Source organism: Eleutherodactylus coqui, chromosome 10 (genome assembly GCF_035609145.1).
Source record: "Eleutherodactylus coqui strain aEleCoq1 chromosome 10, aEleCoq1.hap1, whole genome shotgun sequence".
NCBI classification, from domain to species: Eukaryota; Metazoa; Chordata; class Amphibia; order Anura; family Eleutherodactylidae; genus Eleutherodactylus; species Eleutherodactylus coqui.
The window spans coordinates 16176552-16237499 of NC_089846.1; the positions used below are offsets into that span (position 1 = coordinate 16176552).

Here is a 60948-nt window from a genome sequence, read left to right on the forward strand (position 1 = left end):
CACGGCGGCCCCAGCGGTAATAGTGACATCCCACGGCGGCCCCAGCGGTAATAGTGACATCCCATGGCGGCCCCAGCAGTAATAGTGACATCCCATGGCGGCCCCAGCAGTAATAGTGACATCCCATGGTGGCCCCAGCGGTAATAGTGACACCCCACGGCGGCCCCAACTGTAATAGTGACATCCCACGGCGGCCCCAGTGGTAATAGTGACATCCCATGGCGGCTCCAGCAGTAATAGTGACATCCCACGGTGGCCCCAGCAGTAATAGTGACATCCCACGGCAGCCCCAGCGGTAATAGTGACATCCCATGGTGGCTCCAGCAGTAATAGGGACATCCCACGGCAGCCCCAGTGGTAATAGTGACATCCCATGGTGGCCCCAGCAGTAATAGTGACACCCCACGGCGGCCCCAACTGTAATAGTGACATCCCACGGCGGCCCCAGTGGTAATAGTGACATCCCATGGTGGCTCCAGCAGTAATAGTGACATCCCACGGTGGCCCCAGCGGTAATAGTGACATCCCCCGGTGGCCCCAGCAGTAATAGTGACATCCCACGGCAGCCCCAGCGGTAATAGTGACATCCCATGGTGGCTCCAGCAGTAATAGGGACATCCCACGGCAGCCCCAGTGGTAATAGTGACATCCCACGGCGGCCCCAGCGGTAATAGTGACATCCCACGGTGACCCCAGCGGTAATAGTGACATCCCACGGTTGCCCCAGCGGTAATAGTGACACCCCATGGCGGCCCCAGCGGTAATAGTGACACTCCAGGGCGCCCCCCCTCTCCCTTTCCCTCCCACACTCACAGTTGTGGTGCGCTCTCCTCTTGTGCCTCAGCCTCTGCCACTGCAGCTCCCAGGGTCGGCACTGTCCTGTATGCCGGGGCCGATGGCTAGGCTCTGCGCTACCTGTGCCGCCGCCGCTCTCAGCCTCGCCGGACGGCGCTCCTAGGCTCGGGCCCGCCACTCTCAGCCTTGCAGCTGTCCTCCACCCCCAGCCAATCAGAAGTAGGGGCGTGAATCAGTTGATTGACTGGTGCAAACACATAAACAGGAGCCGCACTCAGGAGCTCATCTCAACAGGATTCTTGTCTAGAAAGAGCTTGTAAACATTTTATTCCTCCATAAAATGCATGCTGCCGATCGACTTGTGTATTATGTCACCACCCCTTACTTCCGGTGGTGACATAGTACACCTGTACTGAGAGCATATTAACGTTTTCCACAACACTTCTGCCCTATTCAGCAATTCCAGAAACCTGATTGGTTGTTTGGGTTGGCTGATTCATCAAACAACCAATCTGGTTGCTAGAATTGCTGAATAGGGCAGAAGTGTTGTGGAAAAAGTTAACATGCGTAACTCCATCCCCCCCGCACGCGCGCGCGAAGAGGTCAGGGGAGGAGGATCCCGGCTACACACTGACGTCGGGATCGGTGCTGATGAGTGAATGCCGGCGGGGGAGCCGTGGCCCCTGCCTGTAATCACGAGTGGTGAGCGTCCGATGGCTCTGCGTGCCAGTAGCGAGGGCTCTGCATGCTGCCCCTGGTACGTGTGCCATAGGTGCGCCACCACTGCTATAGGATATCCTGAAAACATGACCAGTTGGGGGCGCTGAGGACTGGAGTTGAGAGACATTGGTCTACTGGTTTGAATATAGTCTATAAATAGTGAAGTAACTTTCTACTTCTATTGTGTTAACTTCGTTGAACTGAGCATTTATTGTACTCCAGATCTGCATTCACAATTCTGCTGCTTCTAGTTAGAAACTTATCTGAGCTCTTATAATACAGTGGAGCAAATTACTATACAGTGTCAGGTGTACAGAATAGATTTACCAGAACGCAGATTACCAGAGCAAACTCTGTGTAGACATTAAACCACAAGGATTAGTGTGAGATTTCATGTCTGAAGGCTGCAGAATTATGAATGCAGCTCTAAAGTATAATGCAGGTTGAAATTCAGGAACAGTGCAAGATAAGTAATGTAACATACTCGTATGTACACAGTGACTCCACCAGCAGAATAGTGAGTGCAGCTCTGGAGTATAATACTGGATGTAACCCAGGACCAGTACAGGATAAGTAATTTATGTACACAATGACTCCACCAACAGAATAGTGAGTGCAGCTCTGGAGTATAATACAGGATGTAACTCAGGATCAGTACAGGATAAGTAATGTATGTACACAGTGACTCCACCAACAGAATAGTGAGTGCAGCTCTGGAGTACAATACAGGATGTAACTCATAAACAGTACAGAATAAGTAATGTATGTAAACAGTAACTCCACCAGCACAATAGCGAGTGCAGCTCTAGAGTATAATACAGGATGTAACTCAGGATCAGTACATGGTAAGTAATATATGTACACATTGACTCCACCAGCAGAATAGTGAGTGCAGCTCTGGAGTATAATACTGGATGTAACTCCAGACCAGTACAGGATAAGTAATGCATGTACACAGTGACTCCTCCAGCAGAATAGTGAGTGCAGCTCTGGAGTATAATACTGGATGTAACTCAGGACCAGTACAGGATAAATAATGTATGTACACAGTGACTCCTCCAGCAGAATAGTGAGTGCAGCTCTGGAGTATAATACTGGATGTAACTCCAGAATCAGTACAGGATAAGTAATGTATGTACACAGTGACTCCAACAGCAGAATAGTGAGTGCAGCTCTGGAGTATAATACTGGATGTAACTCCAGACCAGTACAGGATAAGTAATGTATGTACACAGTGACTCCACCAGCAGAACAGTGAGTGCAGCTCTGGAGTACAATACTGGATGTAACTCAGGACCAGTGCAGGATAAGTAATATATGTACACAATGACTCCACCAGCAGAATAGTGAGTGCAGCTCTCGAGTATAACACAGGATGTAACTCGGGATCAGTACAGGATAAGTATTGTATGTACACAGTGAGTGCAGCTCTGGAGTATAATACTGGATGTAACTCCAGACCAGTACAGGATATGTAATGTATGTACACAGTGACTCCATCAGCAGAATAGTGAGTGCAGCTCTGGGGTATAATACAGGATGTAACTCAGGATCAGTACAGGATAAGTAATGTATGTACACAGTGACTCCACCAGCAGAATAGTGAGTGCAGCTCTGGAGTATAATACAGGATGTAACTCAGGATCAGTACAGGATAAGTAATGTACGTACACAGTGACTCCACCAGCAGAATAGTGAGTGCAGCTCTGGAGTATAATGCACGATAAGTAATGCAGTTAAAATTTCAAAAGAGTGATTAGATAATTTTTACAGCAACTGGAAAGGTTGAAGTAAATCTAGACGTTGCGATGGAGCCTCGTTTATAACCTGTGCAGAACTACCCTATCTGGAGAAACTGCATGTTTAGCAATCAGGGTGTGGAGACTGTGAAGAACTGGCCAGAGATTTATGAAAAGTGGGTTGACGAGGAACCCTCCTGATTTGGTGTCCACAACTTTATTGCTCCATGTACAGAAGCACAGGCAACGTTTCGACCCGAAGGTCTTTCTCAAGGGCTTGAGAAAGACCTTCGGGATGAAACATTGCCTGCTTCTGTACATAGAGCAATAAAGATTGTCCTTTTTTCATCATCTACACCGTTGTTGCTGCCCCTACTCCCTCTTTTGGTGGACTTTGTTGGGATCTGTAGGTCCATGCCTCCTTCATGGAGGCTTTGCAAGATTCATGATTCCTCTCCTTTAATAGGATACTAAAAAGAGTGCTGCTGGATTACTTTGCTGTATATTCTGGTGTTCACGGCTGTCCATGGACTCTCGCTGTCCTGGGTTTGTCTTTGACCTCCAGTATTGGGGAGAGGAAGGCCGATCTATCCAGCGTGCTTTCACTTTAAGATATTCCATAATGGTTTTTACATTTTCTCCCTTGTACTTGATACGGCGCAGATGAATTATGGTCGTTCCTGGATAGAAAAGTCCGAGGTCTCGGGTAATTGGCTGAAATCAGTAATAGAAGGTTCTAGTTACCAGATAACAATCCGGAGAGTGTTCTTGATTACAGGCAGACATCAGCTCCTTGGGTTCTGTTCTTTAAGACTGCGGCCGTTCTATGACTTTGATACAGGCGGGAAGTCTGTGTTTTATGTCTGAGTCTTAGGACTAAATAATATGTTTATCGGTGTGATTTGCTGGTGATAATGGGAGTGAGGGATGTGGTGGATAATGGTGGAGACAAGGGGACTGGTAATAGAAGGGGCACCGACCTGTCTCTTTTCCCTCGCAGACAACAATTACATATTATTAAGTTTATTTATAAAGCTTTATGGCCGTTCCTGCCCAAAACTACAATTTCACCAGTTTATAGGAGTTTCTGGTTATATGCAAAAACTTGGACCAGTGCAGACAAAAAGTTTCATTGTTGCTATGGGTAACGATGAAACTTTTTTTTTTTCAAATGACCCTTTGTTCCTGGATGCCTCTTCTCAGACTACCTTGCACTAGTACGCTAGACACTACATGCTGCTCTGACTGGCCAATGCCCGTCACATGGGCAGCACTGGCCAATCAAACCTGCGTGTAGTGCCTTGGACTTCCAGTGTGGATCAGGTAGTCCTTTTTTTCTTGTCCAGACCAGGAGGGGTGCGTTAAGGAGGACCGTTGTGTCCGAGGTATGAAAACCCAATCGTGTTCTTTAGATAGCTCTGATGGGTCTCCTCGTGTTCTTACTGTGTAAGGCCCAATTATAATGCCAAACTGAGCTGGTTTTAGGGGGTAGGGAATTGGCAATTTCCCATGCCCCCTTTGGCCCAAGTGCTGGACCCCCAGGAACCAGCTAAGAGGGACTTAACTCTCCTGGATCACCAGGGCTCTTACCATTAGTCTCTTCACTGCCCTAAAGCACCAAGGACTTTACTATTAACTCCTTCATTTTTTAGGCAATGTATAGCGGTATTATTTAGGCACTGAATGGCAGTATTGTGTGGAAAGTATATAGAAGTTGTATATGGGTGCTATATGGTAGTATTATTTTGAAACCTTTTGGAGGTATTATTTATGATTTGATGGCAATATTATTTAGGCACCGAATGGCAATTTTGTGTAGGTAATACATGACAATCTTATGTGGGTGCTACATCGGTAGTATCAATTGGATGGAGGTATTATGTAGGCATTACTTTGGGCATTAAATGGCAGTTTTATGTGGGCTCAATGTGGTAGCATTATTTGGACAGTTTTTGGAGGTATTGTTGAGGTATAACTTGGGCATTGTATGGCGATAATATTTGGGCACTGAATGGCAGCTTTGTATAGGAAATAATAGCAGTCTTATATGGGTGCTTTATAATAGTATCATTTGGATACTTTATGGAGGTATTATTTAGGCATTACCTTAGGCACAGAATGGCAGCTTGAAGTAAGACATATATGGTAACTTTATATAGGCTCTATGGGGTAGTATTATTTGGATATTTTATGGACGTATTTAGGTATAACTTAGGCATTGTATGGCAATATTATTCAGGCACTGAATGGTACATTTGTGCAGAAAATAAACAACATGGCAGCTTTCTGTGGGCTCTATATGGTAGTATTATTTGGATACTTTATGAAGGTATTATTTAGGCATTGTATAGCAATATTATTTGGCCACTGAATGACAGCTTTGTGTAGGAAATATATGGCAGTCTTATGTGGACCCTATATGACAGTATTATTTGGATACTTTATGGATGTATTATTTAGGTATTACTTTGGGCATTGAATGGCAGTTTAGAGTAAGCAATATATGGCAGTTTTATGTGGACCCTATATGACAGTATTATTTGGATACTTTATGGAGGTATTATTTAGGCATTACTTAGGCATTACTTTGGGCATTGAATGGCAGTTTGGAGTAAGCAACATATGGCAGTTTTATGTGTGCTCTATGTGGTAATATTATTTGGATACTTTATGGATGTATTATGTAGGCATTGTATGGCAATATTATTTACAGACTGAATAGCAGATTTCTATGGCAGTTTTATATGGGCTCTATTCGGTAGTATCATTTCGATACTTCATGGAGGTATTATTTAGACATTATATGGCAATATTATTTTGGCACTAAATGGATGTATTGCGTAGGAATTGTACAAATGAACAAACATTTTATTAGGTGACCCAAAATTGATTTCCATTTAATTGGAGGCCCCCAAAGACAGAAACCCCAGGAACAAATTGAGGCCACCCAATGTCACTTAGCAATGTATGGCGGTATTATTTTCAAAATGAATTCCAGTGATATATAGGAATAGGAACTCTATGTATTGGTATTATTTAAGCTGTTTAAGTAGTATTATTTGGAAATTGCATATTATGGGTAGTATATAGTGCTATTATGTTAGCAGTATATGGCAGTATTACTGTGGAACTATATGGCGGTATTATGCGAACTGAAATTTAAAAGAAAAACTGTCTACAATAGCAAGCAAGCCGGTTGGACTTTGCATTTTGTCCTGACCATCTGCTATGTAGTGTGGCCACCTAGTGATCCCCTTTAAGTAACAGGTCTGGCCATTCTCTTCCCTCTCTACAACATTTCTCTATCATCACCCCAGCAAGAATTGTAATTGTAAAGCAGCCTGGAAAATGCCCAGACTCCTGCAAGTCAGCTTAGTGGTTAATGCTTTGTTTATGAGTGATGTCAGGGCAGACAGTAAGACAGACTTAAACAAGATGATAAAGGCACTATTGCCATGAGAGGGATGCATGGTGGGGGGGGGGGGGGGGGGGGGGTATGGGATGGAAAAGGGGAGTAGGGGGGATTTTGGAATAGGGGCTGTGGGTGGAGAATGTGGAGCAGGACAGGGAAGAAGGAGGGGGCTATTATAGAGAGTCAATGAATAAACCCTGAAGGAGGAGAGAAGACAGGAGAGAGTGAGGTTGAACTGTGGGTCTAAGTGTGAATTCCTGACAGTCTGTCTGACAGCAGCTATAAAAGAGAGGAGCAGTGACTGGGCGGCACAGACGACACAGACAGACACACTGCCAGGGACAGACAGACACACTGCAAGGTACTATTATACTAATATCATCTATTCCACTGCAAGAAAATGCCTGTATATGTTCAGGAAAGGGAATTTATATATAGATGTAGCAGAGCTGAACTTCCCATGTTTAAAGGTGGTATCACCATGCACTATGCTGGCTGCGGATCTGTGCAGGATTACAGGTAAACGATGATATACCATGAGTCCAATGGGGAGTTCTGATCATCAACATCTAATTATATACATATATATATATATATATATATATATTTGTGTAAAACTGTGTAAATTCTGCTGAGTGTGTATGATTGTCACATCACCTGGCAGTCAATGTTAGAGCATCAGCAACAACTTCTGCAAACAGGTAAGACAGTCCAAAAAGGCAACGGAGGGGGTTACTGTCAATTTTACCTATATTTGCAAGCTATTGTCCCTGGTGTCAGCCACCTTCAGATTGAAAAAATGGGTGATCCTTTCCAATGACATGACTCATGATCTCAGATATTAGAATATATATCCATGTATATACATATATATACACCTGCACATACAAAACATTCAGATATCTACCCTGTTTCCCTGAAAATAAGACATACCCTGAAAATAAGACATAGCATGATTTTCCAGAATTTTTGAGGATGCAAAATGATTTTTCAGGGTTTTTGAGGATGCTTGAAATATAAGCCCTACTCCAAAATTAAGCCCTGCTAACAGTTAATTAAAAAAGTCAATTTAAATAGTGTCCAGGCAGCTATACATGTAAAAAAAGTTAAACCTTTTTGAACAAAAATTAATATAAGGCACCGTCTTATTTTCGGGGGAAACGCGGTATGTATATTCATATATGTGCAGGTATATACCTACCTGCACACAGCTGGTGGGGCTGGCACTGGGGATGGAAGCTCTACATCTGGTATTGGTGTAGCTCCAGCTATGTTTTCTCGATTATTGCCGCAGGTTGCACTGGACTTCGCCTATTTCTACGGTTAGACTGTTGTGACCGATGACAATTCGCTCCGTGGATCAGAACAGTTATTGAAACTGCGACAGAATCTTGCTTGGTTTTTAATGCTTAGAGCCTAACAACAGAATTCTGTATAACCGTAGTCATCCCCACATTTCCTCCACTCCCCCAATGTCTCTCTCCCAGGAAGCTGAGATATGTGATGCTCTTTGGTCAAGTAGAACCTTCTTAGCAGTCCATGTATCAAAAAATACATTGTGTAGTGATATACAAGAAGCAGCGGGGTCTGTGGTCAGGTTGGGGTACACCTGTGATTCTGGGTGCTGTATAACTTGTCATTTATGGGGTGCAGCCATACTGCATGACTGGATTAAACACTTGGCGGCTAATAAAGGGTACTGGCGGCAGATATGAGGAGGATAGCGCCACCTTTGTTCACATATAGGATGTCCAGGACATGCATACTTTAAGTGATATCCAGATAGCCGAGGTCACTGAAATGTTGACTGATTGGCCGATCACTGTGGTCAGGCTCCTGTAAACCTCCCGCAGTCGGCTGATGGGGAGAATTTTGTCAGGCCACTTATTTGCCCTACAGTGGCCACTGCAGACAATGGCTAATTGAGAGTGGTCCCAAGGGATAACCCCCATGATGCTCTTATGTGCTATTATGTCCCATGTTCAGGAGTTGTCTTGATGGGACATCTTCTTTAATGTTAATTAAAGGGGTTGTTATTAATTTCACTTGTGGGGCAAAACTAAAATTTTTGAAAGATTTTCCAAAAAAATTAAAACCCAGATCCTAAAAATTGATGACCTATGCACAGGATAAGTCACCCATAGTTGATTGGCTGGCGTCTGTCACCAGTACATTGGTCAATTAGCTTTTTGACGGGGTGCTATTACAGTGTAAAGTGCAGGAGACAGACAGCTCCGTACACTGTGCAGTGGCCATACGGGGTATTGCAAGCACAGCTTCCATTCACTTCAATGGGAGCTGCACCTGCAATACCACGCCAGGCCACAGCACAGTGTACGGAGCTGTCTGCTTCTTGCTCTCAACACCATGACAGCTAATTGGCCGGGGTCCTGGCGGCAGACCCCAGCCAATCATCTATTGATCACTTTTGTTGAGCAAACTGAACCTGTCGCGGGTTGAACTTTGTTAAAAATGTTTGTTTCGGCACGAACCCAAACCAACCTTTTAGCAAAGCTCTACTCAAAACAGGGTTCTACTTGTGTGGTTCTCCCAACACCAATCCTGAACACTGGTGTACAACGCAGTCTAAGGGCAAAAACACACAGGCGTATGCGCAACCATGCTCGGCGTTCAAACTCCGCTCCACAGTACAGAAGTTTGAAATACATAGTAGGAAGATAGGTCCTGCCCTGTCTTTACCGCACGGGTGAGAATACCGCTAATCAAACGAAACCATTGAAATCAATGGTTTTCGTTTTGTCCTGTTATGCGGCCGTGATTATGACGACCACATAACAGGACAAGAACACACTTATGTCTTTAAGCTCTAAAAGCCTAGTATAATACTCTCAGAATGTTATACAGGGCCTTCATGGCTCTTGGACAGTGTTATACACTAGTTTTAGGGGTTTCGGTACATCAGACTCAACCAAACTTTTGCATAAGTTTAACGTAGCAGCCGAACGGAACTTTTCAGAAGTTCAATCTCTTCTATAGATAGGTAATCAATATTTAAGACCTCAAAACTCCGTTTAAAACTCTGGCGTTATCCTTATAATCCTCTTCTCCATCCTTCCAGGAGGCTGAGATATGAGCAGTTGTTTGCCAATGTCGGAGTAGTCATTGTTGATCACCCCGCCTGCACTTTGCTGGACCGCTGGGGTTGTTTGGTTCACTCTTCACTACTTTCGGCACTGTAGTCACCAGGGGCTTCCTTTCTATGACCGACCTGAATACCGGATCAGCGGTCATTCTGATTGGAGGTTGCGTTGTGCGGGTCAAAATCTTTGAAGATTGCAGAGAATATATGCAAGACACTCCGTCCATGTAGACATACGTAGGGTTCATTCATGCGTTGCAGTTGAGGTGTTGTTCTTGCCATGTGACCTGAAAACCGCGCGGTAAATACCCCATGCAATTTTAGCGCAAATTGCTGTCATTTGCAGTTCCACCTGTGCTCACGGCTGAACCGTGGTCATTTCCAGTAAGACCGCCTACGTTTTTTGCTACACAGTTCTCAGCCACTTGGCAAGAACTGCGCCTCCACCGCAGCCATTACTTCCATTTTGGTCCAATCCCCCCCATTAAAAAGTCTGTTACCTACTCTTAGCCCTATGAACTAAGCTTATGTGCTCAAACTAGTGACCTGCTGAGTCCGGAGAGGTAAGTGTTATACTTACCTTTCCCGTCGTTCCCCCGGTGTGGCTTTGGAAGCCGCTGAATGCATTGAGAGGTGCTGCTAAGTAGTCCGCCTGTTCTAATTCTATAATGGGTGGACTACTTAGCAGCGCTGCCCAATACGGCGGCTCCCAGCGCTGACACTGGGGGAACAATGGGGGAGGTAAGTCTAACCATTGATTTATGCTTTATGGGCACAGAAAGTTTTTGAGCTGATGCTTAGCAACAGCGGGCAGTGCCTAGAGGTAACACTGTTGGGTATCACCGCTCTTGTAGAGATCACTGGTCACTGATGTTTAGGAGACGGCTGATGATGTATATTCACATATTCCTCCGGCTCAATGCCAGAGATTTAAAGATGGCGGACAGGTAGGATGGCAATAGGATGGGCCAGGGCATCCAGTGCAAGAGGTGTTTATTTCTTCTCTAATGTCAGCACCATGTCAATCAGCACTTGGCTGTATGGGCTGACAGGTATGACAGGGTGGTTGCTAGTGATAAATTGCCTAACAACCACAATCGTTTCAATGGGGTTGTCAGGGACCAGGTCCCCAGAAATCAGTCGGTCTCATATTACTCGGATCAGCTGGAGAAGAGGCTAGGAGAACTTACACTTTGTTTCTCTCTATCCCTTTTTACTACAGTAGTGGAAACCCCTAATTATGTCTTAGACGGAGTGTGCACCTTTTTAAAAGGGGTTCCCCAAAAATGAACTGGTTTAGGTTGTCCTGCAGCTGAGACCTCCAGCAATCAATTATAATCTGTAGAGAAGTCCATCAGCAAGCACCTAGAGGCGAAATGAAGCATTACACTGCCCCCATTGAAATCAATGGACTGTCCAATGTAAAGCATGGATGTGCTGAGTCCTCCAGAACAATAGAAGCTCTTTATAGTGGCTCTATGTGTTGCTAATATATAGAGTATTGGCTGTCATGTAGGATAGGACTGTTGCTAAGCATAAAATACCTAACAACCACAATCTTTTCAATGGAGTTGTCAGGGAGCATGCCCTTAACATCTAGTTTGTCTCATATTACTCAGATCAGTTGGAGAACAGGCTTAGAAGAACTTATACTTCACCTTTCTTTATCTGTTCCTGTCAGTAGTAGTCAGAGTGGAGATCTTTAATTACTTATTAAAGGGATGGTCCACTTTTTTTTGGAGGGAGTTCCACAAAAATAAACTGATAAAAAGTGTCCTACTGCCAGCCCCTCCATCAATGAACTGTAATCTGTGAGGGAATCAAATAGGAAGTGTTACATTTCCCTGCAGCACCTCCGCAGGTGAAATGAAGCATTACACAGTTCTCATTGACATCATTCACCTGTCTGTGGAAAGTAAGGATATGCTGAGTCCTCCAGAGCAATAGATGATCTTTTTAGTGGCTTTCTGTGTTGGTCTTATATTTAAAGATAACTTGTACTTTGCCTTTCTCTCTCCCCTCCTGCCATAGTAGTCAGATTGGAGATCTTTAGTTATTTCTTAAAGTGATAGTCCAATTTTTTTGAGGGGTTCCCAAAATTAAACTGATAAAGGCTGATCTGCTTCCAGAAGCTCCAGCAATCAACTATAACCTGTGAAGGCCTCCAGCAGCAAGTGTTTAACTTCCCTACAGTGCCCCCGCAGGCAAAATAAAGCATAACACAGCTCCCATTGAAACCAATATAAGCATGGATGTGCTGATTCCTCCAGAGCAATAGATGCTCTCTTCATTGACTCTGTGTGCTGGCTATTAAATAAATGTCTTGAACAGGCTCTGACCCCCCCCCCCCCCCCTTCCTCCGTTCACTAAGACTACCCCCAATAATATTTGAAAACAGAATTTCTGAACCAGACAGCCCCTTTAATTGTTAGTGATGTTTTTATGATGCTGTGATATATAACATGATGGATTTGTAAGGGAGCACTGCCATTGCTCAGCAGGTGACCCTTTAGGTTTTCTTCTTGACCCCCTGTCCTACATAAGACCACCCTAGAAGTTCATTGTATGACTTCATTATTTTAATAGGATCCAGCGCGTTTCGCTTGAAGCAGCACGCTCCAAGAGGAAGAAAATTGGACAGCGCTACCCTAGAATAATATAGGAGCCGAGTCTTTAGTCATTCCAAGATTTTTTGCTTCACACTTAATAAATTGTCTGAAGGATCCCCACTTAACGGCCCTACAACAATATATTGTTAACAACATTCAATGGTTGTTCTTTTATAGGTTCCATCCCCGCTAGTTAATCCATGTGTATACTGTTCCTTCAGTGGAGGTTGCAGCCAGCTCCTTAAACTGTGGCTGTTCCATCCTCGCTCTTTCCTCCTTGAAAGTTCATGTTAGACGTTGCACTAAGCAGTGTTTCTTGGCCCGGACCCAGATATGTCTGGAAGGCCTAATGAAAAGCAAGTGTGGGAAGACACTGAGACACCTGTCCGCTGAGGAACCGGCCAAAACCTCTGGGCTGAAGTTCATCAATAAATTAGTATGCTTCTCAAACAATCACTTAGGAAAAAAAGACGCAATAAGGGGGTAAGGTGGTTTAATGCTGACTGAAGACCAAATGTTGGCAGGTTTTATAGGGTGGTGGAACCAAGGGGTATTTATTTTAGAGGGATTGTCTAGGATTAGAAAAAGATGGCTGATTGCTCCCCAAAACAGCGCCACACCTGTTCACAGGTCATGGGTGGTAGTGCATTTCAGTCCCATTTATTTCAACAGAGCTAAGATGTAATACCAGGCACAACCTGTGGACAGGAGTGGTGCTGTTTGTGAAAGAAAGGAGCAAATCTTTAAAAATTTTAGACAAATACTAGATCTAGGGGCAAATTTAATTGGATGTGCAAGAGAATCTCAGACATGGTGATTAGATTGTAGGTGAATTAAGTGCAAATGCTTCATGTAGCATATACTTACCAAAGAGGTATGGGGCATAGATCCCCACAGTAAAGTGTGATGAAAGCATGCACAAGGTGCAACCCCTCTATGTATGCCCTGTTAAAGGGATATTCCAGGATTGTTGAACTGATGACCTATCCTCTGCATAGGCCATCAGTAGTTGATGGACGAGGGTCCGCTGCTTGGAACCCTCATCCATCACCTGATCGTCCGGTCTGTTGCCCAGTGCAGTGGGTCGGACATTGTCATCAGTGGTCACGGCAGAAGTTGGAAGCGCCAGATTCACTCTTATTAAAATCAATGGCAGTTTAGTGGCCCGGAATTAGCGGGGCCCCTCCATAATGAAGGAATGCATTTGTCTCGTTCAAATTGTATTGTTGGTGTCTTTCATGTTGCATGAATATGTGTATTGCATAGCTGCAGCACTGAATGGGTTAATTGTCTAGTATGTGATGATGTCTGAGAAATGTATCTTGTTGTGTGTCATGTAATTTATGTAAATGCAAGGTGTTTGCTAGAGTAGGGATTTGGAGTTGTCTGCCAATCAGTCAGGCTGGGTGAGAGAGAGAGTCACACAGATACCTTCAGTTTTGTGTGGCTAGGAATGGAAGCGGCTGAGGGGTAACCTTAGCCTTTCCTGGGACTGCCGTACCTAGGAGTTACCGGTGGTATCCAACGCCACTGACAGAGAGAGAAAATGAGAGAGAGAAACCGTCACTGCAGCGTGAAGTGCCTGCCAACGTGATTGTTGACCGGTGGAGTTGGAGAGTTTGTGCCGGGACCAGAGCCCTACAGATAACTGGGACTGTAGATTCCTCTGGGCACCTGTGATTTCCTCCCTGTCACATCACCTTGTGATTTTCTGCACTCTTCTCCCACTGGCGTGAAATGTACTTGTCTGGAACTGTACCTAAGTTTTTCAAGTAAAGTGGCACTGCCGACTGTTCCCTGTGAGAGTGGACCCTTTATTCCATCGCCCGAATTCACCACAGTCGTCACTCATGACAACCGACCGTTAAGGTAAATCACGTATTTGGTGACCCTTTTAGAAAGCCTGCCCTCGGTTACTTGGACGGGTCCCGTGCTACCCTCAGGGTGGGAGATGGTAGAGCCCCGTGACAAGGCCCAAACTCTACCTGCTATCTCCTAGGCTAGGGGCTCACTCCTCGGACGCTGCAGCAGCACCACGCTTCTCCTACACTTCCTGCTTTTCTTATGGTTAGGACGTCACATCCTGTCCTGACCATAAGAGAAGCAGAAAATTTTAGAGAAGTGGCGGAACCCCATCCATCAACTACTCAGGGCCCATCCAGAGGATAAATCATCAGTTTAAAAAGTCCAGAATACTCCTTTAAGACATATGGGAGTTATACAAGAGGGGGAGTCCTCCAATTGGGTCCTTCATTCCTGTTCCGATGGACTCACTTATTTGGTCGCCCTAAAAAAAAATTCCAAACCCCTTCCAGACAGGGATAAATCCAGTTTATCTCCCCCTAAAGACATGAAAGCTTTTTTAAAATTTGTTTCGAGGAACACTTGAAGAATGACCATTTGTTCTGGTGATCCGGGGCAATTCATGGGTGGAGGCAACGCTTCACACCGTGAGATGATCCTAATGCGCACATGTTTGTTTGCTTGTTTTGAGAGCCGATGTACGGAAGTGCTTGTCCCATGATACCACCTCCTGACTGAATGGAGTCTGTGTTAAGGCTGGCCTCAACTCCTCCATGTAATAGTAGGATTTGTTTCCTAGTCAAACATGCTGTGGCCGGAGATGAAAAAGTGACCCCAGGGCTTTCTACCTCAGCTGGGTGTTCTATGCCAAAGGAACAGATTTTTGCACATCTGGCCTAGATCTTTCTTGAAATTCACTAGCACTTTTTGGTAATTGATAATGCTTCGGTTACTTAATTTTTATTTATTTTATTGTTTTTTATCTTCAAACTTTTTTAATTTTATTTTTGAAAAGAAAAAAAAGAAATTAAAATAAAAAAATTAATTAATAAATAAAACAAGAGTTTCAGCCGTTCCATAGTCACATATGACTAAATTTGGCAACCAATTCTTAAGGGAGTGTTAAGGTGATTCAAAAAGCTTGGATGGCCCAAAAATGTAGGTCTTTGGTAGGTCTTCTGCTGGAGCTAGATCTTGGTTTTCCTGCTCTTTCTAAGAATGATAAATACTCTTCCTACCTCAAAACACTCAAATCGCTTGTCACATATTTATAGTTCTATCATATTCTTCTTGTACCAACCACTTTGTTGGTCCCTCAACTTTTTGTGTTGCAGATTGTAGAAGAGAAGATCCTCAATTGTCAATGTAGATCCTATATCAAGACTTAGTGTAGTGTTCAAAAGGTTTCCTTGGAGGTTTTGGAGAAGACAGCAACAGATCTCATCTGTACAGTAGAGATGGGATAAATGTAGATGCTCCATATTGGGGGAATATTTTTGTTAAGGGTTCCTCCATGGTAAAAAGGTTAGGACTGACAGACCTAGTGCCTGATTGTAGTTGTTTACAATCAACTATGTTAGAGGCCTTCAAGTGTGGTCTGAGAAGATGGCGTGAACAGAACATTATTGATAGGTAAGGTCTTGTAGCCAACCATGAAGCTCCACCATCGCAATGTCTCCAATGAAGTCTTACTCCAGGGTCCATTCTGAGTAGAGCTTCCATTCCTATTAAAAGGCTGTAGTTCTGAGATCCAGAGTCGTTGAGAAAAATTGCAATGAAGAGGACAACTACATTGATATCACTTGTAGGGAATAGCCTCACTAATTCCTCTTACTTTCTTCTAGAAATGAGCATCATCTATATGAACCTGCAACCCATCCTATTTATTACCAGGCAAAGCATGAGCAAAGCATGGATCCCTCTCCTTATTCTATTAGGAAATGTCACATTTTCTATCACACAAGTGAGTATATCGTTTTCTGGACCGCCTCAATATATGTGTGCCAGCTGACTGATAATCTTAGATTGATTGCCATAGGTTTAAAGGGGTTTTCCAGCTGTTAACTATTGATGGCCTATCCTCAGGATAGGTAATCAATAGTAGATCAGAAGGGATTTACAGACTGGGTGCTCTGCTGATCAGCTGTTCTCAGGGCCAGTGTACTCATATGCTATGTTAATTTCTGCAGGAAGCAGACAGCTCCGTTCGCGCTGCAGTGGTCCGCCTTGGTATTGCAGGTATTGAAATGAATGCAAATTTGGCCTGCAATACCAGGCCTGACCACTGCAGTGAGAACAGAGCTGTCTGTTTCCTGCAGAAATTAGCTCAGGGCACAAATGCATCAGCCCAGTGAACAGGTATTCAGTGGAGGTCCCATGTGATGGACCCCCACCAATCTATTATTGATAACCTATACTGTGGATAAGCCATCAATAGTTTTCAGCTGGACAATCCCTTCAATTGTATATATCCTGGTGAGTTGTGGGAGGGGGAAGATCTAGTGGTATGATGCTTATGTGCTGAAGCCGATTTGAATAAACAGAGCTGCAGTAAGAGCAAAGCAAGGAGGGAAAGAGTCTAAAGGTCCTCTTACACTGAGCATTGTAATGAGCAATGGTCAACAAAATTAGCGCTCATTTGTCTGGCCTTCACACAGGCCGATTCAGAATGTTTGAGGGACGAACAGTCGTTTGTGTGACCATTCATCCCCCATGCTATTTCATTGTTGTCAGCAGCACATCGGTCAGCTGATCGTGTGCAGCTTTTTACAACTGGGCAAAGGAGTGTTGTTGGGCCTGAATGTTGGCCCATGTAAAAGGACCTTAAGCCTTTAAAAAAATTAGAAGAGATAGGAGGTGAAGGTTTGACTATGATAGATGACAATAGACTTCATGGCTAGGCTGGAGCCATTTATTATAGTTCTACCCTAATGGCATCAAGGTGAAACTAAGGTCCTGATGAATGCTTAGAGACACTGACGTATATGGACTGGACAACTACAGCCTGCGAATAATGGAAATTGCGTAAAAACTGCTAAAAAAAACTGGTACACATCGCAACCCTCCAATGAAGAAACTTTTGTCTAGTGGGTAAAGATTGAACACTTTTATCGTAAAAAGCACCAGCAAAAAACACATTTAAAGGCAATGGCTGGATGCAAGAGCCAGCACCACACAGTTATATCCTCTGGTATTGCTGCTGCTGCCTAACCCATTGTCTTCTATACTACTGAGCTATGCATTAACCACTGTCTGTATCCCAGTTTGACTGAGGAAGAGGCCATTGGACTCGAAACGTGTTTCTTTGCTGGCACTTTATATAATAAGAGTGACCAATCTTTACCCGCAAGTCAGAGTTTCTTTATTGCAGGGTTGCACCAGGGTTATACCAGGTTTTGTACCGTTGTTCTTATGCAATATCCCACTTGGGGCGAGGCATCTACCTGGTTAGAAACACCTCTGTTCCAACTCCGCCTCTATTTTCTACCTCAAATGTGAGACCTTTAGGCACCAACTCAGGGTTCCTCCACCTTTTCTCTCCTTTGTATATTATGGAAATGGGGGCTTCAAATAACGCAGTTACTCTACACCCCCTACTTTATTGATGGGTTGCGATTCTTAGGTAACTGCCTGGCAATGCTATTTCGGCACTAGTTCTTTGTACATTGAATCATTCTATTATATAGGCACTATATGGTATACCAGGCAGGGGCAATTGAAGGTACTTCACAGGGCATCATTCAGCCTGATCATTTAGTTTCTTTATCCCCCACACCTTGGACCTAAATCAGGACCTTGCTCAGACGTCTAACAGCCTGGAAGATGGGACAGATGTGACAACGTTCTGGTGGGGAGAGTGGACCAAATGGACAGCTTGCACTAGAACTTGTGGAGGAGGAGTAAAGTCTCAAGAAAGGCATTGCCTTAGACAAAGGTAAAAAAAAGTTTAACATCCAGTATATCTGTTGTGTTATTACGCCCCGGGGTTTGGGAACATAGTTGCCACCAGTGGTGTAGCTATAGGGGTGAAGAAGTAGCAGTAAGGCGTTCTGCCACATAAGAAGACACCACTAATGGCACAGGGTAGATGGGGGCGCTGTTACAGGTTTTACATTGGGGCCCGGGACCTTCAAGTTACACCTCTTACAGGAATTGTTCCTTTGAGACACCTTCCCCTCTTCTGTTATTCAATAAGACGTGACAATAAGTAATATCCCACCTTTATATCTCCAGGCGGAAATCTCTCAGTTCACTCAGCAATAAGAACTGCACTGGGACGTCCAAAAGATATCAGCTCTGTAAAGTCCAGGTAGGGAGCTAAATGACATCTTACATAATGCTCCTCCCCCTTATCCATGGGCTATGCCTGGTATTGCAGTTTTTCCTGCAATACCAGACATAGCCTATAGACAAAGGAGGCGCTCTTTCTGGCAGTTTAAAAAAAAAAAGCTGAACCATTAAAGTCATATTTGGTGTTATTTGCAGCAGGATGTTGGATTCTCATAGTTTTTGGCCCATGTGATGTCATCTACTTCTAGATGGCTCGGTAAGATCTGTCCATAATAGGCCTTGCATTCTGGGAGATGTTGGGGCACAATAATCTAACACTGCTGTCTTAAACAAGTATCAATATAATAAGATGCGCCAAATATAATGAGGCTCAAGCCCCTTATTACATTTTGCACACCTTGGGCCCGCCATGTGCCACTTTCTGAAATCTACATCGAGTAAACCAGCTCATGATTTGCGCTATAATTTACTTTAGCTTCGGTTCAAATTATAGTGAATTTGATTGATTGTGGCCAGACTCAACACATTCATTAAAGGGTTTGTCCAAGTTGTACCTTCTGGGTAAATCCCTTCTACATGCACTAAAATAACAAATAGCCATATCCTCAGCTCTCCCCACTTCTGCTTTATCCCACGGTGCTGCTCAGTCCTCCACTCCATTGTTTGTTTACAGACTGCAGTCCCGCCTGGCTTACATGACATCACAGGACTGTAGCCAATGACAGGGCTCGGCGATCAAGTGCTGAGCTCTGTCATTGGCTGCAGCACCTGTGACTACCCATAAATAGGCTGGAGCAGTCTGTAAACGTGAGGAGAGACCCAGAGAGGCGGCGCAGGACACAGCAGGAGCGGGGCGAGGTGAGTATATGCTATTTGCTAATTTAGTGCATGTAGAAGGGGTTTTACCCAGAAGCTACAACCTGGACAACCCCTTTAAGAGGCGCGCACCACTAGATAAATTAGGCGCATCTTACTTCAGCACTGTTTAGCTTACGACATAAACTTTTAATAAACTTCTCTAGATTTAAACTGTGATTTTTAACAACTTTTTAACAATTTGATCTTGACGTTGGACCTTCAGTTCAGGCAGATTATAGCCGAATTTTCCTGGTGTACCAACAATTATGTAGACTGGGAGAATGATGAAACCCGGTAATCTCCGGTGTGTGCGTCATTGCAGGAATGTCCGAGTAACAGCAGGAGTTTCCGAGAAGAACAGTGCACATCTTTCAATTCTCACGTGTATAATGGAAAAACCTATCAATGGAAACCGCTCTACCCTGGTGAGTGTCGCTGCATCTGTAATTTACAAGAGGAAAGCCATGAAATTACCGGGTCCTCTGTACATACTGCATGGAGGCACTCCAAGTCTGAGCAAACCATTTATAGTCAGTGTTAAACATCGCGGCCCTGTTAAACCAATGGCTATGACCTCATTACAGCGCACATTTCCATATGGGAAAATCCCGGTCTCAGTCGTTGAATGACATTTTAATGCCTTTACACACCTCTGTGGTGAGGACTGTACACACACTTAAGCACATGGTGCTGAAGGCAAGAAACACTCATTGACTTGGCCGGATCTGCCCAATGGGTTTTAAAAAAGTAGCATGTCTGTTTTTGTAAATACGTTTATTCTTCATGAAATAACAATTTTTTCTTAAAATTCCGCCATCTCTCTGTTATTCCTCTTGGAAATATATGCCTCAATGGACAATTGGGTGTTCCCAGTTGGGGTTATGTCAGTATTCTGTCCAATCAATGCCGATAGTAACAGACAATGTTAGACACACCCCTTTAAAATGGAGAGTGGTGACGCCGAAATCTCGCATGATTTTTCACGGCTGTGTGAAAGCGGCCTAAGAGAGAAACATCTCAAAGTGGTCTCCAGAATTGGTATTTAAAGGGAAATACAAATAGTTACTAAAATACGGTAGACAGGTCAGGAGTGGTGATAGGTCCTCTCTTTAATAGTGTTTGTCTTTGGCCAAAAAGTTCAGTTTGCTCCCATCATGCCTCAGTATGGAGAAGAAACTTCAATTGTCGTAAGGAGTTTTAAAATTTTTTTGATTATTGACACCTTATTTACCCACATGACTGTGGTAGCCAGTAGGAGACCAGATAGGGAAGTCATGAGTGATGTCCCATAAACCTGCCATGACAAGTTTATGGGACATCATCAGGCCTTCTGGCCAGGTGACATCACTTGTCAGACCGCTGAAGCAGTGGTTTGGTACTACGGTGAGTATTTTGATTTCATGTAGTTTTGGGTACAGGGAGCCCAAAACTATATAAAATCAAAAACTCTGAAACCTCCTTGAAGCAAAGCTATAACACAGCTGTGACCTTGCAGTCTGCTGACCACTATGATCCTTACATTTGTGTGGAAGAGAGGTAATCACCCATATCTTATATACATTTTATACCAATATTTCATCTCGTCACACTACATTTGTCCATTTCCTAAGTTTATTGGGAGACTGGAGCTTCCATTTAAGTGAGACCAACATTAGTGATTCATAGGTGGAACACCTAAACCTAGTCCATACCTCAGTTTTTGCTAGGTTACTAGTTGGTAGTGTTTATGGATGTGTCCTTCCTTACCTTTCCTCTCCGGTCGAGAGCGGCTTGAGATGACCAATTTTAAAGAATTAAAACTTTTTAAAATTCTCAGAGCAATCAAAACATTTTATTTTTAAAGCTGGTCATCTTGAGATATCGCAAACCAAGAGGACAGGTAAGGAAGGACACATATGTGTTGTAATGACATTGTTTGGACTTACCTAAGGATGTTGGGTTCTAGATGACTATGTGCACATCTCCAGCAAACCGTGTGACCTGCAGTGCACTACGGTTGATGGTCAGAGACAACTCATGGTCCAGGCTCGAGATGGGACATCTTGCAAGTACAGTGACTACCGAGGGGTTTGCGTGTCTGGAAAATGTGAGGTTTGTTGAAACATTACCGTAGAACATTGGCCAACAATTATTTTGAAGCTTTCAACAGATGCACTTTGTGCTGCTCAGTTCATGTTGTGTTTACCGTTCCTCTCTCCCCAGCCAATTGGATGTGACGGGGTTTTGTTCTCCACCCACACCCTGGATAAATGTGGTGTCTGCCAGGGAGACGGGAGCAGCTGTGTCCACGTCACTGGGAATTACAGGAAGGGAGCTTCCCATCTTGGTAAATGGTTGAAGGTTATCAATGCTTCTGTCCCTACTTCTCAGACACTAATGAGGAAACATTTTTGCAAACCCGTAAAGAGTTTTCTTAAGACTTTGCCCTTAAGAATTTAATTGAAAGTGTTGACCAAGAGGCCAGATCCTGGTTTCTGCCCTCATGGGACAACCAATGTGGGACAGGTAGAAAAAGAAACCTAATAATATGCATCAGCAGCAGCTCCAATACGGATGTTGTGGTTTTTAGAGGGACGTTTAGGACCCGTGACATGACTCCAGAGGATTGAGCAACTACAACTGCCCTATACATAGAATCATAGAATGGTAGCGTTGGATGGGACCTCTAGGGTCATCTGGTCCAACGCCCTGCTCAATGCAGGATCACTAATCATCAGTTAAAGTTAATATTAACACTTTTGTAGTGCATCAAGATCACATTGGTCAGACACATCCTATAATTTCTGTGACCAAGACCATATGAGACCCAACTGTATTCTGTCCCGATGCTTAAACCTTATGTAACATATTGTTCTCTTTCAGGTTATGCCCTAGTCACCTACATTCCTCTTGGTGCAAGGGATATCCAGATAGTTGAGCGCAAGAAATCTGCGGACGTCTTAGGTCAGTAACCATCACTAATATGGTGCATGTGGTCCCAAATATAATCCATGCTAATAGGGTATCTACGAATGTTCATGTTTTTTGGGTCATCAAACAACTTTGTGTCTCAAGCTGTTGCAGATGAATCTGGATATTACTACTTTAACGGCAACTTCAAGGTTGACACCCCCAAAAATTTCAATATTGCTGGCACTGTCTTTAAATATCGACGACCAATGGATGTGTATGAGACCGGAATAGAATATATAGTAGCTCAAGGGCCAACCAACCAAGGCTTGAACATCATGGTAAGTCATGTCTTTGTCAATGTCCGATGTGCCCTGAAGGAGGTCATTTTTTTAAAAATCTTGAAGTCATCTTCAATAAGGACTGGTTGGACCTCATTCTGTTTGGTCCTGGTGACCATTGAATAAAGTAGTGACTGCATAGGATTTAGGTTAAGACAATGACTATGGTTCTGAATCCTTAGTATTACCAGTACTTTATACTCAAAAGAAACACCTACAGACTCAATTTCTTGGTCTTATGTGATGGTTTGAGGGAAGATCTGACTCTTGTATCACTTTACAGGTATGGAACCAAAATGGCAAAAACCCTTCAATCACTTTCCAATACACCCTTCTCAGGAGACCGCACTCTCGGGTCACTCAGCCAATCTATTACCCCTTCCCAGACTCTGAGAGTGAAGAAAGCAAAGAGTTTGAGGAGGAGCTTACATCACAGAACAGAAGCCTTAATACTAATGTTCAGAAGGGAAAAACCAAAGGGGAAAGTCCCGCCATCGTGAGGCAAAATTCAGGGGACAATGGGAGCCCGGTCAATGAGCAACACACAAATGAAGTGTATGAAGGAGGAGAAGCCATGGACTGTGAGAAGAGGGCAAAATGCAAAGCAATTAAAGGTAAATAATGCTTATTTTTTCTGGGCTACCTTATTTGGTTGGGTTATACGTCTTTGAGAAGAAAAAATTATCTATCCTGCTCTTCACGTAGATTTGAGCACAAACAAGACTACTTATATCTCAGACACTGGAGAACAAGACTCTTCACACAGATTTAATTCCAAGGAATTACTCCCTGGCAATGCCATTGCCAAGAAGTTTTCCAACATAGCCTTAGGATCCAGGGAGGCATTCCATCACCTCAACAGAAGCATTGGAGAACCTCTTAACTCATTGGAGCCCAACCTGGACAATCTCTATGCTGATTATGAGGAAAATGAGGAGACGGCTACATTCGACCTGAATGTCACCTTCTTGGAGTTGAGCATCAACACCTCAGCTGAGACACAGTTGACCAACGCAACAGTCCCTTCTACAAATAGGACCCAGAAAGTGAGGTAGGTGAGCTCCAGAATCTGTTGGGTTCCTCTCATATCATGATTCTGTACATCTGCGAACATCTACCCCAGAAAATATATGTTTGAAGTTGCTGTTCCTACATGATCCTAGCTTACCTTAAAGAGAGGAGACTCTAATGCCAGTTTGGCATGGAGGTGGTCATTTTTGTTTGCATGATCAGGGTTGTTTTAAGGTATTATGCCTCATCAAGTCCTACCGACTGAAGTCCAGGAAATTAAGATCTATGGTCTTCATGCTAGAGTGTTGTTTTAGATACTCTTGTGCCTCCAGAACTAATATAGAAGAGCTAGTATGATCATTTGTGAAAAAAGGGGCTCAGCAGAGCCAAAAAGCAAATTATTTCAACCTGTTGACCCCATAGAGGTAGTGATTATAATGTGTTGAACAGTGAATAAAATGAATTGGTGATTAACTAGAGTCTGACACAGCTCCAAAGAACACCTCAAATCTCAGCTTCCCACAAAAGTGGTGAGTGAGAGATTGGCAGTTGAGTAAGATTAGAAAAACATGGCATCACACCTGTTCATGGGTTGTGTCTGGTATGGCAGGTCACTTCCAATGGAATGAATAAGGCTGAGCTGCAATACCAAACGCAACCTGTAAGCAGGTGTGGCAGTGTGATGGAAGAAAGCAGCCATGTTTTTCCGTTGTCGATGACCCATTTAAGCCAAGTTTGACTGGAATTATCCTTCATCTGTAAGGTTAAAGTGACGCTCTAGTTTCAGGACAAATTTCTGTCCCAGGACCAGACAGGGAGGAGTGTATATTACCTGCAATTGTTTTTCTCTGTCATCTCTCCGACCTGCCATTTTCTAATTCTCTTATCGGCCATCCAAGATGACTGATGCAAAGTTCAGACTACCTAACCCTCCACAGTGCATTGATAGTGTTAGACTACCAATGCACTATACTTGCTTTCTGATTGGGCGGTACTGCTCACTTGATCAGCACTGACCAATCAGAGAGCACTGCATAGTGTGCATCAGCTAGTTAGAAAACTGCAACAGCCATCCTGGAAAGCTGGAAATGGGACGCGGAACTAGTGGATCGGAGGGACAGTAGAGAAGAAGAAGTGCAGGTAATATACCCCCTGCACCCTCTTGTCCCGAAACCGGAGGGTTGCTTTAAGAATCAGTGGGTTCCCTGTATAAGTGAAGGGATGCCACTTGTAAATGATATTATTCTGGCATCATATATACATTTTTTAACCACGAAATCGAAAATACCTGAATGGATTTGTGACCCAGATTTCTATTTTTTGGTTCAGAATGATTTTTTGTGGCGCAGAATTTAGTTTTTGTGAAAGTCTAAAGTTGAATTTTACTCCATTTGTGTTTACAAAATGTCTTTTTCTCACTACTAAATGTACAAAGTCCGCTGCGTAATGTACCGGAGGCGACGAGCTCGACCATGCACGAAAGAAATGAATCCATTATCTTGGAGAGACAGCTCTTCAGCTTACCGCCACTTACTGTACCTCACATAATAGCTGGGCTAATTCTTTCCCCAAGTTACAAAGAGGCTTCTGTGCAGCAAGACAGTCTAGACAGGACATTATTAGGCGGACTTTTTTTTTTTTTAACGTTTAAATAGCAAGTTACGTTCCTTGAGGAATGCGCGGCATAGGTGTCCCGTGTAAGAATGCAAGTCTGTTTGTCATTTCTTTAATAAAACATGAGCCCTACACACAAGAGATGCAGAAGTGCCCAGTAAAAGATATGCCAAGCAGTCACCGACAGTAACCATATGCTGCTTAAAAGCCCTAAAGACCCTAAGGGCCCAGTGTCACTTCTAAGACGTTGGAAGACATCTGATTCTATGGAGGTTCGTGCACATATGGGATAGAGGAAAAATCATGATGGGCCCCAGGAGTTCATTCCACCACCTACCCCATCAGGCGGGTGAGGCCCTAGTAGAGAAGAGCGCCAACCTTTGGTTAGCTCTCTTGCCCCCTTTTCTTATAACATTGCAGTGCTTATGACTTTATATGCCCTTCTTCCCCCTTGAGAAAGAGGGGTTGAGCCAACTTAAATTAGTTCAAATATCTCTGTGGGCACCATGGTGGCTACAATGGCTGCGCTATGGTTTGTATACTCCCATATGTGTCAGGCTTCACTTTAAGAACACTCAGAATTTACTCAAGGACCAGTAGGTTGCGTTTGTTAAAGGGGTTGTAAACTATTGATGGCATTTCATTATGCTAGGCCATCAATAGTAGGTAGGTAGGGAACTGCTACCTGGCAGCCCTGCTAATCAGCTGTTCTCTGGGCCAGTGCTCTGAGATGATTTCTGCACTACAGTGGCCACCTTGGTATTACGGTCATTGAAGTGAATTGGAACTTTGCCTGTAATACCAAGGCTGACCACTGCAGTGGAAATGGAGCTGCCTGCTTCCTGCAGAAATCAGTTCAGTGCACAAGCATACCAGCCCAGAAAAAAAATAATTTGGAGGGGTCTCCAGTGGCAGACCCCCTCTGATCTACTGTTGATGGTCTATCCTGCAAATAGGCTATCGGTAGTTTACAACTGGACATGCCCTTTAAGGTGTGGGCACAGTCTTTGTGTAAATACATCGTTTGAAAGCATAAGAAACAAATCACTTTACAGCAGTGCTGCTGGTTTCTGCTCATGTGTTGGCACATGACAGAGATATCACAGTAGTAGGGTAGGTTATGGGGTAGCTGTTGACCCCATGGTCACCCTTCCTAACTTTTAAACGCCATTACTTGTTTTTGACTGGTTCTTTATGTATCTCTATTGTATATATGCTCTTAGAAGAAATTCTAGCAGTTCTACCATACAGGCACACTTCTGATGCTGTGGGTTTTCTCCAATGAGTGAATAGGGATGACCATTTAAGAGGAGAAAACCAGACCAAGTGAGGCTTCCAACGAACCTTCTGCTACAAAGGAAGAATAGCCAAGTGGGTGAACAAACATTTGGCCCTCTTGATCCCTAATGGGGGGCATGTGATGGTAGGATCCAACACATGGAAGGGGCCCCTTTTAGCTTGTGCTGCATCACTCTGTTTTCCTAATATTTACACCCCTAAGGACACAAACATAACAGGAAAACCTGGTGGTCATATCTTTTGACCAACCCTCATTGAAGGGCTATGTTAACCCTATACACCTCCTTAAATATACACTGACATGCCAAATTCATGGGACAGGAACTAAAATCGTGTAAGACCCCTCCAGGCTGGCGTAGTGCATCAACTTGATATGGCATTGACTCCACAAGTGAATGGAAGATGTTTGAAAGGATGTTTAGCCATCTGGATAGCCACGCACAGCTCCATGGTATTTGTAGGTGCATGATTTCGGGAGAGAATGGACCTCACCACCACATCCCATAAATGCTTAATGGGACTCAATCATGCAAGTCACATCATTCATAGGAACTCTCCCAAAATGCTCCTATAGCCAGTTCTGGACAACTTGGGCCCGATGGCATGGTGCATCATCCTATTGGAATATCTCTTGACTGTGGGGTAAATGAAGTCCATGAAGGGTTGAAAATGATAGTGGGCACAGGTCAATGATGTGTTTAGGTAGACCAGTGAACTCAACCCATGTCATTAGAACACAACCCACTCCAGTATGGAACCACCAGCAGCCTGCACAGTGCCTCATTGACAACTGGGGTCCATGGCTTCATGGGGTCGTGCCACACATGAACACTACCATCAACCTGAAACAATTAGCATTGTGACTCTTTGGATCACACCACTTGTTGCCCGTCCTCAAGGGTCTAATTAGCAACCCCACAAGCCCAGGATAGGCACTGTGTCTGGTGCTGTGGTGTTAACCCTTTGCAATCCTATTTTGGATTCAGGGTTTCCTAGGGGGCTTTCTCTTTCTGCCATTATACAATGGTGCCATCTGCTGACTAGAGCCAGTACTGCAGTAGGGGACATGCTGGAGAGTCCCCGACAACAGAGCGGCCAGTAAACTACAGTAAGAATACCCTGACGGACGTCTTCCGACATCGGAGCTGTACAGCCTTCAATCAAAATGTCTTTAGACGTCAGACAGTGGATTGGAAAGGGTTAACAGAGGTCCTCTGATGGGTCTTCTGTTCCCATATTCCCTAGTAGGTACAGAACGCTGCACTGACCTACGGGATATTTGTGTGGGGCCCCTTATATTAAATGTGGATGTGATTTCGGCCAGTGGCCACTGCGCTGTCCACAAGGGGTGGTAATGCCATCTATAATGTATTCCTAGTACACACGTGATACTGGGGATCGAGGAATGCTAAATACCTGCCCAACTTCAGAAGTGAAACATCCCATCTGTCTGGCACCCACCATCATTCCTCATTCCAGCTCCGATCATTCACGTTGCCTTCCCATGAGCATGCTGGCGAGTGTTCAACCACGCTCACAAGATGACACCTCACAACTTTTACAGGTGTGGACGTTCTCAAGTGGTCCCGCGAGTTAACACCACTTCATCATCAATTTACATACTGCTATCCCAGGACTTTTGACACGTCAGCGTATGAATGCACCATTTCATATATCTCGACACGTGGGAAATGCCGAGACTCGTAGAAGCTCAGTAATGACTTCGTTCCAGTCAACCCTACGTTGAGTACCGGTAGATGCTTAGAAGAGTAAAATGGCAAAACCCAAGGACTTGTCTCCGACCTGAAAGCTAAAAGCCACACAGTGCCCTCCTTATTTAGGGCCGTATCAGGTTTAATGATAGATTCAGCGGGACAGTGCTTATTTATGGAGTCCGCCAGAAGGAGCGCGCAATAGAGGGAAACCGTGGTTTCTTTATATGAAAGCTTCCAGGAGAAGCAAAATCAAATAGTCTAACTAATAATTTCATGACGCATGTAGGCCGAGCACAATTCATGAAAACCTGCAGAACGCCCGACTCGGGGATTACATGCTGGCTCTCTGTAGGCCATTTTTATTGGCCCGTGGTTTTAACCACACTGAAAAAACAAGCAAGGTGGACTTATCCAAATCTGTGAACCTACTGAAGGATGGAAACGCGTGTATTGTAGGATCCGTACAAAAGCTGATGTTCGAACAACAAGGACAGTTTTAGGACACACTGGGTCAGATTCTCCTAAGGGCGTCCTCACACTAGGGCATTTGTGGCCGCAAAATCTGCAACCACAATGCACAGCAACGAGAACCCATTGATGTAAATGGGTTCCGTCACATGTGTTTTTTTAGCCACGCATTTCGAGTGCGGGGGAGAAAAAATGCGACATGCTCTATTTTCAGGTGCATTTGCACACCAAAGGCCCCCGTCTGCACGTAATCGGCGGGTAAAGTATGCCACCTGAGCCTACTACTAGGTCAGTTGACCAGCATATCAAGTCAACTAACCCACCTACAAGTCAGCTGAACAGCTTACAGAGTCAGCTGCCCCGCCTGCTATGTAGGCTGGCCCGCGCCGATGTGAGTGGTCCTGGTAGCGCCATAAAGTACAGTAAAATGTGCCGATCTGGGTGCAATAGCCCGCGATTGTGCACCCTGTATAGCGCATATATGCCTTATGATAGAGAGTGTATATGCGCTTACGTCCATGTATGGCAATTCTCGAGCAGTTGGGACGAGACCCCCAGGAGCAATATGGGAGCGGAGCGTTTGAAACATTCCACTCTACTGTCCGTAATCTGCGTTGTATCGCGGTATTATTTAGACACTGAATAGCAGATTTACTCAGGCACTGAATGGCAGTATTTTGTGGGATGTATTATGAGGGCCCTATAGCGTAGTATACTATGAACACTATATGAAGGTATTACATGGAGGTATTATTCAGATTCCGAATAGCAGATTTATTTAGGCATGGAATAGCAGTATTTTGTGCGTATGGAAGTGTTATGAGGGCACTATTGTACAGCATAATTTGAGAACTCTATGACGATATTACACAGGCTTTGCATGTTGGTATTATTTAGACATTGAATAGCAGTTTTATTTGGGCATTGAATGGCAGTATTTTGTGGGCAGTGTTGTAATGTTGCTATAGTATAGTATAATTTGAATATTGCCATGGCGGTATTATTCAGATACTGAATAGCAGTTTTATTTGGGCATTGAATGTCAGCATTGTTTTGGAAATGTTGTGAGTGCCCATTAGTGTAGTATAATTTGAATACTGTACACAAGCAATATGTAGGCATTATATGATGGGATTATTTTTAATGCAATGTAACCCACTATAGACCCCAGGGGGGGGCTCTCAAAAGCTACCACTCATTTTATAGGCATTGAAGATACATAAGATATCCAACAAAAATTTGAACTATTGAGAGTTGTCGGAAGTGACAGAGTAATAGTGCCCCTAGCAGTAAGTGTCTTCCTTAGTTCCTCTAATAGTAAAAGATACCCCCTTAATGGCCGCAAGTAGTAATAGTGACCCCGTTAGTGGCCCAGTAGTAATAGTGGCCCTAGTAGTAATAGTGTCCCCCTTAGCGGTCCCAGTATTAATAATGACCCCCCCATATTTGCCCCAGTATTAATAGTGACCCTGTTAGTTGACCCATCAGTAATAGTGTCCCCTTTAGTTGTCCCAGTATTTATAGTGACCACCCCCCATAGTGGCCACAGTAGTAATAGGGATCTCCATATTGGGCCTAGTATTAACAGTGTTCCCCTTAGTGGACCTCTGGCTGGGCAGAAATCATGAAGCATTTAATGTTCCCAGTAGGTGCTCCATTTAACTCACTTAATGACCCTTTTGAAGTTCTGCAGACTGCTGCCTAAGGCAACAGGCTCAAGTAGCCTCATGGTAGGGGTGCTCCTGATAGACCCCCAAAGTGCAACTGGAAAATAGGCTACTATACATGCCCCTCCCCTTTCTTCACCCTCCCAGCATGACACACTTACCTAACTTCTAAAGAGACATGGGAAGTGGATATTAAGTCTAACCCCCTGACTAGCATCTTAGTATAGACATATTAGCATCTTACAAACCCCGAATAGAAGGGTAGATTATTTTGGTGATGGGTTTCCTTTAAATTGGAAAAAAAATCTAGGTAATGGGATTATTTTACAAGGCTTTATATATATATATTTTTTAAACTCCAATCATTAGTTAAAATCCATGTTAAATCCAGTTTGATTAACGTAGGTGCACAGACTGTTAATCCCAAGAGTCCGCAGCATTATTCTTTGCTTCAAACGCCCGTCTTCAAGTCAGGCAGCCAAAACAACACTTGAATCACGTCCCGCACCTGCTTGCCAAAAACTTTTTTTTTTCACTCTCTTCCCTTTTTGGCATGGACTAGTCCAGTAAAACACTGCGGGAGCAATCCAGAGGGAAAGAATAGGTTTTGTTTTATAAAGCTGGTAATTTTACTGAAACACAAGTGCGCACCCACCGAAGGCCAGACGGGACAAGAAAGTCCAACTTGAAATAATACCGTGAAAATGATGTTTCCTCAAGTCGACAGAACAAGGATGACGGTCCCGCTGCTCCGACTTAACAAGTAGCCATCCAATCAATGGTTGTTATGACGGCTTACATCAGACATGGCACATGTTTTCTTATTGTACATGTTTTCATTCTATCGTCTGTACATGACTATGGGGGCAGCCATTGGTTGTAGACTGAAGATGACTCGTTGACTTCTATGGAAGAGTATTGTGGGCTATGACCTGTGCAGAGATGGGGAGGAGGTGAGCTATGAACATCACCAATAGACATCTATAGGAGAGTGTTGTGGACCTGCTCTGTGCGGGGTGAAGGAGGAGGTGAGCTATGACCATTACCTACAGACTTCTATGGGAGATGGTTGAGTGCATGCTCTGTGACCTGTGTAACGAGAAGGTGAGCTGTGATCATCACCTATAGATTTCTATGCGAGAGAGTGTTGTGGGAATACTCTGTGACTTGATCAGGGAGGAGGAGGTGAGCTGTGACCGTGTCCCATAGACTTCTATAGGAGAGTGTTGTGGGCATGCTCTGTGACCTGTGCAGAGAGGGGATGGAGGTGAACTATGAACATCACCCATAGACTTCTATAGGAGAGTGTTGCAAGCCTGCTTTGTGACCTGTGTTGGGAGTGAGCTGTGACCGTATCCTATAGACTTCTATAGGAGTGTATTGTGGGCATGCTCTGTGACTTATGCTGGGAGGCAGAGAAGGTGAGCTGTGACCATGTCCTACAGAATTCTATAGGAGAGTATTGTGGGAACGCTCTGTGATCTGTGCAGAGAGGGAGAGGAGGTAAACTATGATCATCACCTATAGACATCTATAGGAGAGTGTTGTGGGCATGCTCTGTGCTGAGAGGTAGAGGATGTGAGCTGTCATCATCACCTATTAACTTCTTTGGGAAAGTGTTGTGGGCAAGCTCTGTGACCTGGGCAAGGAGGAGGAGGTGAGCTGTGACAATCACCTGTTGTAACTGGTGACTCCTGTGTTATCTATATATAGGTGTTATCTCCCATTGTAATCCTGCCTGTGATGATAATGAGATGATGGCTGTGAGGTGATCTCTAAAGAACTGGAAGCATTGGAGCATTATTAGGCTTAGTTATCAGTGTGAGAACTATGAGATAGTAGGAATGTTTTTTCATGTAGATAATCACACAAAGTGTGATACTCAAAGTATAGTCTTATATCAAGACTGGTGGAGTGGTCACCTCCTTTGGTTCTCCCGACATTATAAGTTGATGAGACAGGAATGACGCCAATAAGACAGGAGTCAAGAATTATCTCATTAGTCATCTATCCAGTTTCTTCAACAGTATGCAATTCCCCTGGTTAAGCAAGAATATCACAACTCCAAGACGTTCATGGCCAACTTTGCAGATGTTGACAAGAAAAGTTGAAGGGTCAGATCAGAGACTATTTTTGCACTAAATAATGAGTTAAAAACGCTATCTTTTCTCCTTAGGGAGAGCACCTAGACGGTGAGTGAGGAGACTCTAAAGGCCATTCATGGTCCTCTGGGTAATATGCAAATAAGGGAGATGGAATAATACCACCACAGTGGCACCTATTGGAAAGCAGCATTCCTTTAAGCCAAAGTTAGACTCTTTATACAAGCCTTGTTACCCAGAGGAGCATGAATGGCCTTTTGAGTCTCCTCACTCACGTCTAGGTGCTCTCCCTAAGGAGAAAAGATAGTGTTTCTGACCCCCGATCCCAGGCCTCTCACTAGCAAAGCCAGATTCCTCTTGTACACGGATGAAGGGCAAATACCTTGAAACAGCTGTCTGTACATGGAGTCTGGCTTTGCTTTACATTCCTAGTCAATGTTACAAGGCTTGTATAAAGAGTCTAACTTTGTCTGGAAGGAATGCTGCCTTCCAATAGGTGGCGCTGTGGATGTATTATTCGATCTCCCTTATTTGCATAATGAGTTGAGGGACACTGTAATAGCCAAATGGAATGATGGTGAAAAATGGGCAGTGATACTCAAGTATAGTCTGATATCAAGAGTGATAGAGTGGTCATCTCTGTAATGTAGACTTATGTTCTCCAGACATTATAATTTGATGAGACATCAGATGGATATGATCTCCTTAGACACATATCTTATTTCTTCAGAAGTCTGCCATTTCCCTGGTCAACCAAGACCATCATGACTCCAAGACATTCATGATCAACTCTATGGATGTTTAAAAAAAAATGGAAGGGCCAGAGGCCATTTGTGAGGACTGAAGAGTTGAGGGTTACTGAAATAAACAAATTCAACAATGAAGGTGCAAAAATAGGTAGTGATACTAAGAAGTATAGTCCGATATCTAGAGTGGTAGAGCGGTCACCTCTGGGATGTAGACTTATGGACTTCAGACATTATAAGTTGATCATACAAGAGACGGGAATGATCTCCTTAGACACTATCTAGTTTCTTCAGAAGTAAGCTATTTCCCTGGTCAGCCAGGAATATCACAACTGCAAGATGTTTATGTCCAACTCTATGGATGAGAAAAAATGGAGGCGTTGAAGGCCATTTTGCTTGAATTAATGACTATCTTGATTTCTTTTTCCATTTGTCTTTCGAAATTGAGTTGACCAAGTTTGTACATTTCTGTAACTTTTTTTCCCTGTGTTGTGCACATGTAATTTTTCCCGTTTCTTTAAAAAGCCTGCTTCTCCCCCCAGTCAGAATGTGGGGTTTTTATTTCAGAAGACCCTCCATGCCCCCTTGTCATTGAAAAGGCCTTAGTGCCCGGTATGGAATTAGATCCTGTGAATGCATCATTGGTAAAAACAATGGGACTTGCTGTTGTCAATGGGGGTTGGGTATTGTAGCCTGTGAAAATACTAAATCCTATTGATATGAAGTCTAATTGGGCTATACAAGGGATATTACACTTCTGTCTAGGAAGTTCTGCATGTTATGACTACATTTGTCTGGTTAAGGCAGACAGAAACTGCATGAACGGCGCAAAGATACTGCACCTACTTAATTACCCTAAATGGTGGTTCCCTCTTAGGAAACACCCTTTAAAAAAAAGTTCATCTCCCCTCCCTGTACTTGTATAATAGGGCACTTTCCCCACGCCCCCCGTGGAACTCCCTCCTCCTGAGCCGCAGGGGACCCTTGAAGGAATTGAGCCTCTACAAAGGAGACGCAATGTCATTTCAATGTCCCAGCGCTGCTCGTCTCCGCGCTGAGATGATGAAATCCCATTGCGTAGAAGAAATGAAGCAGTAGCCTAAAAGGGGGAAATAGGCCCAGTAAAATGGTCCATTGTGCTTAGCTTTGGACATCCTCTTTTCCTTTGTGGAGGCTCAATTTCTTCAGGGGTCTCCTGTGACGCAGTGGGGAGGGACCGTTTTATACAAGTGCCAGGAAGGGTGATGCGTTTTTTTTTTTTTTTTTAAAGGACTCATTTTTGAAAAAACATAAAATGTCCTTTAAACCCTCAAAAGGTATCAATGAACGATGATCCGGTGAGACAAGTATACGTTCATACGGTTTCTGTTCATTCGCAGCTACCCATCGTAGCTCCAAGTTCTTAGAGTCACTTGTCGCTGTTTGACCGAGTCCTTGATAAAAGTGACAAAAACAGCCATTTTCGTTATATTCTGATCTGTTTCTATACTGGGTATTTTTATCCCATTCTCTCTTTTTAGACAGTGGAAGCTCTGCTTCTAACCAGGCTGGGGATTCTACTTGGGGAACAGGACAGGTATGTTTTTTAATACCCAAAACCAAACACCTGAGCACACCCCTCCATAAGCTTTATGTCTATACAATGTATCTCCATATGTACATATACGAATAAACAAACACAACCAATATCCAAGTGACTGTGAAGCTAAAACCGTAACGCACTGTTTTGGTCGTTAAGAGATGCCGCCCATTCCTTGATAACGGTAGCCCGCTCATAATCCTCTGTTTTGTCTATCGATAGAAAAGGGCCAAAACTACTGAGGAAGGTGCAGGGAATTAGCGCCGTGGACATGTACCGATGGAAGCTGTCTTCTCACGAGCCATGCAGTGCCACGTGTACCACAGGTTTGTGTCGTATATCTACTATTTTGTATTAGCCATTTTTTCAGGGATGGTTCCAGGTTGGTGGAGGTCACTTGGCAAAAAAACCCAACTTCTAGCACCCGGATCCCACTTGACCCCCAATGCAGTCGGGGCCAGTGACTTCTTTAGACAGCATAGATAACAAGACAGCGGACAGGTATGTGGAAGCCAACCTGGTCGTGTGCATTCGGCCTAATCCAGAACATTACAGAGAGGGGCATTAAAGGGGCTGTCTGTGTTTTTTAACCTATTATTAAATGATAGTAGTGAACTTCATCAATATCCCTAAAATTGGGATATAACACTAGTGGTGGTGGTGGGGTGGCTTCCAATGCTGGGTTCCATATCTGATCAAAGACAATATCTGGATAAAGCTTGTATCTTCTCCCCATGTTTGTGTTGCTTTATTCCTCATAATAATGGCCTTTATTTATAAAGTGCATACATTTATTGAGGAGAAGAAGGAGTAGGAGGAAGAAGAAGATAAAGCATGGTGGGTCCGTGGTTAGTGCTGTTACCTTGCAGTGCTGAGGTCCTAGGTTCAAATTTGACCAAAGATGGCATTTTTATGGAGTTTGTTTGTTCTCCCAAATCTACTAATTGGTGAATATAGATTGTGAGCCCCAATTGGGACAGAAAATGTAAAGTCATGTGATGTGTAACATATATGTGTTATATGAATACAGGTGATTATTATGAAACATATGGAGAACATACAAGCTCCACGTAGATGTTGTTCTTGGTCACATTTGAACCAAGGACCCCAGTGCTGCAAGACTAACCACTGAGCCACCATGCTTCTTCATCTTTCTCCTCCTCACTAAATGTATGTGCTATATAAATAATAGTGATTGTTGTTATGGCGAATGGGCCCACGTGGGCACAGAGAGAGCGTGCAGGATCCAAGCGGATGTTGTCCTTGGCTGGATTTGATTCTAGGGCCCTGGTGTTGTAGGGCACCAGTGCTGACCACTGAAGGGCCAGCATCATCTTTTTCTTCACCTTTGTCTTCTTCTGTGTCTTCTTCTTCCTCTACTACTTATTATTATTATTTCTTCTTCTTCTTTCTTTCTTTCTTTCTTTCTTTCTTTCTTTCTTTCTTTCTTTTTCCCCTTCTTCTTTCTTCATGGGGCGATCAGGGTCGCTCCAAACTTTGTCAAGTTTGACAAGAAACATGAGCAGACCATCGTGCCTTAATTCTCCCTGTGGAGGCTCGTAGAGAAACTGAACAGCTTTTGTCAGGTTCGTCCACAGATCACAATTAATCATCAGAGCTCCCAGGATTAGGACACATCGGGATCAGTTTGCCTCTTGGTATTCCTCTAGCAGGAGGTGGAAAACGTCTTTAACTGGGCATTCAGTAGTCCATTCATCCCAAATGTTTTTGACACAGATCCGACTGATAACCAATAATCTCTAAATATCAGAGATAGATCATTACAGAATTTTCTAGAATTGTTTTCATTGTCCATTACCAAACCAAAAATTATCAGACCTCCAAGAGGAGCACAAACCTTTAGGACTCAATTCACATGACTGGGATCCACCTTAAAAAAAATCCAGTGCATATTTTTTTGGAAATCCATTCCAGAAATCTGCATATTTTACCGCGGATTTCTGCTACAGATTTGCATTTTGAAGATGCCACGGAACGGCATTTCTGATATAGATTCCACACGGATCCCGTGTCGAGGATTGACATGCTAGTTCTGTCTTCATTGCATCGCAGATTTCAAGTCTGTGCCATAAGAACTACAATGCGGAATCATAAGGAACTCAATGGCAGGGTAGAGCGACATGGAATGCAAGAGATGTCATCTTGGAATCTGTGTTGGAATCCGCAGAAAGAAGTGGGGCGTAAAAGTAATTTTTATTTAGCAAATAGTCCATTTTGATTATTTTAGCAGTATGATAGCAATAATTGGAGGAAGATGGGAGCATTGATGTTGGATCACCCAGGCTTTGTTTGTCATCTGTAAGTAGTGTTGCTCATCGTGATCAGCGAGGCGATAAAATCAGACCTATTTTTGCTAAATCGGATCATCCCAATCAGATTTTTAACAAAAATCACCAAAAATATTGGCTCTCTGCTTTGAGCAGAAGGGAAACTTGTGACTACTTGGCACTGCTGGAGTTCTAGGCTTGAATCTGATCTTGATTGGGATTTGAACCTGGGATCCCAGGACTGCCTGATTTTTACTTCTGTTGATTTTACTGGAAGCCAGAAGAATCTGGAGTCACAATTATTTTTTTTTAATTGGGTTGGTCACTCAACACTATCTGTAACCATGGAAACACATAGGGCAGCATGGAGCTGTATACACAAAACAGTAGAGTTTTAGATGCACTGCAGCAATGAAAAAGAAAAATTAGCCGCAAACATACACAAACCGTTTATGTACAAACACTATAATTAATGGGCATGTGCGTCCCATTTAACATGCATCCAATTTTTCAAAAACATTGACTAGAACTTTAGAAAAGCAATGAAAAGTAACTAAATAATACTACACAGCACCCCCTTGTGTCTGCAGCGTGAAATAGCTTCCACAGAGTTGGCTTAGGGTGCATAAATACATACTACCTGTTCCCAGCCGCTTGGCTCGCAGAGCCCTGTGGTAAGATAGGCTCAGCAATATTTCCACTGGCAGAGCGGTAAGAGGGCACAGCCTGTGACTTTAGACAAGGCTCTTTTGTGAGTATGAGACCAGAAGACACTGCATGTGACTCTGCGTCTGCAGGAAGGCTGCTCGCTCCATGCCATGTCCCTTTCCTCCTGAGTACGGAATTATACGGTATATTTAAAAAAACGCTTACTTGAAGGCAGACACTTTCCATTAGTGTAACGTGTTATGGTTCTACGTGCCCACCACCTACCGCCCTATAAAGCCCTTACTCTGAAAGTCCACGGTGCTTGGTTTTAGACTTTTTGTATTTATTTTCAACTATTGAGGGTCAAGAACCCACCCTTTAGGAGCATTGTGTGTGCTATGTCCCATTTTAGAACCATCTAGCTATAGTCTACAGCTGTATACATTGGTGATGAGTTCCTCATTTGGCTTCTCCATTTAATAGCTGGAGGAAGCGTGGCTTCAAAGGAATTTCTTTTTCTGGAGGACTCAGCTTGTAATACTCCATTTCTCCTGCGGTGGTGCTACAGTGAAATTAAACACAGGTTCCCTCAGAGTTGATCACTGAGGGTCATTGAAGGGGCAATTATTTTCCCCTGTTATTATCATATCCAAAGAAACTGGATTATTAAAGGGACAGCCTGGAGAAATCACATTTTTTCCTATGCCTGCACTGCTCACCTGACTCTGGAGGTCTCCTCTATGTATTGCACATACTTCCCTGCAGTGCAGCCCCTGTCTGATGCTTTTCAGGCACCATCTTGAGATTGAGATTTTTTACTTTCAGTTTCACATTAATCCCATGATGCATCAGTGTATTATTAACTGAGGCTATACTATTTTTGCCTGCTGAGGAAACTCTGGAGGTCTCCTCTATGTATTGCACACACTTCCCTGCAGTGCAGCCCCTGTCTGATGCTTTTCAGGCACCATTTTGAGATTGAGATTTTTTACTTTCAGTTTCACATTAATCCCATGATGCATCAGTGTATTATTAACTGAGGCTATACCATTTTTGCCTGCTGGGGGGACAGTTTAATTATCATTACCTTTCATATTGACCTAAATAAGCTACAGACCATAAGTATACAGTCAGGATGATGAGCTGTGATCTCCTATATTATACCTGTGTGATCATCATCAGTAACTGTGATAGGAGTGTCTGTGTCTCCCTCTGGATAGTTTCGCTGGTGGGTTCATGTAACAGCATTACACAAACTGAGAATCTGATGAGAAACTGAATATATAATCCAAAGTCTGAGCTCGTTAGAATTGAGAAAAAAAGAGTTTGGGAGTTTCAGACACAAATAACTAACTGAGGTATATATATATATAATGAATTTTAAAAATCACTGGAGTGGCCCTTTAAGAATCAGAGATGGGGGTATTGACACAAAAGTCATGATAAGGGTCTAACATTAGGCTCTTCTGTCTTAGATGGTAAGACCCGGTACGTTTGGGTCTAACCTTGATCTTATATGTAGACCACAGAAAAAAACAAAGCCACAATTTTTTTAATTTTTTTTTTGTAAAGCTTGATAAAAACAATATTGCACATCAAATGCAGACAGGAGGACCTCTTAGTCCTCAGATAGTCGTATGTCTTTAGGAATTAAGATTTTATAATATTTATCACGAATTGTGTTTCAATTTTCTAACGAAATGCCCCCCCCCCCCAATTTTTTTATTTTCTTGACTTTTTTCGGTATTACGTTTTTTCCTCACTATCCGACCTTTCTTTTTGTTTTCCCGTCGTAGGAGTGATGTCGAATTACGCCATGTGTGTACGGTACGACGGAGTGGAAGTGGACGACTCACACTGTGACGCACTGACCCGTCCCGAGCCCGTGCACGAGTTCTGTGTCGGGCGGGAGTGTCAGCCAAGGTACACTCTGTAGTAAACACTCATTTGCAGATTACTTCGGCTGCCACGTTCCCGGACCAACCTTCTCAAAACTTCCAGATGGAGACGGCCAAAAATATCATCACTGCATTTTTGAAGGCTTCTGGTAGAAATGTACTGAGTCATTTGGTGATGCGATGGATAGCGAGTCATGACTGCACAACCAGTTGCTGCTTTATGTCACATCATACCCTCATTTTCCAATGTAACGTAATTAAAAATACTCATGTTTTTTTTTCCTTCCCTGAAATAGCAAAACAAAAACATTCCACATCCCGAAAAGGTTATTCCACCCAAATGACAGAATTCTCCTCTTATTTTTGTTATTTTAGTCCTGGTTTAGATATAAACTCATGTTAAGTCATGATTTCACAATATCCGTGTAGCTATAACATTTTTATGAGTGACGATTAATCTCGTTGCAACAAAAAGTTCTCCCATGATTACTGTTTTTTCTAAGTGGATCAAAACCAAAGGTGTCGTCACAATGGGCACCACACCAGTACCTTCATAGTAACATAGTGGTAACATAGTATGTTCGGCCTCAGTTGGTGCATTCACTCAGCAATGCTCGTTTCTGTGTAATAGCACAGGAACGATCATTGATGGGATGTCCTGTCGGGTATCTGTGCCAAACAGGTCATCCCGTGTAAAAGCACCCTAACCCAGGCCCAGCAGGCTGCAAGCTTTCCCTCAGTCTCCGCTCACTTATGGGTCCAACAGTCACATACCCGTCTGAGCACGTGACCGCTGAAGCCATTCACCAGCGTCAATGGGCACTGAGACCAGTGATTGGTCGCAGTGGTCACATGCTACAACAGGCATGTGACCACTGGATTTGGAAGTGAGTAAGCGGCAGAGACACATTGGTCAGTGTAGATTTTTATTATTTTTTTAACCTCCTCAATACTTTCACCTGTATCTGATGACGCAGATACAGTAGAAATGTAGCCCCAATATTCCATGTGTGGTCTGACCACTGACTTGTAAAGAGGAAGAACAATGTTCTTGTCATGTGCCTCTAAACTTCTTTTGATGCACCCCGTGATCCTATTTGCCTTGGCAGCAGCTACCTGGCACTGGTTGCTACAGTTAAGCTTACAGTTAAAGGAGATGTCCCGCGCCGAAACGGGTTTTTTTTTTTTTTAAACCCCCCCCCCCGTTCGGCGCGAGACAACCCCGATGCAGGGGTTAAAAAACCCACCCGCACAGCGCTTACCTGAATCCCGGCGGTCCGGCGTCTTCATACTCACCTGCTGAAGATGGCCGCCGGGATCCTCTGTCTTCATGGACCGCAGGGCTTCTCTGCGGTCCATTGCCGATTCCAGCCTCCTGATTGGCTGGAATCGGCACGTGACGGGGCGGAGCTACACGGAGCTACACGGAGCCCCATAGAGAAGAGCAGAAGACCCGGACTGCGCAAGCGCGGCTAATTTGGCCATCGGAGGGCGAAAATTAGTCGGCACCATGGAGACGAGGACGCTAGCAACGGAGCAGGTAAGTATAAAACTTTTTATAACTTCTGTATGGCTCATAATTAATGCACAATGTATATTACAAAGTGCATTATTATGGCCATACAGAAGTGTATAGACCCACTTGCTGCCTCGGGACATCTCCTTTAACTATAATCCCCAAGTTCTTTCCCATCTCAGTGTTACCCAGTGGCTTCCCATTTAGTGTGATTGTTCCCAGCAAGGGAAACCACATAATCTTGTAGATATGATACCTTTTAATGGCTATCAAAAATACATGATGTTAATGTTAGTGTTGGGGGGTCACCAGGCCAGCAGTGTTCTCTGTGCTATAGATTTCCCATGCTTCCCAGTCACGCATGAAGCCTCGTGAAGAATTTAGTCCTCTATTAAAAGTGTCAAAAGTTGTTATATATTTATATTTCCAAATTCTTCTATGGCTTTGTAACTTGAAATTGCCTTTCAGTAACATAACTCTCATACTTTCCATGTTGTGTCTGTGACTAGAGAAATGCTCCGCCACAGGGAATTCTGTCTTTATCTTTTTAACAGGACACAAACTTAAAGCGAGGATGAGATCTCATCGCCAAACGATTAAACAGAGAAAGATAGAATTCCCTGTGGCAGAGCACTTTTCTAGTCAAGGACACGACATAGAACATATGAAAGTTATGATACTGAAAGGCAATTTCAAGTCACAAAGCAATAGAAGAATTTGGAAATATAAATTCATAACAACGTTTGACACTGCTAATAGAGGGTTAAATTATTCACAAGGATTTATGCGTGACTGGGAAATATGAGAAATCTATAGCACAGAGAACACTGCTGGCCTGGCGGCCCCCCAGCACTAATTTAGGGACCATAAAACCTTCACTCCCTTATCAGTGACTATTCTTTTAGATGCAAATTATTCACATTCATGTATGTGCTCTGTCATAAGTATGTGTGTATTCTCATCACCTTCCTGTGTAGTTCCTGGTGACCAGAGATCCCATTGTGTCCTACAACTCAGGAGGTCCAGTGCAGTAACATAGTTCTCCCTTGTTATAGGTGGGAGACCAGTAGTTGGAGTGAGTGTTCGCGGACATGCGGTGAAGGCTACCAGTTCCGTATTGTCAGATGCTGGAAGATGATCTCTCCTGGCTTTGACAGCTCTGTGTACAGCGACTTATGTGATTCTGCTGATATCACCAAACCAGACGAGAAGAAGGTCTGCAGAAATCCAGCATGTGGACCTCAGTGGGAAATGTCGGAATGGTCTGAGGTAAACGCACATCATAACCTGCCCACAGCATTTGTCTTTATTTGTGAAGTTACCTATAAAGGGAATGTTTCATCAGAAAATGCCCTAATATATAAACAAGGTTTTCATGTTAAACATATTTTTGAAGAATTTTTGATTTCCTTTTTTAATAGTCGATGCCACTTTTTATATTTAAAAAACCTTAATATCCTGCAGTTCTCACACCCTGTGAAGAATCCCCCCCCCCCCCCTTATATATATATTGCACTGAAAGGCAGTCTGCCTGTATTCTGCTTGTGTAGATAGCAGCATACCCATACTAGAACACTTTTAGGGAATAAATACTGTACCAGAACCAAGCTCAGTACATAAATGCAATTACAGAACCAAGCTCAGTACATCAATACAATATCAGAGCCAAGCTCAATACATAAATACAGCAACAGAACCAAGTTCAGTACATAGACACAGCAATAGAACTAAACTCAGTACATAAATACAGCAGCAGAACCAAACTCATAACACATAAGTAGCACCAGAGCCAAGCTCAAGATTCATACAGCAACCGGAATCAAGCTCTACCTCCTTTCCACGTGCTCTCACTGTCGGGGTCCCTCAGGGTCGGTCCTTGGTCCCCTTTACTTCTTTATCTTTACAGCCCCAATCGGGCTAGCCATTCGCAGATTTGGCCTCCAACCCGACCTCTATGCTGCTGATAACACCCAGCTATACATCTATTCCCGTGACATCTCTGCACCTTTCCTCCAAAACATTACCGACTGTCTGTCCGCTGTCTCTAACACCATGTCCTCCCTTTTTCTCAAACTCAACCTCTCAAAAACTGATCTCTTCTTTGTACCCTCAACCAGCCAACCTCTCCCCAACATCTCCATATCAATATCCGGCACCATCATAACCCCCAGACAGCACGCCCGCTGCCTAGGGGTCACATTGGACTCAGACTTCTCCTTTACCCCCCACATCCAAACTCTGGCCCGAACATGCCACCTGCAGCTCATTGCAAAAATCCGGTCATTCCTCACCATGGACACACTAAAGACACTTGTCGTCGCCCTCATCCATTCCAGACTCGACTACTGTAACTCTCTGCTAATTGGCCTTCCCCACAGCAGACTCTCCAATCCATACTAAGTGTGGCACCTAGACTCATCTTCCTATCCAGCCCCTTCTTAGACGCCTCTGCACTACTATGCCAGTCGCTGCACTGGCTGCCCATCCACTATAGAACTCAATTCAAATTCATCACCCACAGAGCTCTCCATGGCACCGCTCCACCGTTCATCACCTCCCTCCTGTCCTTACACCACCCAGACCGCACGCTCCGCTCTGCCAACAGGGTCAGACTAGACGTTCCCTTTATATGTATGCCTTGCTCGCCTCCAGAGCAGCACCGACCCTTTGGAACGCTCTACCCAAAGACATCCAGACAATCCCCGATTCATGGAACTTCAGACGTGCCCTAAAGACTCACCTCTTCAAAAAAAAGCATACCAACTCCCCTGATTTTAGTTTCCCGCCCTCAAATTACACCCATCTTGTACATTCCTTGCCCCCATATCCCCTACCCCGTCCTCATTGAGCCCCCTATGCATCTGCGGAATAAGTTGGCGCTATACAAATAAAAATTATTATTATTAATAAGATAAATACGGCAGCAGAACCAAGCTCAGTACACAAATACAGTAGCAAAATGGAGAAATTGTGTGCAGGAGAGCTGATTGGCTGACAGTGATGCCTCAGAACATCAGAGGGGAGGAGTCAGAGCCAGGAGGAGGATGATTCATGTAGCCCTACAAGACACTGCCGCACGGAGGAAGAAGCTCATTTGGCTGGGCAGATTTAAGCGGAGCAATTGCAGCCAACTTCTATCTACCTGGTGCCTCTCCTACAAGCAGCTGGCCGGTGGCATGTGTGACCCACATAGGTCGCATGTAGCTGAGGCCGGCCGTGCGAACCACGAATCAATGTTGGGAAACAGCCTGCTTGTACAGGAGTCCGGCAGGTCCTTTCTTTTTTTTTTGGAGGGGAGTCTCGCGGACATGATTGGATAGGATTTCTACTAATTATAATCCACCTAGACGTTTGATGTGACTTCCTGCATTATTTGCTTCTTTTCCATAACTACACTTGTACAATTACTGACAAAGAGAGCTGCAAATTGCACAGTCAGCATTTTCCGCACTCCTGCCAGCTCCTCAAAGGGATGCGGGCAGTCATTACTCCGTGCCCTCCTGTAATTGCAGGCTGGCCCGCCTAATAATATTGAGTTCAGAATGCCGCCTTGTACAGGTGACCGGTGTGTTTGATCTGTATACGGTACAGCTGTGCGTCTCCCGCTGCGAGGAAGGCTTGCACGCATTCCTTTAGCCACTGGGCACCATTACCAGCTAAACTAATCTGGTTTTTGATCAGTCTGAAGCTTAGTGCCAGCTGGCGGAGCATAAAACAGGCTATTATAGAGTGATCGGAACAGTATTAAAGTCCCTGTGAAGTGTCTACGAAACGCGTCGGTCATACGCTGCCCTGTCATAGAGCCTTACAATAATGTGCTATCTCCCGGCGATGCTGTCTTATATAACTGCAGGCTATGCCTCTGGTGTTGTCAGTTTAGATAGGCTGCGGATCAGAGAAATAGCTTTGGATAGTACGAGGAGAGACAGAAGATCTTCCTAACTGCTGTACAAGGGTGTAGCCATAGGGGGTGCAGAAGCGGTAGTCACTCCCGGGCCCTGATGACTGAGGCGGTGAAGCAGGAGAGGTTATGGCACGGCGGTGATAGACGGACGCAGAGGTAGCACATTTTTATGAAACTGAACTTTACTGCATCTAAGTAACTTTTTGCATTCTTTCACTCCATAGGAGGGTACTCGCACTTGGACGTTTCATTAAAAATCACTCAGCTTTGCAGATAAGATTTAGGCACACCGCCTTTACACCGTCTCTTGAACCTGGTGGCAAGAAGTCACCTGACCAAACTTTGGGTACTTGCTCCATATGCAGGATAGCCTTTTCACTATCTGTAGCCTATATCACCCTGTTGAAGCTGCATATTTACTCACCTTTGGTCTAACCGTGGTCATTAGGGCCCTTCCTATGACAACCTGGCTGCTTTTGCAACAGGAGAACGCAGATGTCCATATGGCCGTGCTGCTCTTCCAAATGGCGACGGCTGCCACCACTTCCTCTTTGCGCTGGTGCTTCTGCCGCTTTACAAATCACTGCTGCCACTCACTCTTGCTGCGTCAACTCTCAGAGCTGTGACGCAGCTCACATTGTTTTTAGAGTTCTCCTGAGGCACCGTGAGAGTTTCAGGACATTCGGGGGGTGGAGCATCTTCTGTAGTGCTACACACATCTTAACTCTCTTTCCCCTATCTCGCTGGCCATCCACATCACAGGCAGGAGGCGACACCTAGTCCGGGCGCTAACCAGCACCCATCTCGTCAGCATTGCTATTATCTCCTGCTCCTTGACATTACTCACTGGCAGGGGAGTGAAGCTTTCCTCCAGTGCCTGGAGTCCTTGTAACACAGCTCTACCCCTCTGCCTGGCTGAGTCTCGGGCCAGGGAGGACAGAGCCTAATGTGGCTGCTTGGGGCCACCTGTCACAGCGGCTGTAAGGCGATACTAGCTGTAAGGGACCATGTAAGACAGTACTTCCACCTTATAGTGACATAAAAGTGACATATGGCTAGGTTATTGTAAATCGAGATTTGCAGATCATAGGGCGGTTTAACTACTGAGACTTCCTCCAGTTGGTAGAATGAAGGGGCCGTGAGGCTCTATGAATTTTTTCTCCCCATCTCCATTATCATCCAGGTACTGGACAAAGAAAATAAAGAATGGATCTCAGTCCCCATTTCTTTGCTAATGGTAGGGGTTTGTGCAGTAAGACTCTCAATATCAGCAAATGACAACATTTTCTAGCTGTACGTAGTCATTTGCTCTACAAGCACCTAACAAAGCAGTTAGGTGGAGAATTCAGGCCCGATTTCCCTAAAATGGCTTTGCACCTAGTCTGCCTCCCCTAGGAAGGGTGCTTTATTGAATGTGCTGCTGGTAAATAACTTTTGGTCCAGCTATAGAAGAGGAGAGATCTCTATCATCATCACCAGCTATAGAAGAGGAGAGAGCCCGTATCACTGCCACCAGCTATAGAAGAGGAGAGAGCCCGTATCACTGCCACCAGCTATAGAAGAGGAGAGAGCCTGAAAAAAGACATTAAGAAATATCCCTATATGTCCCGGAAAAAAAATGCAGCAAAAATCATTTTGGTAGCTGAAAAAAAATAGGGCCTTAAAACCACCACAGGGGTCAAAATCCATAACACATATTTGGTCATTTTGGACATAAATAGAGATGAGCGAGTATACTCGCTAAAGGCAATTGCTCGAGCGAGCATTGCCTTTAGCGAGTATCTCCCCCGCTCGAGACTGCAGGTTCGGGTGCCGGCAGCGGGCAGGGAGCTGCGGGGGAGAGCGGGGCGGAACGGAGGGGAGATCTCTCTCTCCCTCTCTCCCCCCCGCTCCCTCCTGCTGACTGCCACTACTCACCGCTCCCCCGCGCCGGCACCCGAACCTTCCGTCTCGAGCGGGGAGATACTCGCTAAAGGCAATGCTCGCTCGAACAATTGCCTTTAGCGAGTATACTCGCTCATCTCTAGACATAAACACTTTGGTCCTTAAGGGGTTAATGCCCAACTCCAGTCATCTCATAACTTAGCGTTATATGTGTAGGATATCAGCACCTACGGTAATCAAAATGTATACGCTATTATTCTGTTTGTAGGTAAGCCCAATGATGCATCATGTCCAAGACCAATTTTAAGATTTTTACTTACCTGGGTGGGGCTTAGCTGGATCTGCTTCCTGTTTCGGGGTGGGACATGACACCACCCGCTATTCCTATCAATGCCGTCTGCCCCTTTTATGAGGATTTGCGTTAAATAACAGATACTTTAGCATTTCTCGAAGCGATCTCACACCTTAAACCAGATGTCTTGGCGGAGGATACGTATGAATTGCTCAGCTGTCTTGTCTGGAGACTAATTGTGCTCGTAGGTAAAATTAGCAAGGAATGCTGTCTGGAGGTCCATGGTATGCCACAGGCAGGACGCCATGTTTTCAGGTAATGGGTGTCTCTCCTGCTAAGCCTTGCATTAATTTTTCCTCCTCATCTTTCCAGAGAATCCTTCTATCCTTCTTCTCGTATTGAAAGAGTTTGCCAGATGGTGCACCGAGCTCTAGAACTGATTGTTCTGCTCCGAAGAGCAAATTGCTCATACACCAGGGAATGTGTTGCCTCTTAAACTGTAATTCCACTTCTGACAACATGTCATAAATCTATATAAAGAGTTGAAAGACTGCAAATATGATTTTATGCTGATATTTTGGAGGTTTGTCTCCACCCTCTTGTAACTTACTTGACCTAAAAGCTCAGATCTTAAAGGATTTTTCCCAAAGGACATGATATAAATGTGTGGTAGTTGAGTGTCTCACCTCTGGATAGCCAATATATCTTGTTCTGCAAACCGAGCTAGCTAGTGGTGGCCAAATACAAGAGGAGACCAATGGGAGAGTTGACTGGACACTCTCTACAATGAAATCTGGGAGTTGGTCAATTGGATCCGTAACTCTCATAAACTTCAGTAGAGCAAAAGGACACTTTATTTGGTATTCTCCTTTACACAGCCAACACATGTCACCTTGGCTTGCAGAACCAGGGTCGTGGGATTTAGGGAAAGTCCACTTAAGACTATAGGAGTTACAAATACAGCTACCAAGCATGTACCAGAGACTTTATTGCAGGAAGCCAAGTGGTCAGTTCTCCATATAGTCTCATATGCAACCACAATAACTGCGTTCCCTTCATAAGTGCAGTTAGACATCTCACCTATCATGAATGTTGGTTAAGTTCACACCAAGGACTAGGAAAGTTATAGTAAGGTGTTAGCTTTAATAGCTTCAGGAACCTCCTTCGGTGCAACTTTGGATTATCCAAGTTGATGATGGAAGTAGAACATGTTCTCTACTGCTCCATCAATAGAGGTCAAAGAACAGCAAAAAAGAGGGGTGGAGCAACCCCAAGAAGAGGTGGGTAGGTCCTATTTTTTTCTTCCTTGGTAGGGTTAAAGTTCTTATAACAGGTGCAGCCAACCCAAGTACCATCTCAACCTACAAGGAAGATGTTTATATAACCAGGCCAATTAGTGGTTAAACGTTGGTACGATCTACTCAGAGAAGCACGAACATATGAAACTATTAGCTCCACTTCTATGTCTGAGGTGACACATGTCCTGGCGCCACTCTATACCCTGATGTATTTCCCCAGCAAATACTGATGAAGGGGCGCTTCACCCCCGAAATGCATCTGTTTATGCTGGATAATTAAAAAAATGAGAAGTTGAGCTAATGATTTCATGTATTCATGAAAAGGTCGCCCCTACACCCAACTTTTAGCCACTAATTGGCCACATCAATAGAGGTGGAATAAGTAATGACTAACAATACTAAGACAGTATTCACTAATTGCTCTTCGCCTCTTAAGATGCCTTGAACAGTTCCGGTAGATCCCCTTAGTTGTAAAGTTCCAGGGAAGCTTCTATGACTATTACTCTAAGGTTAAGAGACTGGGCACTTCACTTCTCAAACCTAATAAGATGTACTCTGTTCAAGCTTAGTCCACAAGGGCTGGTTTATGAGAGCTCGTTATGGCCACATCTAGATTTCTTGACTTGTTTTCTAATCATCCCCTGCAAAGAGGCTGCTGAATATATTTTGCTTTTGTGGGCATCACTGATGTTCTTATTTTCACTACTAAATAGTCATTTTTCTTACTTTATATTCGGATATCAGAAGAGAGAAAAGGCTTGAGCATGTCACCCTGCCTAATTATTTTCCCGTCCTGAATTAATTTGCACCATATTCAACAACAACCTGCTCTTCAGAAGGTGCCAAGCCTTTGGAGCCGACCAATTACTTCTCATAATATCTGATTTTCTAGGAGGTGAAGTTTATGGACTGCGAAACCTTTCAAGGTTCCCGTTCTTTTAATGTGCGCCGGTTACTTATTTTTTTATGGTATAGACTACAGTGTTATCCAACCTGTTCTTAAAGGGCCATTAGATATATTCCTGAAAAACAATATTTGCATTGCAGCAGCCAGATCAAGGTTTATGGAGGTTCCTGGGCAAAACATTGACCTACACTGACCAGCAAAAGATCTATATTGGAACTACTGAACTTGGATGTCTAGTGAGAAGGAAGAGTTACCTATTTCTTGTAGGGCCAAGTGGGAAGGGTTCCCAATTTTGTGGTGTTAAAAGTGAAGCGTGGGTACCCTGCCAAACAGCTGATCAATCAAAACAAGAAGTTAGTCAGCTACTCCGAGAAGTCTACTTGTCATACCTCATGATTATTGCCCTCAAAGTCAACAAAACTTTCGGGACTGATGCCTCAAATTGAATGATGTATATTATTGTGATTACTTAAAAGTAGTTGTCACCCAAGTTAAAAGATATATGGGTTTTAGTCCCCAAATATTACCTTGACCTTGTGTTCTTGATGTTGTTTTGAAGCTTCATGGATGTAAACTCTAAGAAATCCCTAAAATATTACATCTCTCTGCTATTTTTCAGTGTACAGCAAAGTGTGGGGAACGAAGTATCGTCACTAGGGACGTGCGCTGTTCAGAAGATGAGAAACTTTGTGACCTGAACACCCGACCACCTTCGGAGAAGAACTGCACAGGACCTTCTTGTGACCGGCAATGGACAGTATCAGACTGGGGACCTGTGAGTGCTAACAAAAAAATGTTCCCATCATTATCTGAATGGCATCAGTTGCATAATTTCGACGGTTGTAAAAAGTCTACAAGTATGGTAGTTACAAAGTGATAACTGGTATACCCGCCCTGAAGAAGGGCGGTTCTTACATGATTCCTTGACATATAATAGGTACGACTTGAGTATGGAACTTTTTGTAATCCGATATATGCTAGATGTATAAGACATTTCACATGGTTGGGAAACTCTACAAAACAAGCATGAGGAGTTGACCCGTAAGTTATCAGGCGCCGTCCACAACCAGTCCCGGAGATGTGAACAGCTCCATGTGTTACATTCACACGTTCCACATGATTTACACAGAGAAAAAAAAGGAAGTAGCGATCAAACAGAAAGCATATCTCCTTCTCCAGGAGCATTTTCTGTCCATTTAGCTGTCGAGAGAAGCAAGGAACAGAACTAGCAGCCGCCTCAGACGGCATATGTTCTCTTTAGAAATTGCATCCCTTCTGGTAAAATGATGTTGGTCCATTAAAAGATTTCACAATCTACAAATAATCCAATTATCTTCAAGCGAAATGCAACTTCTAAATCTCTTCTAAGGACATTTAACTGATATTGCTAAGCAACGGTTTCTAGGGAGGCTGCCTATTTTTAGTGGTAATTGATGAGTTCCAGAGAAGGTTTGGAAATAGGTTTGGAAGAGGCAAAAGTCCATGAGGCTCTGGTGGTTGGACTTTAGGCTATCAGTAATAAAACCTATCTCCATTTGGTGCAGAGTGCTTCACCCAAGCATCCTCCTAGCTAAAGGATTCATTGCAGAGTCATCTTACGGAAGCATCTTCTTAGCTACAGGGTCATTGCAAAGTCATCTTATGGAAGCGCCTTCTCAGCTACATTCACTACAGAGAGTCTTCTCATGGAAGTACCTTCTCAACCACATGATTCATTGTGTTAAGGCAGCAGAAATGCAGTCCTAAGCTCTCGCTCACGACCTGAAGGTTGCGGGTTGAATGCCCATTTGGCTAATGTAGCCTACTCAAGGTTGACTCACCTTCCGAAATGGGTAAAATGAGTACCCAGTTTGCTTGGGGGTAAAGATGACTGAGGAAGGCAATGGCAAACCAACCTACAAAAACAGTCTGCCAAGAAAACATCACAATGTGACATCACCCATGGAGTCAGTCATGACCCGGTGCTTGTACCAGGGAACTTTACCTTACCTACCTTCTCATGAAAGCAGCCTTTTAGCTACAGGATTCATTGCAGTGAGTCTTCTCATGGCAATACTCCTTTGGCTACAGGATTCATTGCAGAGAGTCTTCTCATGGCAACACTCCTTTGGCTACAGGATTCATTGCAGTGAGTCTTCTCAACCTAAAACAAGTCCGTGTAGACAAGAGAGGCAGTCTACTGTACCACATATAACTTACCATAACCAGTATATGTACCTACATGAACTTAAATAGTGATGATCGGAATGAAAGATAAGTGGCTAGCATACAGTTGGATGTACACACCCTGATAAACATAAGTGAAGACCCAGGCTGTAGGTCAACAAAAAGTCTAAAAAATGGCATTTATGTTTATTTTCCTGTTCCTGTCCTTTTTTCTCCCACAGTGCAGCGGATCTTGTGGTCCAGGGAAGATGATAAGACACGTGTATTGCAAAACCAGTGACGGCAGAGTGGTCCCCGAGTCTCAGTGTAATCTAGACACAAAACCATTAGCCATACATCCATGTGGGGACAAAAATTGTCCTGCCCAGTGGGTGAGCCAGGACTGGGAAAGGGTAAGTTGGTTGACTTGAACATTTTTGGGTATCAAAGGGGAAACACGAGGTTCGTACAACAGACATAATACTTGCAGAATCTCTTATTGGTGGGTATGTCCTCATGATGTGACCACTGGGCCAAAAAGGATGGCCCGCCATACTGCCTATGGCACAGCTGGTACCAAAAGGTTTCCAGTGGATAAATCTTCTTCTACAGAACATTTTGTAGAGTATTTGGTTGCTCAGATAGCAGCATATAGTACTAATGTCCTGCTTGGTTCACCCAACCTCTGTTAACCCTAACATCAGTTCAGTTCAGGCTAACAGATTTGCTACCTTTCCTGCAGTGTAACACGACTTGCGGCAGGGGAGCGAAACAGCGAGTGGTCCTTTGCCTAGAAGTTGCCAACGGTAAAGTTAAGACTCGCAACCCATCCGATTGTGATGTTGCCAAGAAACCTGCTGAGGAGAACACCTGCTTTGAGCGACCATGCTTTAAGTGGTATACTACCCCTTGGTCTGAGGTAGGAGACCCTGCTACTATAAACCCTTTATGGGATAGATTTTGTGGCCTCTATGGACGTCACAGGGTATCATGCAGACAGACTGTTCCTCGGCTGCCAAGAGATGATTAGATTTGGGGTATCGGTGCCAGACACAGCTTTACAGCACAGCCTGGCCAGGCTTCACTGTGGTCTCCAGCTGCCAAGATCTAAACAGTGTGCCGCTTGTTTTGGGATACGTCTAATTAACCCCTTGTAACTAGTTGGGGGTTTTTTTTAGCGTTTAATCCAACAGACAGCTGCAAACTTTATGGTACACTAACAATTTCTATTCCTTGTTCAGGGATAGAATTTTTTTCTAGGCTGTTGGAATTTTTTGAAAAATACTATAGATGATGTCAACGAACCCTTTGAACGACCCTCGGGTCACTTCTTCATAATGAGCTAGCCTTTTCCACCTTTGCAGTGCAGCAAGACCTGTGGGGTCGGAGTCAGAATGAGGGATGTCAAGTGCTTCCAGGGAAGAGACATTGTTCGTGGATGCGATCTCTTGGTCAAACCAATTGGAAAACAGACCTGTGACTTGCAACCTTGCCCCACTGATCCACCAGGTGAGTCCAAGGACATAACAACCAGGGTAGTAGGCATAGCCATTGTGAAGTTTCCCAGAAGCTGAAGTTGTCTATGCTCATTTTCATATTGCCAGTAGAAGACAAAGTGAACCCTCTTGAATACAGGTGGACCATATATACCAGTAGCTATGGAGCCTTACATCTGAGAGGGTTCATCTCCATGATGGTAATTGTCACTGTATTACTATCCCTGGAAGAGGAAGGAACTTGAACAATGGAAGGGTGCACATGAAATTAAACCTGCCTATATCGGCAAGACTATCAGACTGTCTAGTCTGTATGGAAAAAGGGATTCGAAAGAAGACTCGGATCCTATTGCTCTGCTTTCCAAAATTCACCCCCTCCTGTGTACTTAAAGGATTGGACATGATAAAAACTATCATGAATGATTCCGTCTTCCTCAACATTGGCCACTGGAGGAGAGACGGGTGAACTCCCATAAAGACTAAAGTGAGGGAAGGTGAAGCAACACTCAGGCTGGCACGACCTGTTGGTAAGTGGTGGATTAAAAGAGAGTGCAAGTGATGGTATTGGTTAACAATACACTTTATTTGTAACCAGCAGGTAATGTGTTTCGACATATGTAGACTTCTTCATCAGATAGCTGGATTAAACATATGATAAAACATTATTTCCATTGCCCTTGGCTGTTAGTTTTTGCCTCACCACTGGCCACCGATTGTCATAACTATGAGCCAATGATGTTCTGTATGTTTAATCCAGCTGTCTGATGAAGAGGCCTATGTACCTCGAAACATGTTACCAGCTGGTTCCAAATAAGGTGTATTCTTAATCAGCATCATTGACTGCACTCTTTTTCAAGCCACCACCTACCATCAGGTCTCTGTGTTTTCTCACCGACTCTCCTCCAACGGCCAATGTCGAGGAACACGGAATAAAACATGTTACATTTCATCATGCCCAACTTTTTGAGTGCACAGGAGCTGGTGGGAAAGGTCATGAATTTTGGAAAGTAAAGCAACTTAGACCCCTAAGTAAGGGAGGGCAAGGGGGCCATAGTGAAGGCCCCGAGTCCATTCTCAAGCAGAGGTAACTACAAACCTGGGATTATGCTGGGGTTATTGGCTAGTTATTGTCGACCCACTGAGTAAAGGTTCACTCACACAGGTTTACGTGTCCCGCGTACTTATCATGCACGTAAAATACAAAGTACACCGCAAATACGAATGTACATGCATAACTGCTGCGTATGTTAAATCCCCATACCTTATTGTAGTGCGTATTATACATGTAATACGCACCCATATAGGACATCCAGCCTTTTTTTTCCCGCATGTAATATAGATGTGAGTGGCCCAATAGAAATCAATGGTGTTTTAACACTGTGTATTATGAGTGTCAAACCTACGTCCGTAATACGCAGGTGACATACGCCCATGTGAGTGAGCCCTAATATACATTGAGGGGGAATTCATAAAACTATTTACACCATATTCTGTCATGAAAAAAGTTGCAACATTTTGTGCATTCCCTGCTGTGCAAAAAGTTTTCTACTTTTTGAAAGTATGCCAGCTTATGCCACTTCCCCAAAAAGGAACGTGACTTATCGAGGGTGTTTCTACCCCATCCTGACACTGGGGCAAATCATATTAGAAATCTTTACCAGTTTCCAAGCTGGTGTAGATTTCTGTGTGGGTGCACGGAGGAGCTGAGAGGCACTTAACCCTTTCCAATCCAATTTTAGCTTCAGGGTTACCCTCTCTCTTTTTGCTGTTATACAACGGTGCCATCTGCTGGCTAAAGCCAGTGTGTGCGCTAGAGAGGCTTCGACAGCGGAGTGGCTGGCAATAGACGGTAAGAATACCCTGTCGGACGTCTTGTGACTTTGGAGCTGTTCAAGCTTCAATCAGAATGTAGGGTGACGTCAGACAGTGGATTGGACTCCTGATACATGGAAAGACGTGTGCCTCTTCATACATTAGGCACATTATATACCAAAGGTGATAATATTAAGACCAGCGTTCGAAACGCCGCTCATATTAAATTTCCCCTATTGTGTAAACAGCGCAGTGGGGGAAGGGAAGTGACAACTTCTAGGAGCACATATATGGATCAGAAAAATAGTTGTCATTTTTCAGTCCCATCCAGCCATTGCCCCTGCAAACTGAGCTGTGTGCCGTAATTACTATGACACTATCCCCTCTGGACACTTACTCTTTACTACACTGATATTGGAATGCCTCTTGTGACGCAGTGTGTAGTCCTAAGCTCTCAGTCACGACCTGAAGGTTGCAAGTTCAATCCCTGCATGGTTCAGGTAGTCGGCTCAAGGTTCCATCCTTCTGAGGTCGGTAAAATGAGTACCCAGCTTGGTGGGGGGTAATAAATCAATTACTTGAAAGCGCTGTGGAATAAGTTGGCGCTATACAAATAACAAGATTTTTAAGTTTTATTATTAATGCCGCCCCCCCTTCCGAATACTCATTTTCTATTGGTTACTGTCAAGAGGTTGCTATACAATAAAATATGAATATGGTAGGAAGGGGGGGGGGATACTTTCTGAATGCATTCTATGTAGAATCAGCACTGTGTACTATCTCCCTCAGGTTGAATAATTGAGGTTAAGTCCGTTGAACTAAATCTTTCCTCCCGCAGGGATCCCTGGAGTATGTCAGGGCCGCTGATTGTACTGTAATTGCTGATTATGTGGAGGGACGCTCTGCCTGCATGCTGTTTATTCTATTTATCCCAGTAATTTCAGGACTAATAGGGCCATGTACATTGTCTCTCTGTGTAACGAGCTCTACCTCTCTTCCTCTAGATGACAGCTGTCAGGACCAAGCTGGAACAAATTGTGCTTTGGCTATTAAAGTGAATCTGTGCAGTCACTGGTACTATAGCAAGGCCTGCTGCCGTTCCTGCCGCTCCGCCCATTCATAGGAACAAGGTTCTACGAGACAGAGACAATGCAGGCGAAGGGACACGTGCCAACCTGTGGGTACCCTGACACTAGGGGGCGCACCGACATGCCTAGCCTATAAACTCCTAAATAATAGAAATGATAGACCCCAACATACCCCGCCAAGTATGCCAATACAGGAGGCATGGCATATGATCAGTCCAGTTTACCCCTCTTAGTCACTGCTGTGCAGGTTTTGGGTTGCAATTAAAAGGGTTGTCCGTGATTCAGAAAATCAAATCAGATTTTTTTCCCCTACAACAGCGCCCCCTCTGGCCATGGTCATATGTCTCTTATAGTCTTGGGAATTCCCATTCAAGTGAATGGGGCTGAACTGTAGTACCAGACAGTCAATGGAAAATGTAAAAATTATCCTTTTACTCGTGGACAACCCATTTAAATGTGGCCTTTTACTTGCAGACTTCCCTCTGGGCCCTGAAGCTTGCACTCACCTTGCAGTAAATTTACTAACATGTACATTGGTCACTGCGCTTCCAATTTTTTTTAAACTTTTGCTTGGGTTTCTAGGCATAAATTGATATATGTCGCTGTACCCCGCCCGAACTGTCCCGAAACAGGGGTGTATATACCAGAGTTAGTAATGAACTCATGGAGAGAGGGGCGCAGCCATATTTGATTCCACCCCCTTGTCTACTGGTGCTGGAACCAGTACAGGACTCTCCTCCCCAGAGGAACTGAATGCTCAAAAGCAATGGTTTTGGGAAATGTTTAAGGGTCATAGAAAGGGAGAGGGGTGGGGAAAATAATCACTACTCCCTGTTGCCCTGACACCTTGATTAGAGGCCCATTTTTATCTGAGTTATGGGACCCCCTCTCTTCTACATATGCCATTGTCCCAAAATATTACTATGTATAGAACAAGGACCGGTGCCTCTAGTAACCCATCTGGTTCCCCCTAGGGCAAAAAGGCCTTTGCCAATTGATGTCACGGATGACCCGTTAAAGGGGTTGCTCCACAATTGAAACCCCCAGTGATCCTGATGTCCCCCTTTTTGTTTACGCATGCTCATTGCACCAACCTGCGGTGATTTGGAGACTGAATGCAGCAGGGCTTGTGCATAAGCGGAGCCGCTTCAGTGGAACTGAAGGAAATAGTCGAGTACAAGTACTAAGCTATCTGCGGCAGTCCCACTGAAAATTAATAGAGCGGCGCTGCGCATGCGCGGCCATAGCTCTGACTACAGTGGGGTGCAGTGAGCCCACAATGAGGAGGACTGGGAAATGGGACGCCTGTTGTCGGGACCTTGTGGATAGGTGATAAAAGGTAAAGCGTACCTAAGATTTCAACAACAGATAGAAGATTCCGGAGAAGTTGGAAGGGTGCCCTCTAGTGGCAGCCACTTCAAGCAACAAAATCCTTAACACAAGTATATTACAGAAATGATGAGACTAACGCAAACTAGTAGAAGAGCAAATGTTGTCTAAAAAAAAAGTTAGCGCCCCTTTAATCTTGGAACAACCCCTTTAAGTTAAAAATTTTTGAGGGTGTTAAAATAAACAAAAACTAAACATTTCGGGAAACCTTTGGGCAGTCCCCCAATTGGTCTTGAAAATATAGACGTCCTTATCGGTGCCTCCTATAACAAACATACTGTGATTTCCATGTGTTGTAATGTGGGGGAAAGAAGTCTAAACAATATTGTGTATTTTATGTTTCTCACACTGCACTTTAGTACGTCCAGCCCAGCCGCCATGACCACCACCACCACCACCATACTTGGGGGGTTCAAAGATCACCTGCTCGGGTCGAGTACTCAAGGGGGTTTTAGGTGGAACTGTATCCCAAGAGAGTTTTATTTGCTTTCAGGCTGAAGAACAATAGAGCCATGCTGCTTTGTCACATTATGTAATTTCTTTAATTTAAGATATCCTGTGTAATTATATCAGAGACTTTTACCGTGGATGCCCGGCCTCTGGCGCTGCCGCCATTGCAGAACCTCAAAAGGCTGGCTAAGCTATTAGGTAGGATGACATTTGGCAATATCCGGGAGCCCAGGGGTCATCCAGATTGACCTCTTAACGAATTCCTCATAGGGAAAGAAGTATGAACTTGTAATATGAAGGTGTATACTTTTAGGATACCGTATCCATACATATAACAGTTATTATTATGAGCTGTACAGAGTTATAATCTTATTACAGACTGACTAATCTAAGGGTTGAACCCTGGACGGGCATCTTGAAGGCAACATCTCGATGGACCTCTTATAATCCATTCATCCATTTCCACTGGGTCACTTACCTCTTCATCGGCCCTATTCGTGTTTTCACCTGTTGCTCCTCTCCACTGGTATCCCCATGACAACTCTTCCTTTCCTGCAATTTACGATATAAAAACCAAAGAGGGTGCTCCATGGTGCAATAAAGAGGTTTCTCGGTTACCGGACAACCCCACTTCAATAGGGCTGAAGGGCTTAAAATAATAAATAGAAACATATTCACCCCTCCGCAGACACTGCAGCCCCGCTGTGGTCCCAGTGATTGCTGTGATCACTGATGTCACAGGAAGTAAGGTGATTGCGGCAACCAATGAGAGGCTACAGCGTCACGTTCCTAAACTCCTGACATCATGGCACTCAGGATGCAAGTGCCAATGCCAGAAGAACAAACGGTGATGCTACAACCTTTCATAGGCTTCAGTGGTCACCTGAGTTCCTATGATGTCAGCGATCACAACAACCACCGGGAGCAGAGCAAGGCTGCAGCACTGGATCCTGGTGGCTGCGGAGGATGTTTCACGTCATTATTTTAACCCTTTCAGCCCTATTAAAGCAGGTAAGTCTGGTAATCGGACAACCCTTTAAGCTTGTGCACAGAATCGTCAGTTAGGAATAACAGGGGTATACGCAGCACAGAAAATGACAGGTATGCGGGGTCACCGGCCAGCTACAAAGGATCGGCAGTGCCTCTGTGACAAAGTGCAAAAATCAGGATGAAAGCAACAAGGGGAATGGCTTTGCAAGGAGGAGGAGGAGACCCAGTGGGTGGTTTTGCAGCTTAAGGCACCTTCTTCAGCCCTCATAACAATAAAACACAAAGCACACAATCATTTAAAGAGGTTGTCTAGTTGTAAATTATATTATTGATCTATCTCTAGAATAGGCCATGAATAGTAGATTGGTGGCACTCTGCTGTCGGGACCCCTACTGATCAGCTGTTTGATGGGCCGGTGCCCTCATGCACTGAGCTGATTTCTCAGGAAGCAGACCGCTTAGTTCTCTCTCCAGTGGTCATGCTTGGTATTACATGCATTAATTTCAATGGGAACTTGTTCTGCAATACCATGCCTGGCCACTACAGCAAGAATAGAGCTGTCTGCTTCCTGCAGAAATCAGTGCAGTGCACAAGAACGCCGGCCCAGAGAACAGCTTATCGACAGGGATCCTGGGCAGCAGACCACTACCGGTCTACTGTTGATGGTCTGTCCTAAGGATAGGCCATTAATAGTTTGCAACTGGACAACCCCTTTAAAGGCCATAACCCGTGATGTAATCAGATCACGTGGCAAAAAACAATCAATCATTGACCTGGATTGAGACAGTCTTATTCCATCATTGGTCATAGCCTTTAAATGATAATGTTATTGCTATATAGCCCGAGGAATATGCCATTCCAGCACCAAAATATGTAGTCATCACAAATAAAGCTTTAAAACTACCTGCTAGGTCTTCTCTTCCTCCTTGCCGTGGCTCCTCTGTCAAGTAGCGCTGTTCCCCTTGAAGCTTTCCTGCGATTTCGGAGTCTTGTTTCCCCGTAGGTATATTGAGCGGGTGTAAATGGCCATCCCCGTAAGTACCAAGATACTAGTTGGCCAAATGATCATGGATATCCAAACTGGTGTGGGAGTGTTGTCATGGGCACAAGATGGAAGAGATGATGCAGATTTCAAGCTTGAAACGTTAATAAGCCGTATCTCCACAAAGACGTTAGGCAGCAGGAAAAACTGCGCGCCTGTAATGAGCATTGCCTCCAAGAAGTCTTCTACAGGGTGATATATAGGACAACTCGGATCTATGTAAGCTTTTCATCTACGCTTTTCGTATGCGATCGGAACGAGCTTTCATTGCAGTATATTTGTCTATAAATACTTCACTTTACTCACATGTAATGGTCTTTATGGTAACTTCTGTGTACATTGTAATAAACCTTGGTATTTATAATAGTCTGCCTCTCGTCTTCATTTCTTGGTAATAGTCTGCCCTGGCTATAGGAATTCATACCATTACAGAGCTACGCAAAAATGATGCGCTACAGAACTAATAATTAAAGGGGTACAGCACTTAAAATTAATAAAAAGGTGTCCTTTTTTCTTGAAATGGCACCACTCCGGTCTGCTGGATGAATATGGTATTGCGGCTAAACTCTGTTCATTGTATGGAATATACAGGCCAGGACTGGCCATATGCCCTACCAGGCAGATTCCCGATGGGCTGCTCCTGTTGGTGCCACAGTGGTCTACCCTATGTGCCCCAATGGTGCCGATTTGGACACTGATTTTGGGATGGATTTTCCACACTATGTAGGGTAGGGTATTTCGCATACAGCCTCTCAGAGGTTTTTGCTGCATTTTTTGCAGCAACGAACCCTGTGACTAGATGTTACCTGCATGTACTCGGAATTAGTTAGACACAGTATTTAGGGTTTTTTGGGGGTGTTTTTCTTTACTTTTGGTGCAGTTTTTAGTTTTACTGTATTTTTTGGTATTGAAACTCCACTCCAATGATATGAATCAAGTTAAGCTGTAATACCACACACAGCCTGTAGACAGGTGTGGTGCTGTTCTTGGAAAAAGGCAACCATGTTCTTCTATTCTTTTAAAACCCCTCTAATGTACCAGAATTCTAGCTAAATGTGAACCAAAAACCTAGTATGCATGCCTCCCACCACATTTATTGTGTGTTTTAGACACTTTCTATAACTCGATACTAACAAGAGGTGTG

General features: G+C 44.0%; 1 protein-coding gene across 1 annotated transcript; it reads left to right on the forward strand.

The window, feature by feature from the left end:
• The first annotated feature begins 6994 nt into the window (after positions 1-6994).
• Positions 6995-60153, forward strand: ADAMTSL2 (ADAMTS like 2). The gene is made up of 21 exons (XM_066582027.1): positions 6995-7027; positions 16023-16141; positions 17970-18112; positions 18412-18487; positions 19649-19751; positions 21272-21417; positions 21529-21652; positions 22189-22269; positions 22381-22556; positions 22840-23170; positions 23262-23607; positions 28482-28647; positions 34699-34754; positions 34980-35083; positions 39490-39616; positions 42163-42376; positions 50012-50167; positions 51780-51950; positions 52280-52456; positions 52902-53046; positions 55850-60153. The coding sequence occupies exons 2-21, from the start codon at positions 16025-16027 to the stop codon at positions 55966-55968; spliced, it is 3078 nt and encodes a 1025-aa protein (XP_066438124.1). The 5' UTR covers positions 6995-7027; positions 16023-16024; the 3' UTR covers positions 55969-60153.
• Positions 60154-60948: the final 795 nt, after the last annotated feature.

Excerpts from the sequence above, each read along its gene's own strand:
- ADAMTSL2 (XM_066582027.1), top strand. The coding sequence starts at position 16,025 with ATGAGCATCATCTATATGAACCTGCAACCCATCCTATTTATTACCAGG. Across the intron at positions 21,653-22,188 it reads GAAGGGAGCTTCCCATCTTG|GTTATGCCCTAGTCACCTAC; the intron begins GTAAATGGTTGA and ends GTTCTCTTTCAG. Across the intron at positions 51,951-52,279 it reads TGAGCCAGGACTGGGAAAGG|TGTAACACGACTTGCGGCAG; the intron begins GTAAGTTGGTTG and ends CCTTTCCTGCAG.